At 44.2% G+C, this 72,089-nt stretch overlaps 1 protein-coding gene and 1 long non-coding RNA gene across 2 annotated transcripts; one reads left to right on the top strand and one right to left on the bottom strand.

Annotated features, from left to right (window-relative positions):
• Positions 1-20,725: 20,725 nt before the first annotated feature.
• On the top strand, positions 20,726-31,413 carry LOC140065825 (uncharacterized). Its single transcript, XR_011848073.1, has 3 exons — positions 20,726-20,791; positions 30,215-30,572; positions 30,895-31,413. It is a non-coding gene; the product is annotated as an uncharacterized lncRNA (long non-coding RNA).
• Positions 31,414-41,680: 10,267 nt separating this feature from the next.
• On the bottom strand, positions 41,681-44,571 carry LOC140065956 (uncharacterized). Its single transcript, XM_072113515.1, has 4 exons — positions 44,345-44,571; positions 43,148-43,803; positions 42,441-42,634; positions 41,681-41,740 (listed from the first exon to the last, which is right to left on the bottom strand). The coding sequence occupies exons 1-4, from the start codon at positions 44,569-44,571 to the stop codon at positions 41,681-41,683; spliced, it is 1,137 nt and encodes a 378-aa protein (XP_071969616.1).
• Between the last annotated feature and the right edge of the window lie 27,518 nt (positions 44,572-72,089).

The raw sequence follows: 72,089 nt of genomic DNA, 5'->3' as shown, positions 1-72,089 counted from the left end.
TATTCCACTCCTGCAAAGTTGAAAACAAAAGAAAAAAAAAAAAAACATTATACAAAGGCCACTCACCTTCAAGATTTAAAATCCAAGTGAGCATAAAAAATTTCAAATACTATTCAAAGTGCAATTTTTACCTAGGCCATTGATCCGCACCGTGATCCCCTGCCAAATGTGGTGTTTGGCTGACAGGGGAATTGAATCGGCCAGCCGGCCAAAAAGATGGTCATAATTTTGTGTAACCTGGAAAAGACAAAAGCCACAAAAAAAAAAAAAAAAAAATCCTTCATTAAAAACACTCTGCAACGGTGGGTAAAGAGTAGAACAGGACACCAACAGTATAAATAAGTAAAAAAAATGTAACAATACCTCCTCAACCAATATTTCCGTTTCACGTTCCGTAAAACGTGCCTTCTTTGCCCGGCCAGGGTCCTCCTCATCTTCAGCACCAGAGCCCCCAGTATCCATATCCCCGGCAGCTGGTGGTCTGTGATCCCCAGGAGCAGCGGACGGAGCAGAGGACGGAGCAGCGGACGGACCAGCGGACGGACCAGCGGACGGACCAGCGGCCGGAGCAGCGGATGCTGGGGCCACAGATGTTGGGGGGGCTTGCCGATTCGCCGCCTCCTCACGTGCTCCGCGGATGGCATAGTCGTACACCTGGGGACACTGCTGCCGGAGTAGCTCCATAAAAATGGCAATGGGAGCATCTGGTGCTGCTGTGGACTGCTCTGGACGCCCAGCCATGATAGATACCAGCTGTGCAATTAGCCTCGCTGTGCACTATTTATGCTTAAATTTTATGGCGCAACTCATGCGCCACATTTATCACGCGTGCGACACAATTAGTGAATGGGCGCATATCCCATTCTAGTCGGAGGGACGCACTTTTTATGCATTCCAATTCGAACTTAGTAAATGTGCCCCATTGTAAAAAAATATTTACATATTGTAAAAATGTTTACATATTGTCAAGATGAAGTTTGCACATTCGAGATTTGACGTCTACATACTTAATATTATGCCACCATTTAGACCGTAGATTGAATATTTAATTACTAATATGTATACACATTTAGTTATTGTATGTATTCGCTAAGTTTATACTATGCACAATACGGTAACTTCCGGCCAACAGGGTTTAAATACCTTGGAGACGTGTATCGTATACGTCTGAGGAAGGGGGCGTGTCCCTCGAAACGTCACAGCAGGTGGACGATACCACTCTGTCCAACAGTCAGAGGCAAGGCAGTCTCAGCCCTGGGGCCTCCGGACATGTGAGTGTTGCGAAGAGAAAAACTGCTAGAACGCCAAATGAGGTGAACTTTTCTATATCTCTAAACTTCATGTGATAGCACACTCACTAGGATATACGTATACTAGCCGAAAATATGTTGTAATAGATAAGAAGATTTAAGAAAATGAAAATGAATTGATGTAAATACATGTATATATTTGAAAGAAGTAAAATTTGATAAAACAAAAAACGGTTTCCAATGGTCGATTTATAGGGCACTATTCATAGATTAGAATTAGGCAGAGTCTGCATATTTATTTATTTTTTTACCTTTATTTCATTTTATAGATCAAACTCTTCTTGCAAAGCAGTGTGCTTTCATTGTAGGCTACAAAATAGCCATAGGAGAACCCCAACGACTTACTTAGGCCTACAATAGCGTTATATTTTCCTTTTTTTTGTTTGCTTGTGGCTAGGCTTTCTGGCATTAGTAGTGCAGCTAGTACCATATTGTGAGGAATTTGCTGGGAGACCTGCGACCGTTGTGTTTAGCTCTTAGTGACACGCATATCCACCTCAAACACCGAAGTGGGACAATTTATTAGGGGTTTGATTAGAATTAGGCAGAGTCTGCTGATTTATTTATTTTTTACCTTTATTTCATTTTATAGCTCAAACTCATCTTGCAAAGCAGTGTGCTTTCAGTGTAGGCTACAAAATAGCCATAGGAGAACCCCAACGACTTACTTAGGCCTACAAGAGCGTTATATTTTCCTTTTTTCTGTTTGCTTGTGGCTGGGCTTGCTGGCATTAGTAGTGGAGCTAGTACCATATTGTGAGGAATTTGCTGGGAGACCTGCAACCGTTGTGTTTAGCCCTTAGTGACACGCATATCCACCTCAAACACCGAAGTGGGACAATTTATTAGGGGTTTGATTAGAATTAGGCAGAGTCTGCTGATTTTTTTTTTTTTTACCTTTATTTCATTTTATAGCTCAAAGTCATCAGGCACAGCACAAAATCCAGTTGTGTGCTGTCAGTGTAGGTTAGAAACTAGCCATAGCAATAGGATAGCATCGTTTTGTAAAAAAAAAAATAAAAATAAAAAAAAATAAACACAAAAAAAAAAATTAAAAGTTTACACTTTAATTTGGAAAATGTTTAACCCGAGGGCTAGGGGTAGAGGACGAGGGCGTGGACGTGGGCGTCCAACTACTGCAGGGGTCAGAGGCCGTGGTCCTGGGTGGGGTGAGACACCACCTGCTGATGAGGGAGCAGGGGAACGCCGCAGAGCTACACTCCCTAGGTTCATCATGTCTCAAGTTACTGGGACTCGTGGTAGAGCACTGTTGAGGCCAGAACAGTGCGAAGAGGTGATGTCGTGGATTGCGGACAATGCTTCTAGCCATTTGTTCACCAGTCAGTCTTCCACGCAGTCCACCCATGTCACCGAAATCAGCACTCCTCCAGCTCCTCCACCTCAGCCTCCTTCCCCCCAGTCTGCCCCCTCCCAGCAAAATTTGGCATTTGAACCGGCATACTCTGAGGAACTGTTTTCTGGACCCTTCCCACAGTCACAAACCACTTGTCCGGTTGCTGCTGAGCAATTTTCCGATGCCCAGGTTTTCCACCGGTCGCAGTCTGTGGGTGATGATGACATTATTGATGTAGTGGAAGAAGTGTGTAAGGAGGTGTCGGACGATGATGAGACACGGTTGTCAGACAGTGGTGAAGTTGTTTTCAGGGCAGGAAGTCCGAGGGGGGAGCAGACTGAGGGATCGGAGGATGATGAGGTGACAGACCCAAGCTGGGTTGATAGGCCGGGTGAACATAGTGCTTCTGAGACGGAGGCGAGTCCTATAGCAGAACAGGTTGGAAGAGGCAGTGGTGGGGCCAGGCGGAGAGGCAGGGCCAGAGCTGGTGCATCAGCTCCAAATGTTGCCCATAGTCAAGCTCCCGTGGCGAGGGCTAGATTTTCAGAAGTCTGGAGGTTCTTTAAAGAAACACCGGATGACCGACGGACTGTGGTGTGCAACCTTTGCCAAACCAGGATCAGCAGGGGTTCCACCACTACTAGCTTAACTACCACCAGTATGCGCAGGCATATGAATGCTAAACACCCCACTCAATGGCACCAAGCCCGTTCACCTCCGGCCGGGCACACCACTGCTCCTTCCCCTGTGTCATCTGCTATTCAGCCCCCTGCCCAGGACCACGGCCCAAACACCTCCCGTGCGAAAACCCCATCTTCGCCTCCATTATCCTCCACAGCATCCACCAGTGTTCAGCTCTCCATACCCCAGACGCTGGAGCGCAAAAGGAAGTATAGCGCAACCCACCCACACGCCCAAGCCCTCAACGTCCACATCTCCAAGTTGCTTAGCCTGGAGATGCTGCCCTATAGGCTGGTAGAGACCGAGGCCTTTCGAAACCTCATGGCAGCGGCCGCCCCTCGGTATTCGGTCCCCAGCCGTGGCACTACTTTTCCCGATGTGCCGTCCCAGCCCTGCACAAGCACGTGTCAGAGAACATCATCCGTGCCCCACCAACGCCGTTTCTGACAAGGTCCACCTGACCACGGACACGTGGACGAGTGCTGCCGGGAAGGGCCACTATATATCGCTGACGGCACATTGGGTTAACTTGGTGGAGGCTGGGACCGAGTCTGACCCTGGGGCTGCTCATATACTGCGGACGCCGAGGATTGCGGGGCCTACCTCGGTCCAGGTCTCAAAGGCCTACTATGCCTCCTCCTCCTCCCACCCATCCTCCTCCTCCTCCGAATTACCATCCGTGGGCATCAGTCGGTAGCTCTAGGCACAGCAGCAGTGCCATCGCTAAGCGACAGCAGGCGGTGCTCAAACTGCTGAGCCTAGGCGATAAAAGGCACACCGCCCAAGAGTCATTACAGGGCATCACGGCGCAGACTGATCTGTGGCTGGCACCGCTGAACCTGAAGCCAGGCATGGTTGTGTGTGACAACGGCCGTAACCTGGTGGCGGCTCTGCAACTCGGCAGACTGACACATGTGCCATGCCTGGCCCATGTGTTAAATCTCATAGTTCAGCGTTTCCTCAAGACATACCCCAATCTGTCTGATTTGCTCACGAAGGTGCGCCGCATCTGTGCGCATTTCAGAAAGTCCAGCACAGATGCTATCACTCTCAGGGCAGCGCAGCGCGGCCTCCAACTGCCGGCTCACCGACTGTTGTGCGACATGCCCACGAGGTGGAATTCAACATTAACCATGTTATCCAGAGTTTACCAGCAGCGCAGAGCGATTGTAGACTGCCAGATGTCAACTTCCACCAGAACTGGTAGTCAGGTCAGTCAGCTTCCTCAAGTCTACAATGAGGAGTACACGTGGATGTCTGATATCTGTCAGGTGCTGAGTAACTTTGAGGAGTCAACACAGATGGTCAGTGGCGATGCCGCCATCATCAGCCTCACCATCCCGCTGCTTGGCCTGTTGAAAAACTCTCTGGTCAGCATGAAGTCGGAAGCTTTGCGCTCGTCACAAGAGACGGGGGAAGAAGATTCCCTTGTTGATAGCCAAAGCACCCTTAGGTCTGTTTCTCAGCGCATATTGGAGGAGGTGGAGGAGGATGAGAAGGAAGAGGAGGAGAATGTTGGCGAGACAGAAGAGGGGACCATTGTTCAGTCCTTCACTGTTTAGCGTGTATGGGCAGAAGAAGAGGAGTTGGAGGAGTTGGAGGAGGAGGAAATGGGCAGTCAGGCCAGTGAGGGGAGTTAATTCTTGCGCGTTGGGACTCTGGCACATATGGCAGATTTCATGCTAGGCTGCCTATTCCGTGACCCTCGCGTTCAAAGAATTTATTCCAGCACCGATTACTGGGTATTCACTCTCCTGGACCCCCGGTACAAGCAAAATCTTTCCACTCTCATCCCTGGAGAGGAAAGGAGTGTGAGAATGCATGAATACCAGCAGGCCCTGGTGCACAAGCTGAAACAGTATTTCCCTTCTGACAGCGCTAGCGGCGGAGGGCGTACTTCTGCGGGACAAGTAGCGAGGGAGAGTAGGCGAGCAGGCAGCTTATCCAGCACTGGCAGGGGTACGCTTTACAAGGCTTTTGCCAGTTTTATGTCACCCCAGCAAGACACTGTCACCTGTCCCCAGTCTCGGCAGAGTAGGGCTGATCTTTACAGAAAGATGGTGAGGGAGTACGTAGCTGACCATACCATCGTCCTAAATGATCACACAGCTCCCTACAACTACTGGGTTTCAAAGCTGGACATGTGGCACGAACTGGCGCTGTACACCTTGGAGGTTCTTGCCTGCCCTGCCGCTACCGTGTTGTCCGAGCGGGTTTTCAGTGCAGCTGGTGGCATCATCACCGATAAGCGTACACGCCTGTCGACTGACAGCGCTGACAGGCTGACGCTTATCAAGATGAATAAAGCCTGGATTTCTCCGGATTTTCATTCTCCACCAGGTGAAAGAAGCTCAACCTGAATAATGCATGCACTCCTTCTTCTCATTGTCCTCCTTCTCCTCCTCTTTGTACACTAAAGCATAGGAAACTGGCTATTTTTTGCCAGGGCCAACTGGCTCTAGCTATAGTACTCTATGTATTTAATTTTTCTGGAGGGCCACCTACCCGGTCCTCTGTTTTAAGCAATTTTTGGGAGTGCCACATACAGGCACTCAATCTATTTAATTTTTCTGGAGGACCACCTACCTGCTCCTCTGGTTTGAAAACTTTTTTGGACTGCCACATACAGGCACTATCCAAATTTAATTGTCTCCATAGCAGCCTCCACACGTCATCCATATAGCTGCTTCCATACATCGTCCCCTTAGCAAACGAGCTGTGTCAGGCAGAATTTTGGGTTGTTTTCATGGCTTCCACATCAAACTTGTTAACTTTGTCACCACCCTGCTGTGTTATCCACAACATATACTGGCAAACTTTTATCATTTACCGATATTATTTCAGAGCTTCTTGCGCATCTGTTAACATTCCCCTCACCCGCCATAACCCAAACTTATAAGAATACTACTACACTTGATCTTATACAAAAGGTTCTTAGAGGGGCGGAGTCAAGCCACACTACTAGATGGCCGCTTGAGTTCAGAGCTCCCGGCACGTATCACCCGAAGCAAGACCTAACAGCACCTTATCCAGACCAGATGGTTAAATACGGCAACCCCAACGCCCCGGAACAGAAGGGGCACGCCAGAACCGGTAAACATCAGCAGGAACTGGATAAATTCCTGAAAAAAAGAATGAAGACGCCACCGAGTAAGGCCTCCAAGATGGCGCCCGCGCTGCCTGAGTTAGATGACGCAGAGGACTCAGAGCAAGACAGTAGTGGTGAGTGCCCAGAGGCACACGAGGAACGCTCCTCGAGCCCAATATCTAGAGACTTTATCAAAAAAGCCCTATACCAGGCCCTGAACCCTATAGCTAAAGAGCTGGCAGATATAAAAGCCGACATAAGGCAAATCGGTTCCAGAGTGGAGAACCTGGAAGGGGCCCAGACGAAGCTGATACATTATTATGGGTTGAAGACCAGGAGAACCGCAGCAGGAGAAAAAACGTGTGCATAAGAGGCTCACCAGAGGACATTATGCATGAAGACCTACCCAAGGTAGCAAGCGCGATTTTCACAAACATACTGGGCCAGGAGAATGCAGACCAGGTCCATATCAAAAGGATCCACAGGGCTCTGAGGCCTAAACCGCGTGCAGCAGAACCACCAAGAGATGTAATTTGCGGCCTGCTGAGATACACAGATGCGGCAGACATTCTGAAAGGAGCTAGAGATTGCAAAGAGCTCCAGTATCAGTCCCAACTTATAACAATTTTTCAGGACATTGCTCCAGCTACACTGGCCAAAAGGTGAATTGTTAAACCACTATTGGAAGCACTAAGGGAGAAGAAGGTTCCTTTTCGCTGGCTATTCCCCTTTGGATTAGCATTCACCATAAACAACAAGCATATCGTCATTAAAACACCAGAGGACTTAAAGAGGGCATGGAGTGCATTAGAAATACCAGCACGAGAAATCCCCTTGTGGATGCCGATGGGAGAAGAGGACGACTTACCAGAACTGCCTGATGCTGCAATATAGCACACTTTATGAAGCCCGAGGAACAGCAGGCAAAAGACGACCAACACCTGAAGAGTCTGTCAGCATCGGGTAACCCCTGACACGGGTTTGGCTTAAAAAGTTACTTTTGGTGTGATGACTCTCATTTACACTGTTTATGACTCTCATTTACACTGTTTATAATATTACTTTTCGGTTCTTAAATGGGGATCACAGCCTACTACCATAGGTAGAGGTCTCTTTGATATTTTTCAATAGATACTGTCTGGGTAAGGAGTTAATAGTTCCATCTGACCTGTAGAGGAGCACTGTGCACTGTAGGAGAGTCAGATGAGTTGAGCGATCAATTGTTAATTTCCAAAGTGTTATTGTTAAAACTCGGGTGATAGTGTTTATAAGCTGCCACATAGATATGTCAATTATATGTACAGTTTCGGCGGTGACAATCTGTCTGTTAGTAGTCCCCGACACTAAAAGGGGCGGCGTCAAAAATTTGGGCGCAGTGCAGACTTGGCTACAGCAGGGTCACCGAGGAAAACCTATAGTAATAGTGACTGGTATTAAGTGGCACTTATTATGTCATTTTTACGTTGTATTTTATTCATGTTCTTTTCTCTTTCCCACCCCCCCCCCCTCATTGCCACCCCCTATGAACCTCCCTACCGATTGGGTATCCCAGTGGAAATAACCCATAAAACACACAATGGTCCCGAAAACAGGAGACATTAAAGTAATATCTTTAAATGCAAAGGGTCTAAATGAGCCATATAAGAGACATCAAATATTAAGACAGATGAAAAAAGAAAGAGCGGATGTTATATGGTTGCAAGAGACGCACTTTAAAACCAATAAGATTCCCTTGTTGCCAAGGAAAGAGTTCTCCCAATGGCATCATAGCACGTACACCTCGGCAGCAAGGGGAACTTCAATTGCGATCAATAAAAGAGTCCCCTTTAAGGCTCTAGCTGAGCTATGTGACTCAGAAGGCCGATATGTATTCCTGAAAGGGACTGTTAACGGCCAATTAATTACGTTTGGAAACATCTATGCACCCAATGTGGGACAAGTCCATTGGCTCATTGATACCTTAAAATTGTTTGCAGATTTCGGTGAAGGTATAATTGTGTTTGGAGGTGATTTTAACCTTACATTTGACCCACTATTAGATACGACCGGGTCCAGACACCTCTCATTCAAAGAACTAGCAAATTTGAAAAGAGCTTTGGAGGAGTGCCAGCTGATTGATGTGTGGCGCCTGATGAACCCCAAAACAAAGGACTACACCTTCTTCTCACAAGCTCACCAGAGCTATCACAGGTTAGACTATATACTACTGACACAGACGCACATAGAACAGATCACGGAAACCGAGATCGGTAGTGTACTGTGGTCAGACCACGCTCCTGTTTCCCTAACTATTAAAATTCCAGCTCTACCTAGTAGAGAATGGAATTGGTCATTAAATACCACTCTGCTAGAGGATGAGGAACACCGTTCAGGGATTTTGGGTAAAATTGAAAAATTCTTTCACTTGGGATGCCCATAAAATGGCAATTAGAGGAGAGTTTATATCTTTAGGGACGTTCGTTAAGAAAAGACGCACTCGGCTCTTAAACTCTATGTTCACCCACATCACTAAACTGGAGCACGCCCACAAGAAGAGTAAAGCACAATCAGTACTAGAAGAATTGACAGAGCTTAGAAACAAGGTTAAAAACCTACTTAACGTAAAGTCAGCTAAATTAATACAGCAATGTAAAGCCAGACAATATATGCATGGAGACAGGGGAAACAAATTGATGTCACTCCTGGTTAAAAAACAAAAAGAGAAGTCATTTATACATTCTCTTAAGATTAAAGACGGCACCATAACTTCAGACACACACAAGATAGCCAACGCATTTAGGTCCTTTTACTCGGATTTGTATAATATAACACCACACCAGGCACAGACGAAACAGAACATTGATGCTTTTCTTGACACCCTCAGTTTAGCACAGCTCACAGAGGCAGACAGAGCTTCTCTCCTTGCCCCTTTCTCGTAGGAAGAACTTGGAAAAGTCCTTAAGTCCATCCCATCTGGGAAATGCCCAGGATCTGATGGGCTACCAATAGTGTACTATAAGAAATTCTCTAGTTGTCTCTTACCACATTTTACCACGGTATGCAATAATCTACTAGCTGGAGGTACCCTACACACACAGGCACTAATGGCTAATATCACAATTATTCATAAAGAGGGTAAGGACCCTGCACAGTGTGGTAATTACCGCCCTATATCACTCCTGAACACAGATGTGAAGTGGTAGGCGAAAGCACTAGCAAACCGCATTAGCGGCCTTATGCCGAAACTGATCTCCCCAGAGCAAACAGGCTTTGTTATGGGTAGACAGGGGAAAGATAATACATGTAGAGTGTTAAGACTGATAGAATATGCGAGGAACACAAAAACCCCACTAGTCCTTCTCGGCACGGACGCAGAGAAGGTATTTGACAGGGTTAGTTGGCTATACATGCACAACACTCTCACAAGGTTTGGTTTCCCAGCAAACTTTATAGCATCAATCTTCTCCCTCTACACGACACCAAGTGCTAGAGTCAGGGTAAATGGCATCCTCTCTCCCCCTTTCTCAATAAAAAATGGAACGAGACAGGGGTGCCCCCTTTCACCCTATCTATATATACTATTCATGGAAATGTTACTCCAAGCAATAAGACAGAATCCAAACATACAGGGCATAAAGGTAACACAACTGCGGCATTTGCAGATGATCTACTGATCATGACCACAAACCCCAAGGTATCTATCCCCATAATCACCCAATTATTCATCGAATTCGGCAAACTATCCAATTTTAAAGTCAATTTTGATAAGTCGGAAATCTTAAATATTACCCTTTCCAGAAAGCTAGCGTCCAAGTTGAAAGCCAATTCAGAATTCCAGTGGCCACAAAACTCACTTAAATATTTAGGCATACAAGTATCAATTCCATTCGTGTCCTGGATAGGGAGAACCAACCTACTCAAAACGTACATCATTCCTAAATTCACATACCTCTTTAATACAGCACCTATCGCGATCCCTAGATCATACCTACTGCGTGCACGTAGACTCTTCTCCTCATTCGTCTGGACATTCAAAAAATCAAGACTTCATTACTTACAACAAATTCAAGCTAAAAAAAGAGGGGAACTGGGGCTACCAGATCTTACAAACATCTCCTGGATAACACACATCCAGGGTTGGTTATCTTTAGTTAAGAACCCAGCAACATCACTTTGTGCCTCTTTGGAACAGAGTCTGCTTACGAACTCTGAACAATTACAACTCTGGAACATCCCTCATAAATATACAACAAGAAGTAATAGCGACCTGATTTCTTTCACTATCAAAGTCTGGCAGACTATTCAAAAGAAACTAGGTCACTTGCCCTCAATTACAGCTGAGATGCCCGCATGGTTGTTACCACAAGTAGTGGACCCTAACCTTCCAATGGACTCCCCAATTGGGAAACAACTAAGAGGGTTCACAGTCAGGGAGTTAAAAATAGCAGCCCCGGATGTGACAACACTTACCAAACTAGTCAAAATGCACAGCCCCCAACTGGATTTTATACGATCGCACAGAATACACAAGATATGCCCACGTATATATTAGATAATATCACAATCACATAAGGACACATGGCTTACAGAACTACTGGGCGGTCCATACCATAGTAAAGGACTGGGCTCCAAAATAAGGCATAAGCTTCTGGATCAGGATCTAGGGAACACACCTCTGTCCTTGATTAAATGGCAAGAAGACTTAGGAATCTCACTGTCCTCAGAGGAGGAAAAAACTATACTAGCCAACGCACATGGCTTCTCTAGATGCATCAGAGTTCAGGAAAACTCATTTAAACTCTTTACAAGATGGTATAAAACACCGCATCAGCTCCACCTAATAGATAGAAAAATTTCAGACACATGCTGGAGATGTAAAGGGGACAGAGGCGACATCTTTCACATCTGGTGGACTTGCCCAAAGATAACAGCATACTGGAAGCAAGTAATAAATAAAATTAACTTTATCTGCAACACTGATATCGAACCTGACCCAGCTTCTGTCTTGATATGGAGACCCAATGACAAATTTACACCCAAAAAATACAACAACACTAATTGAGGCAGCCAAACTATTGACACCAAAGCTTTGGCTTTCAGAAAGCCCCCCCACCTTAGGCATGTGGAAAGAAAGGTGAACGAAATATGTAGGATGGAGGAACTGTCACACTGGGAGCTAGGTACGAGGAAAAGATTCTTAGATATATGGAGACCCTGGAAAGAATACAAAGGGAACTAGTAAGATGTACTAAGTACTCCAACATGATGTTAACCCAACACCCCTCGTTTGTTTATTTGTTACATTTAATCATTTACTAAAATAATACGTATATTATTCTGGTGGTCGAGATGATCGTAACGTATAAAAGGTGGAGGAAAGCTATAGGAGCCGACCTGGGTCTTAGTAGGATTGACTCTAATTTAGAACTGTGTATCGGGTGGATAAGCGACTCCCATGGGAGAGGTCCACCCAAACTAGTATGCACTGTATACCACTGACTGTAATCTATGTAACAGACCAATCCAGAATGCACTGTAATGTAATATGTATGTTTATTTACAAAAATGTTAAATAAAAAGAGTTTTAAAACAAAAACAAAAGGTTCTTAGAAGTGCTGTTTGTTGCCCCTGCCTGCTTTGAAAATTATAATTTTTTCAAAGTAAACGCTTCTGGGCCCCAGGCCCATTTTGGGTGGGGAGGAGTCGAGAGACAGGGGCTTGGACAGCAGCGGACCGCCAGCTCCATCCCAAGATTAGGCAGCCTCAGAGACATCCATGCATACTGCCCCTGCTGTTTCCTGTCCTTTTCGCCTCCACGATCCTCCACAGCGTCCACCAATGTCTCCATGCGCAACTTTCAACTCTCTATACCCCAGACGCTGGAGCGCGAGAGGATATACAGCACATCATCCCCTTATCAAACAAGCTGTGTCAGGCAGAATTTTCAGGTGTTTCACCAGATACATAATGGAACTCGGCGCATCTGTCGCCGCCATGCTGGAGACCTGAAGTTTCAATCATAGCAGCGCAATATGGATGCCCCATACTGTCACTCTTAATCATGGAAGTCGTCTCCATGGCTGCCTCCATATGTTGTCCCCTTATCAAACGAGCTGTGGCAGGCTCATTTTTCGGGTGTTTCACCAGATACGTTATGGAACTTGGTCACTATATCGCCACCATGCTGTGTTATCGACTAAATATACCATCAACCTTTTGTTCACATAGGAAATCATTTCAGCGCTTCTTTTTCACCTCTTTTGGTTCCTTTCTGCCACCCATTGGTTTGAAGCCTGAGTCCATTTGGGGTATGGCATGCAACAAGAACGAAGGGCTAGTGTGCATCGGCATAAAGTACATATAAATTTTATTAATTGAAAAAATTTTTGAACAAATATCATGCATCAAAAAATTTTTGTTTAAAAACAATTAAAAGGCGTGAGAACACACATAAGGAAACAACAAATGGATCAAAACAGTGTAAGTTGATCCACATTCAGCCACAAAAGTTCCTCAGCCCTGAGGAAGTTGCAGGTCTGCGACGGAACGCGTGGGGTGCCTCCAGCCACCAGTAATATTGTGACCGTCTCTTCCCACTTCTTTTGACTCTGTGACCTCTTTTTGACTTGCATATCCAGGATGTTGTCCAGATTCATGGGTTATCCCCACATTTGGCTAGCTTTTCACTCTTAGGGGCCCCTTGGTGATTAATATAGGGACTACTGCAGGAGTCCTTTTTTCATCCAGGACATTCATGTATTGTTTATTTTGATTTGTGGGAATTTATTGTGCACCCTTAAACTTTTGTGGCTGAATGTGGATCAACTTACATAGTTTTGGTCCACTTGTTGTTTCCTTATGTGTGTTCTCACGCCTTTTAATTGTTTTTAAACAAAAAATTTTTGATGCATGGTATTTGTTAAAAAAAATTTTCAATGAATAAAATTTATATGTACTTTATGTCGATGCACACTAGCCCTTCTTTCTTGTTGCATATTATATTTTTTAGTGTGCAGGCAATTTTGTGATTATTTGGTTACTACACACTCGTCCACTTAGTGAGTACACATTTGGGGTATGTCGCCATGCCACTCTCTAGCCTGCCGCTGCCTCTGCATGCCGTCTTCTATAGTGTCAGGGTCAATTATTGGATGTTTTAGATGCTATCTAGCCTCATTCGGTCACTCTGTCATCGCCATGCTGTTGCCCATAATTTTGGCATAATGGTGCGATTAAGCAGCCTCAGAGGCATCCATGCATGCTGCCCCTGCTGTTTCCTGTCCATTTCCGTGGTGTTTCCATCATTTTATGAGGTTTCCAGGTGTTTGGCCAAGCTTCCCTGTGCAGACCCTTGGTCCCCTTGAAAAATGCTCGAGTCTCCCATTGACTTCAATGGGGTTCATTATTCGAGATGAGCAGTCGAGCATCGGGAAAAGTTTGTCTCGAATAACGAGCACCCGAGCATTTTAGTGCTCGCTCATCTCTAGTAGAGAAAGATGGGCGCCATTGGGATTGTCTGATACCCTACCTATTGTTTTCTATAAAAGAAGTACATCAAGCCTCCACAGGGTTTTCACCCTTTTAGCTGTTGTATGGACGACACCCTTGTGGTTTGCTTGATGTGGCTAAGGAGACCTGGGAAGGTGAGGTAACTCCATACAAAAGCGTAATTGAGCATGTTGTACAGATGCAAGAAAGGATAGCTGATGTCATGCCAACTGTTAAGGAACATCTTTTTCAGACCCAAGAAGCCCAAAGTAGGGTATATAATAGATTAGCCAGAATTAGGCAATTCCAGCCAGTTGGTGCTTGTACCCACAGTAGATAGCAAATTCCTTGCAAAGTGGCAGGGCCCATATGAAGTTCTCAAAAAGGTGGGTGAGGTTACCTATAGGATGCACCAGCCAGGTAAAAGGAAGCCTATTCAGTTATATCATGTTAACCTCATCAAGCCCTGGAGATATAGAGACACTGTTGGTTCACCTTGCTTACTTGCCCAGTCAGAGGTGGATTTTAGAGATGTTTCTATTGCAAACAGCCTCTCACCGTCCCAAAAGCAACAGTGCAAGGAGTTGTTAGAGCACAATAAAGATATGTTCTCTGAATTGCCTGGTCTTACCTCTGGAATTGAACATGAGATTGATACTAAACCTCATGATAGGGTAAACCTGTAGCCACATAGAATCCCTAAGCTACGTAAGCAAGTGGTTTCCCAAGAGGTGGAACGAATGCTAAAGTTAGGAGTCATTGAGGAGCAGATGGTCAAGTCCAATATTGTTGGTGCCCAAACCGAATGTAACGATTATAGAAAGCTTAATGAGGTCTCCAATGAGGATGCCTACCCAATGGCAAGGGTGGATGAACAAATTCAAAGGTTAGGGCCAGCCCGTTAAATTACTACACTGCATCTCACAAAGGGGTATTGGCAGATCCCACTGTCAAAGGAGGCCAAGGAAAGACTGCATTTTCCACCTCTGAAGGATGCTACTGATATAAAAGGATGCCTTTTGGGCCGCAGGGGGCTACTGCCACGTTTCAAAGCGTAATGGCTTAATTAAACCCCAAATAAGCAAAGTTGAAGCCATTAAAATTGGTCACGCCCACTATAAAAAAAAACAAGTGAGGGCATTCTTGGGGATTGTGGACTATTATAGGCGGTTTGTCCCTGACTTTGCCACCATTGCTGCCCCACAAACGGAGCTCACAAAAGGGACAAAATCAGTCATAGTGGACTGAAAGAGCCTTTAATGAGCTTAAACTTGCACTGTGTAAACAGCCAGTCCTGGTAGCACCCAATTTTACAAAGGAATTTGTAGTACAAACAGATGCTTCTAATGTAGGGTCGGGTGCAATATTGTCACAGGATATAAATTGAAGAGCACAGTGTAATGTATTTAAGCCGTAAACTTTCCCCAGCACTAGAAAGAGAAAGTGGGCATTAGATTCCCTCAGGTACTATTTACTGGGCAGAAAGTTCAAATTGGTCTCAGATCATGCCCCACTGAAGTGGATGAGGAGGGAAAAGGGGAATAATGCCCGGATAACACGCTGGATTCTTGCATAACAGGACTTCAGGTTTAATGTGGAACACAGAGCTGGCAAATTGCATGGAAATGCAGATACAAGGGTGCACTGTTTGCTGATTCAAGGTGCCCAGCCCCTCGGCAAAGGAGGGGGGTATGTGACAAGGCACAAAGTATCGTGGTTGAGGGCCGATACATCGAGGTGCCTGGCCTAGGTGAAGTAAGCCGCTAATCTTTGTCGGTAACCTTAGGTTTCTGACCCTTATTTAAAAGTAGTATAGCTGCTTGCTGCAGCTGATCCAGGACGGCTTTTACTGGAGTAGTCTGAGAGCTGGGTGGGATGAATACTCCCATGTATCCAGGCCAGGTCTTGCATTTATTAGCCAGGAGGTGTAGCAGTGCTGAGAGTGTGTGGCTCCAAGCCTGAAGTCCAGGTCTGCGGTCTTTCTCCTGCTGTTGTCTCAGGACTGGGTCAGAGACGCTGGAGGACTCTGCTGTAACTTTACTTATATACCTTTCTTATGTTAAAATCTTCCGTTATTGGACATTAATGTTTTGGTGACCTTTGTGACGAAGCCTAGCCCCCACAATATTTTATTTCTTTTAAGCTCTGAATTGCGTATATTCCCTTCATTTCATTTTGGGACACCTTGTTTTGTGACCTGTTTTGTATTCAACTAATATATTTGTACCCCTGTGTGTACCTCGTATTGATTAGCAATTTACAGCATCTGAGCATGGTCCCGTGAAGACTTTAAAGAACACCTGTCATCAGGTCTGTGTCACTATTCCTGTCACTACTACCTGTTGGAGCAGCTCACAAGGATCCCATCCCAGCCTTTATCTAGTTATTTCATACATTAATCATTATAAAGTCATGTATTCTTTATTATGTAAATGAGGGTGGTCACATGGTCAGAGGCAGTGATGTTACTCCTGTTCCCCCTCCCCTCTCCTCCCCCTGCTCATGTCTGTGTGTAATGTATAGTAAAGCATTGCTAGTGTGTGTGCTGAATCTGCTGACATGCTGCATCCTCCTAATACACATGTGTGATACACAGACATCAGCTACACAGGTACCTGACATGGCTGCACTCTGGAGCTGTTGTATCCCTCCTATACACACACAGGCTGCAGGGGGTGTGGCCACCAGTAAGCACATGGAGCAGCCATCACATCATTATACAGCCATCACATGATTATACAGCCTCACATCATTATACAGGCTGTCAGTCATGCACTGGGGGTGTTGCTGTGCCTCCCACTCATGAATAAGCTGGACAGCTTGAATATGCTAACGACTCATTGGACATTTCACAGGTCATTTGCATAAAGCTTTAGGACCTCATTGCTTACGTTTACGGGCATGTAGAGGGACAATAGAGGGATAGAGGTAATGCTCTCTAATGGCAGTTTATGAAAATATATTTAGATTAGGGGGGTTATTTTGCATGACGGGTTCTCTTTAAAGAAAATCTACCATTGCAACGATTGATTACTTCTGCTTGTCAGGCACAGCATAGTGATTACATCATTCTCTAGTGCAGTGCATAACTAATCAGTGTATAACTAATAGTTTTATAATTGCTTTTTCAGCAAAACCAACTCATGCATTAAACCAAACATGCTTTTGCATCAGTGTAGCTACAACATTCTCAAGGTAGGTTTGGTTTATAATGCATGAAATCAAATGGTGGATTTCCTTTAAATGTTGCACAATTTTTGGATTGCAATTTTTTTGAATTATTATATCTTCTCAAAAATTATTTTAAAAAATGATTCTCATCATTTGGAAGTACTTGTTTATTTGTTTATTTTATTATACCCAATTTAAATGAGCCTTTTATTGAGGGTTTGGGGTGGGGGCATTTTTGTCTTAAAGGAAATGTACCATTTGATTTCATGCACGATGAAGCAAACATACCTTGATAATGCTGTGGCTACACTGATACAATATCATATCTTGGTTAATCCCTGAGCTGAGTGGTTTTGCCAAAAAAACTATTATAACATTAAAGGCGTTGGGAAAGCTGGATCAGGCTGGCTGCCTAGATCAGCACATTAGACACTGAGCTTGTAATTACAAATGATGGTTACTCAAGCATGACTAATCAACCTGAGCTGGATCACTCGAACACAGTAGCTTGGGGATAGTGTAGCAATTGATTATTCTGTCTGACAGGGAGAACAGTGATTGCATCATCCTCTCCTGCAGAGAACAACTAACATGCTAGGAGAAGCACTGAACCAGCCACAGAAGTAACAGAGCTTCATTATCATAATGTTATATCCATTTTATCAGCAAAACCACTCCTCTCAGGGATTAACCAAGATATGATCCTGTATTAGAGTAGCTACAGCATTCTCAAGGTATGTTTACTTCATTAAGCATCAAATCAAATGGAAGGCTTCCTTTAATCTCAGGATAATTGGACATATTTTTTTCACTTGTATTGACCTTTCCATCATTTCCGTCATTGACCATGACGTAGCCACCATTATTCCTAGTGCACAAAATTCTGCTTGACACCCAGCTATTTCTGGAACTAAATGCCTGTTCTCTAGGTCCTATTAGTGTTAATTATGGTCTCTTTATGTCCAGGGTTTTGTCACAGCATGCACGGTTTGTGCTAGGTACAAAGTGCCACATCAATCTCCAGAGGGGCTGATTCATCCTCTACCAGGACTATTATATCTATGGAATTTATAACAGATTTGCCCAATTCCTAGAGAAAAGCTGCAATCTGGGTGACATGTGATAGATATTCTAAACTGTGTCACCTGATTCCCTTAAAGAAGCTCCCCAGTGTTAAGATTCTTGCTTCCTTGATTATTAATCACATACTTCGCCTGCATGTGTTCCCAGAGAATATTTAGTCTGACCAAGGTTAACAATTTCTCTCTTGATTCTGGAAAGAATTCTGTAGACATCTTGGCGTGTCTCTTTCTTTCACCTCTGCTTTCCATCCAGAGACAAGATGATTGGTCAGACTCAGAGATTAAACCAGACTCTGGAACCGTTTTTGACGTGCTATGTCTCCAACTCTCAGGAAAAGTGGAAACAATTCCTTTTCCCTGCAGAATTTTCCCTTAACAAAAAAGTATATTCTTTCACCAAGATTTCCCCATTTTATTGTAATTATGGGTTTAACCCCAAATACTCATCCTGTTGAGAATTAGGGAGTAGGGAGTCAGCACGTTCACTGAGACAACATTCCAAAAGCTGAGCTCAATCTGGGCTGAAGATCTTATAAAATTGGCTAAAGTCCAAGACACACAACAGTGTCAGGCTAACAAGAATCAGTCACCTGTTCCTGAGTACGTGTTGGGAGAGCATGTTTGGTTGCCAACCAAAAACCTGCGTCTCAAGGGTCCATCTGGAAAATTTGCACCTCAATATGCGGGTACTTATTAGAGATGAGCGAACATATTTGTCCGAGCTTGATGCTCGTTCGAGCATTAGCATACTCGCAACTGCTCTTTGCTCGGATGAATATTTCGCCAGCTCGAGAAAATGGCATCTCCCACTGTTTTGATTTTTGGCTGCCAGAAACAGAGCCAAACAAGCCAGGAGACTCAGCAGTACACCCAGCATCACGTGGTACACTTACAGGTCGATAGCAGTGGTTGGCTGGCCTGATCAGGTGGCCCTGGAATATACTAGCCACTGCCCGCGGTACTTGGATCATTCTCTGCCTGGATGCCATTAGGGATAGAGCTGCTGCTGGTCAGGGATAGCGTTAGGGTGTTCTATTAGATTAGTGTTAGGCAGGGAGTGATTCTACAAGAACCCAACAGCCCTTGTTAGGGCTACAATAGCGTTATTATTTTTTTTTATTTGCTTATGGCTGGGCTTGCTGGCACTAGTAGTGCAGCTACTACCATATTGTGACGAATTTGCAGGGAGACTTGCGTACGTTATTCTTGGCTCTTAGTGACACACATATCCATTTCAAACAGCTAAGTGGGACAATTTCTTGGGGGTTTGATTGAATTAGGCACAGTCTGCCAATCCAGAAATCCCAATCCACATTCTCTCTGCCGGTGAAGTGTACTGTACATCACGTGTGGTGTAATCTAATATGTTTTTTTGTTCACATTAGTACCGGGACTTTCAGCAATCCGCATTTCAGTTTGCTTTCTGATTTCTTCTGCGTGTTTCATTCATAAATAAATAAATACCGTCCCCATTGCCTCTAAAGGTCGTCTACATAGCAGCCTCCACACGTCGTCCCTTTAGCAACGAGCTGTGTTATGCTACATTTTCAGGTGTTTTACCGGCTGTGATTTTCTGGTATTTTATATGGGTCACTCATTTTGACAATGGATGCAAAGCAGTATGACTGAGTGCGCCCCCCCCCCACATGCCTCCACACGTCGTCTCCATAGCAGCCTCCGCACGTCGTCTCCATAGCAGCCTCCGCACGTCGTCTTCATAGCAGCCTCCGCACGTCGTCTCCATAGCAGCCTCCGCACGTCGTCTCCATAGCAGCCTCCGCACGTCGTCTCCATAGCTGCCTCTGCACGTCGTCTCCATAGCTGCCTCCGCACATCGTCTCCATGGCTGCCTCCGCACGTCGTCCCCTTATCAAACGAGATGTGTCAGGCTCATTTTTGGGTGTTTCACCAGATACGTTATGAAACTTGGTCACTCTGTCGCCACCATGCTGTGTTATCGACTAAATATACCGTCAACCTTTTGTTCACATAGGAAATCATTTCAGCGCTTCTTGCTTCTACCCTCCTTCTACCCTCCATGATGACAATGCTAGCGGTCCTCCCCGAGTTTCTGCACGTCTACGCACTGGCTCCGCCACCGGTCCGCAGAGAGTTAACCCTGCTGCACCCGCGGGGCAGGACGCGTGCGCTTTAGGGTGCATTCACACGTTGCGTTTTGACCTGCGTTTTCATTGCGTTTGAAACACATTACAACAGCTGAGGAGAGGTGATTTGCCTAATTACATTACAGTTAACATTTGCGTTTACAAAACGCATTGTAAACTCGATGTTAACGCATGCGTTACCAATGCGTTAACACATGCGTTTTGTTAAGGCATGCGTTAACAAATGTAAATAGTAATGTAATTAGGCAAATCAACCTCTCCTCAGCTGTTGTAATGTGTTTTAAACACAATGAAAACGCAACTAAAGCGCAACGTGTGAACGCGCCCTCAGGGGAATTAAAGCTGTCTGTCTTCTGAATCAGTCTGGGTTCCTGCTCCTATGGGATTCTGGGGGCGGATCTCAGGTTGCATTAATTGGATCTGGACCTTCCACCTGTGCCAGTGTTTGTCCTTCTGGAACTTACAGCCTAGCTGGTTTCCTGGTCTCCTGTAGCATTGTTTGCTTCACCCTGGTATTGTATCCACAAGTTAGGTTACTCTCCCCTGTCTAGTGGTTTGACCTTGACGTACCCTCTGGTGTGTCCCGGCGGTTTTGTTTACCCTTCTATGTTTAGTGTCTGTACATTTTTATTTCTTTTTCCTTGTGTCTGATTTGCTTTCTTATGCTGTCTTGAAACCCGCTTGTTTCATCCTTGTCCCTGTTTTTTCCCTCTGTCTGAATACTGTCCTAACGCCCACACTTTTCTGTCCGTATCACCTCACTGCGGCTGAACCTATTTGGGTTCCTCTCACCTCCCAGGGCCTTGCATGGTAGTTAGGAGGTTCCTGCGGCAGAGGCTCCCTACCTTCAAGGTTGTTTCTGCCTTGGTAGGGTCTAGTTGGTAGATCAGCGCAGGGTTAGTTCGCCCTCTTGCTCTGTTCTGTCAGCCTGCACTCAGACTGTGTGGTAGTTTTGTGTACAGTATTCCAGACGTAAGATTTCCTAACAGTATCCCTAAGCAAAGTCTTGTCTGGTGATCACTGAGTACTCTAATCCCCATGACAAAAAGGGAATTTATTTGGTTGCTTTAATGGTAAATGTGTCCCTGACTGAAGTAGTAAAATTGGTGGGATTTTGGTACATGGTCCAACATATTAATGCTAATTTGTACCAATTGGCACAATTGAGGGCGCTGATAATGAAAGTGGACATTAGCGCTGGCCATAAATGAATTATTTCCTCTCTCCTGGTAATTAAGAATTGAGCTAGATACCGTAGTTTATTCCTGTCACCACCTCACACATTTCCTACTTGTCCTCTTTTTAATTAAATTTATCCCATATTGAAATCTCTCTCCAAAGAATCTGGTGCTTAATAATTGATGTACCCAATGGCTGCTCCACTAAACTATTTCAATTTGGCTTTTTAAATTCTCATAGATTTCATTATTGGTGTTTTTATAACCGTAAGATTGAAGGACTCACCAACAGCTGTGGGTCAGAGGTCTACCCCCCCCCCTCCTCCATATGCAAGTTCTTTTTGCATGGTTCTTTCTACATGGTACTTAAGTAGTTAAAGCTTCAAACGTGTCATAAAACAGATGTACAAGATGCAGATGCCGTCTAGGTTATGGAGGGGCATCCCTTTAAAGCTTTTTTTTTTAAGAGGGATCTTTTTACATTTTGTTTTTTAGAACTGGCAATTTCAGTACTATTGAAAAGGTGGTTACAACAGATTAATTGTACTGGCTTCCTTAAAATGTACTGCATGTACATGTACAATCACTTACCTCAGCCTGTTCTTAGGTGACTTTGTTAATTTATGTTCATGCATGTAATCCATTTTAAATGATTCTTGTAAAAAGTAGACATCATATTTTAATGGTAATATAAAAAAGTAGATAATGCTCTTCCAATTAAGTATAAAATAAAGAAAGTAATATAAAGGTGCTGTCCAAACAGGTACAACTCTGGGATCAGTTGAGATTGTTCCAGTCAATTCTAATTCCAGTTTCCATTTAGAAGATACTCCAACTTCATACACAATGGGGCAGATTTATCAAGTGTCTGAAAGTCAGAATATTTCTAGTTGCCCATGGCAACCAATCACAGCTCGGCTTTCATTTTACCAGTGCTCATGAATATTTTAAAGGGAGCTGTGATTGGTTGCCATGGGCAACTAGAAAATATTCTGACTTTCAAACACTTGATAAATCTGCCCTAATGTCTGAACACAGGTCTATATAGAGTTGTACGGTAACATCTGTTGGACCGTCACAGATCACAATGATGTGTAAATGAAATCTGTTCATTGATAGATCACAAATAGCTTTAAAATGTCCACAGAATGATAAAATCTATCTCCTGAATACCCAATGGCCCCTCGCCGGCAAAGGTTTTGCATCTTAATACTTCTTACGCCCTTTCATGATGGTGAAACATGAATGGAAGTAAAATTACCAAAATGTAATTTCACTCAACAATATATTCAATTTACACCTTCACAAGGTGTTAAAAGGGAAAATTAATCTCACAATGTTTGGTGCAATTCCACCTGAGTATGCCAGTGGCCATTTTGTCACTTTACACTGCTGTAGGGGCACAGGGCGGGGGGGGGGGGGTGGCATTTGAAATGGAAAGAGCACTGTTCAGACAATATGGCTGAAAAACATTTGGATGCATTTGGAGAGCCTTGTGGTACCAAAACAGAGGGGAACCCCAACAAGTGTCACCATTTTGGAAAATACACCCCTTGGAGAATTTACAAGGTGTAATATGTGTATTTGCCCCTACAAGTATATTTTCCAATTTGGGCTCTAAAAAAGGAAAAATGTGAAAATGCAGTAGAGGGATATTGAGCTTTTAGAAGCCAAATTTGAAAAACAATCCTTTACATGTGTCAGGATGCATTCGGAGAGTCCTAGTGGTACCAAACCGAGGAGAACCCAGAAAGTGGCCTTAAAGAGGACCTGCCACACCAGAATTTCACATCATTCAGAGCATACCACATGCTTCTGCTATCAATCAGGGTTCCTACCTTCTAATTTTTATTTTCCTGTGTTGTGCCATCTTTGTATAACTTGCATTTTATTGTCCTGGAGTGATATGCAAATACACCCACCACCTCCTCCTCTTCTCCAAATCTCACTCCAAATCCCATTAGCTATGATGTCACTGGTGAGAAAAAAAAGCAAGAAAACCATGTGTCAAGTAGCCATGATTGTAGACAATACTTTATTGAAATTAATACAAAACACAAAACTCAAATGGACAAGAAAATATAAAAACTATTAAAACAAGCAGATCAACTGCCTTCGTGACCAAACGTAGCAGGTAATGTCATGTGATAGTGACAAGCAACCTGCTGCAGGGCCCCCCAGGACACACCATGAAAATAAATACAAAATCCCACAATGTTCTCTAGCTGCAGCAAAGATGAACTACACAATGCAGGGGTCTGAATAGCGAGGACTGAGTGTGCATCGATTCCAAAAACGCCACCAGGGCAAATAATGTGTTCGGCAGTCCTCGCAATACCAACAAACAATATGGAGTGCGTAAGTCACACTGTCTATCCAGGTGAAACACGTGTCCCAAATAACCGCAAACAGAGCTAAAGACAGAATGTTACCAAATGTGTAGTGGAGGTCCGGAGGGAGCCCAGGCAATGCCCCACGTGTATCGCCGCAAAATGCGGCTTCCTCAGGGGTGCCCAAATGATGCGGTGTCCTTGTACAAATACCTGGTGTGATGAGAGTGTTCTGCGCTGCCGGTGTGTGGCCCGGGTGTCATGGCGGCGCCCATGCCGGAACACGTGATAAGGAGATCACGTGATCTTCTGATGTCACATCCGGAGACGTGGGTAAGTATACCCGCGCATGCGCACATGCGTGGAATGGCCGGGCAGAAGAGCCATAGGAGAAACCAACTCCTATATTTCTGCCAGCCTGCCAATTTATACAATGTAAGTGCCCAAGAATTAACTCATAAAAAATATGTATAAAAAGTGGAATATAAATTAGGTTGAAGTGGAACATCAACAACTATGGTGAAAAACCGTAAAAAATGACAATTAATGAAAGTGACAATTCATAGAGGTGAAAGGTAAAAAACTGTTAAATATAGTGCATAAATAAAGTGGCAGTGCAGTGGCAAAGCTCGAAATAGATGAAATGGATTAGCAGTTAATAGTATGGACCCAGAATGAAAATTATAATTACATGTACGCATGATTACATATCAACATATGAACAATAAATGTGTATTGTAATAAGACACGCATCCCCATTCACACAAAGCAAATGCACGCATGGGCCCATGCTCTCTATTCAGACCCCTGCATTGTGTAGTTCATCTTTGCTGCAGCTGGAGAACATTGTGTGATTTTGTATTTATTTTCATGGTGTGTCCTGGGGGGCCCTGCAGCAGGTTGTTTGTCACTATCACATGACATTACCTGCTATGTTTAGTCACGAAGGCAGTTGATCTGCTTTTTTGTGTTTGTCTATTTGAGTTTCCTGTTTTGTATTAATTTCAATAAAGTATTGTCTACAAATCATGGCTACTTGACACATGGTTTTCTTGCTTTTTTCTCTCATGTATTTTTCATGTCTGTAGCACCAAAAATTCTTTGGTTTTCCCATAGGGATTATATTCCGTTCTTTGTATCATAATGATGTCACTCGTCACATGTCACTACAGATCAATTGATTGTGATATTGTAGGTATAGTTTCCTGCTGCATGCAGTATGACAACTTGTGTTTAGAGATGAGCGAACATACTCGTCCGAGCTTGATGCTCGTTCGAGCATTAGCGTACTCGAAACTGCTCGTTGCTCGGACGAATACTTCGCCCGCTCGAGAAAATGGCATCTCCCGCCGTTTTGCTTTTTGGCGGCCAGAAACAGAGCCAATCACAAGCCAGAGACTCTGCACTCCACCCAGCATGACGTGGTACCCTTACACGTCGATAGCAGTGGTTGGCTGGCCAGATCAGGTGATCCTGGAATAGACTAGCCCCTGCCTGCGCTGCTCGGATCATTCTGTGTCTGGATGCCGCTAGGGAGAGAGCTGCTGCTGGTCAGGGAAAGCGTTAGGCTGTTCTATTAGAATAGTGTTAGGCAACAAGAACCCAACAGCCCTTCTTAGGGCTACAATAACGTTATACATTTTTTTTTTTATTTGCAGCTAGTACCATATTGTGAGGAATTTGCAGGGGGACTTGCTACCATTCTGTTTAGCTCTTAGTGACACACATATCCACCTCAAACACCAAAGTGGGACAATTTATTAGGGGTTTGATTTCAATTAGGCACAGTCTGCCAGTTTTTTTATTTTACGTTTATTTTTTCATAACTCTGCGTCATCTCATCTGGCATAGCAGTGTGCTTTCATACTTGGCTAGAAAATAGCCATAGGAGAATCCAAACGGCTTACTTAGGCCTACAATAGCGTTATATATTTTATTTCTGGTTGATCTGCTGGTGGCTGGCCTTGCTGTAGTGCATCTACTACCATATTGTGAGGAATTTGCAGTGAGACTTGCGACCGTTGTGTTTAGCGCTTAGTGACGCACATATCCATCGCAAAGACCGAAGTGGGACAATTTATTAGGGGTTGGATTGAAATTAGGCACAGTCTGCCATTTACTTTTTATTTTACGTTTATTTTTTTCATAATTCAGCGTCATCTCATCTGGCATAGCAGTGTGCTTTCATAGTTGGCTAGAAAATAGCCATAGCAATAGGATAGCATCGTTTGGTTTTAAAAACTAAAAAACACAAAAAAAAGTAAAAAAAAAATTAAAGTTATAACTCTCATTTTCAAAATGTTTAACCCGAGGGCTAGGGGTAGAGGACGAGGGCGGGGACGTGGGCGTCCAACTACTGCAGGGGTCAGAGGCCGTGGTCCTGGGCGGGGTGAGACACCACCTGCTGTTGAGGGAGCAGGGGAACACCGCAGAGCTACACTCCCTAGGTTCATGTCTGAAGTTACTGGGACTCGTGGTAGAGCACTGTTGAGGCCAGAACAGTGCGAACGGGTGATGTCGTGGATTGCCGACAATGCTTCGAGCAATTTGTCCACCAGTCAGTCTTCCACGCAGTCCACCCATGTCACCGAAATCGGCACTCCTCCAGCTCCTGCACCTCAGCCTCCTCCCCCCCAGTCTGCCCCCTCCCAGGAAAATTTGTCATTTGAACCGGCATACTCTGAGGAACTGTTTTCTGGACCCTTCCCACAGTCACAAACCACTTGTCCGGTTGCTGCTGAGCAATTTTCCGATGCCCAGGTTTTCCACCAGTCGCAGTCTGTGGGTGATGATGACCTTCTTGACGTAGTGGAAGAAGTGTGTAAAGAGGTGTCCGACGATGAGGAGACACGGTTGTCAGACAGTGGTGAAGTTGTTGTCAGGGCAGGAAGTCCGAGGGGGGAGCAGACTGAGGGATCGGAGGATCAGCAGGGGTCCCACCACTACTAGCTTAACTACCACCAGTATGCGCAGGCATATGAATGCTAAACACCCAACTCAGTGGCACCAAGCCCGTTCACCTCCGGCCGTGCACACCACTGCTCCTTCCCCTGTGTCAGCTGATAGTCAGCCCCCTGCCCAGGACCCTGGCACAAAAACCCCATCGTCGCCTCCACGATCCTCCACAGCATCCACCAGCGTTCAGCTCTCCATACCCCAGACGCTGGAGCGGAAAAGGAAATATAGTGCAACCCACCCGCACGCCCAAGCCCTTAATGTCCACATCTCCAGATTGCTTAGCCTGGAGATGCTGCCCTATAGGCTAGTAGAGACCGAGGCCTTTCGCAACCTCATGGCGGCGGCCGCCCCTCGGTATTCGGTCCCCAGCCGCCACTACTTTTCCCGATGTGCCGTCCCAGCCCTGCACCAGCACGTGTCAGACAACATCATCCGTGCCCTGACCGACGCCGTTTCTGACAAGGGCCACCTGACCACGGACACGTGGACGAGTGCTGCCGGGCAGGGCCACTATATATCGCTGACGGCACATTGGGTTAACTTGGTGGAGGCTGGGACCGAGTCTGACCCTGCGGCTGGTCATATACTGCCGACGCCGAGGATTGCGGGGCCTACCTCGGTCCAGGTCTTTCAGGCCTACTATGCCTCCTCCTCCTCCCACCCCTCCTCCACCTCCTCCTCCGAACTACCATCCGTGGGCATGGCGCCATCAGTCGCTAGCTCTAGGCACAGCATTCGCGTTCAAAGAATTTATTCCAGCACCGATTACTGGGTGTTCACTCTCCTGGACCCACGGTACAAGCAAAATCTTTCCACTCTCATCCCTGGAGAGGAAAGGAGTGTGAGAATGCATGAATACCAGCAGGCCCTGGTGCACAAGCTGAAACAGTATTTCCCTTCTGACAGCGCTAGCGGCAGAGTGCGTAGATCTGCGGGACAAGTAGCGAGGGAGAGTAGGCGAGCTGGCAGCTTGTCCAGCACTGGCAAGGGTACGCTTTACAAGGCTTTTGCCAGCTTTATGTCACCAAGACACTGTCACCTGTCCCCAGTCTCGGCAGAGTAGGGCTGATCTTTACAGAAATATGGTGAGGGAGTACGTAGCTGACCATACCATCGTCCTAAATGATCACACAGCTCCCTACAACTACTGGGTTTCAAAGCTGGACATGTGGCACGAACTGGCGCTGTACGCCTTGGAGGTTCTTGCCTGCCCTGCCGCTAGCGTGTTGTCCGAGCGGGTTTTCAGTGCAGCTGGTGGCATCATCACCGATAAGCGTACACGCCTGTCGACTGACAGCGCTGACAGGCTGACGCTTATCAAGATGAATAAAGCCTGGATTTCTCATAATTTCCAATCTCCACCAGGTGAAGGAAGCTCAACCTGAATAATTTATGCACTCCTCCTCCTCATTTTCCTCCTTCTCCTCCTCTTTGTACACTAAAGCAGAGGAAACCGGCTATTTTTTGACAGGGCCCACTGGCTCTAGCTATAGTACTTTATGCATTTAATTTTTCTGGAGGGCCACCTACCCGGTCCTCTGTTTTAAACAATTTTTGGGACTGCCACATACAGGCACTCAATCTATTCCATTTTTCTGGAGGGCCACCTACCTACTCCTCTGGTTTGAAAACTTTTTTGGACTGCCACATACAGGCACTATCCAAATTAAATTGTCTCCATAGCAGCCTCCACACGTTGTCTCCATTGCTACCTCCAAAAGTCGTCCATATAGCTGCCTCCATACATCGTCCCCTTATCAAACGAGGTGTGTCAGGCAGAAATTTGGGTTGTTTTCATGGATTCCACCATCAAAGTTGTTAACTTTGTCGCCACCCTGCTGTGTAATCCACAAAATATACTGGCAAACTTTTACCATTTACGGATATTATTTCAGCGCTTTTTGCGCATCTGTTTACATTCCCCTCACCCGCCATATCCCAAACTTATAAGAACGCTACTACACTTAACTTGGTGGAGGCTGGGACCGAGTCTGACCATGGGGCTGGTCATATACTGCCGACGCAGAGGATTGCGGGGCCTACCTCGGTCCAGGTCTCAAAGGCCTACTATACCTCCTCCTCCTCCCACCCCTCCTCCACCTCCTCCTCCTCCGAATTACCATTCGTGGGCATGGCGCCATCAGTCGGTAGCTCTAGGCACAGCAGCAGTGCCGTCGCTAAGCGACAGCAGGCGGTGCTCAAGCTGCTGAGGCTAGGCGATAAAAGGCACACCGCCCAAGAGCTATTACAGGGTATTCCACATCAAACTTGTTAACTTTGTCGCCACACTGCTGTGTAATCCACAAAATATACTGGCAAACTTTTATCATTTACCGATATTATTTCAGCGCTTCTTGCGCATCTGTTTACATTCCCCTCACCCGCCATATCCTAAACTTATAAGAACGCTACTACACTTGATCTTATACAAAAGGTTCTTAGAAGTGCTGTTTGGGGAGTAGCCTAGAGACGGGGGCTTGGATTGGCGAAAGCTCGCCTGGCAGCGGAGCGCCAGCTCAATGCCAAGATCCAACTAACATAGTTTTAACTGCAGCACCTTTAATCTACTACTAGTTCACTGCCTCCATACATGGTCCCCTTATCAAACGAGCTGTGTCAGGCAGAATTTTGGGTTGTTTTCATGGCTTCCACATCAAACTTGTTAACTTTGTCGCCACCCTGCTGTGTAATCCACAAAATATACTGGCAAACTTTTATCATGTACCGATATTATTTGAGCGCTTCTTGCTCACCTCCTTTGCTTCCTCTCTGCCACCCATTGGTTTTAAGCCTGAGTCCATTTGGGGTATGTTGCCAAGACACTCTCTAGCCTGCTGCTGCTGCCGCTGCCTCTGCATGCCGTCCCCTATAGTGTCAGGGTCAATTATTGGATGTTTTAGATGCTATCTAGCTTCATTCTGTCACTCTGTCATGGCCATGCTGTTGCCCATAATTTTGGCATAATGGTGCGATTAAGCAGCCTCAGAGGCATCCATGCATGCTGCCCCTGCTGTTTCCTGTCCATTTCCGTGGTGTTTCCATCCTTTTCTGAGGTTCCCAGGTGTTTGGCCAAGCTTCCCTGTGCAGAGCCTTGGTCCCCTTGAAAAATGCTCGAGTCTCCCATTGACTTCAATGGGGCTCGTTATTCGAGACGAGCACTCGAGCATCGGGAAAAGTTCGTCTCGAATAACGAGTACCCGAGCATTTTAGTGCTCGCTCATCTCTAGTTATCACCAAGAATGGACAATATAGAATTATAGATGAATAATAAGAGGCCACAACTAATGTACTAGCATTAAAAGTGACTATTGCATGTGACTGAATAATAAATTCGGCCACTACAGTAAAATTTATCTTTCAAATAACAAGGCACAATACAGATTTATAGTCTAAATATTGCTATTGATATTAGATCAATTCCCCTGCTTCTACTCAATTGACTTCTATATATATTTTATTCCTTTCATAGATCAAAGACTTCTTGGCTAGACTGCGTGCAAAATTCTGCGGCAAGACACAAAATAAGTCGTTTTCCACAAAACCCGCTTGTAAACCAAAACCTTAGTTACATTGACTTTGAACAACCACCACCCGAAGATCGGATTGATACAACTACTTGGTGCAGATGCACCCATTGTGTACCAATGCCGACCAACTTTGAATCCATCTGCTGCAGAAAAATTGATTCATCCAGAACACTTGCATTTGTGAACATGAGTTCTTCTCAATTTTTTTTTTTTTTTTTGTACAAGACCAGAAACTGTGCGCATCACACATCGTACAATAGGTGAATGGCATCACCCACCACCACATAACACCGAGAACAGGTAATTGTAATTTAAAAAATAAAATACCATAGATGTACAAATTTTTATATAAAACATAAAAAGACTGTTCTGTACAGTAAAAACACCGGTGAAGATAAAGCACCAAGGACCTACTTGGAGCCCTTCTGGCTCATGTGCATATTGTAAAAGGGGATTTTAGAAGGAAGGAGGCACTGGATAACAAATAATAAAAGATGAATACAGTCAGTGTCCCTGGTTTATAGTGATGGATTTCAATTATCTACAAGTAAAAATACTATTCTCACAATCATGGTTGTTGTAATGTAAAGTATCAATACTTGTGTTATATTTCTTATTTCAGGCTACTTCGAAAGACTGCTTATCCAGCTTTTACAGCTTGGGTACGTGGTCCGAAACATCCGAGCTGCTTTTTTTTTAAGAAAGTGGGAATTACACAGGATTTTTGTATGCCTCTGATGCACCGGCTGAATATATGGCATTTGAGTAATTGGTTGGAACTTCTTTTTGTACCCAAGGTAGCCTTTTAAAATGCCTTTGTCAGTATTGTGAATCATTTCAGTAGTTTATATAAGTTTCATTCACATTACTTGGTTCCCTGCCGGCAGCACCTGATGAGTCATGGGGAGGCAGCAGCTACAGCGTGTGTCTCCTCTCTTTCACACTCTTCCAGCTCCCACTTCTTGTAATTGAGCAGGCAGTGGATGGAGGGTGGTGTGATGAAGTTCATGAGAAGGCACAGGCTGCAGCTGCTCTTCCTCGGGACTCACCACATGCTGCTGGCATGGAGCCAGGAAAAGTGAACTATAGTTTTATATACTAGTTACAGTATTCATTCTGACAGACATTTAAAAAAAAAAAATTGAACAGTTTTTGTATTTTGTATAACATGCTGTAACAACAGCTCTGTTTTTGTTGTACATATAAATCAAAATTAGCATATTGTGTAAAAATTAGCAACAAATGTTAATAAATATTTTGAATCTATCACTTGTGTGTTTTTTCTCACTATTGTCCTTAGTTATTTCTCAATTACACTTTATACTGAACATCTTGGCTATCTTCATCATGTATTGAAAGTCCAATCAAAGCATGGTTACTGCGCTGACAAGTGATTTTATAGATAATTTAATTTTTTGTGAAACACTGCTGATTTTGGACTTCCCATATCTGATGATTTGTGTTTCCATCATTTCCATAGGTTTTGTTGCCATAATTTCTATTCAGTGAAAAAAAAAAAAACACCATTATTGAGTCATCACATTTATTTCAGTTATGTTACTGAAACAACCCCAAACAGGGTAGTAGCTTTGACATTACATATAGAGTGAGAACCCAAAAAATGAATGTTATAGAAAATACTAAACTTCTAAATATAATTGGTGGGGGTCAGTTGGAGGGTGTGTGACAGCATGACGTGAGGCTTTCGTCAGTGCCGCGCCTCCCGACACCTCCTGTCTCTCAACTCCTGCGGCGTCCTCCCCTGTTGTGTCCGTTCTCTGCTCCTTACCCCGGGCTCCTACCCCCTCGGCTCGGCGTGGAGCGTCGACAGCAGCCTTCCTCACTGGTGGCTGAAGGAGACTTGGAACCGGGGATCAATCCTGTGGACTGAGGCTGCCTGCGCGAGAGAGGTCCGGCGGCTTCCTCGTTGCTGCAGCCGTGTCCAAAGCTGGGACTTCCTGGAAGTCTGTTTCGGGGTGATACAGTGTGAACACATGTGAACAGAGGGACAAGAGGCTAAGCTGTCGGATGCAAGATCCATTGGTTGCAAGCACGAAAGTGCCGCCAGGAGTTTGGTGGAGGATTTGTCAGTGGAGGACAGATTCCTGGCACCTGAAAAGGACAGCACCACAAATCCGACGAGAGTGCTTGGTGAGATCTCTGTTTTTTTTTTCCTTTACTTTTTTTGTCTGCCATGCACGGTTCTGCTTAATTGTTTTTTCTACGGCAATAACGTGTGTGTGCTATTTTTCTGGATACGGCTGGCAGCTTGATGGCTAACGACTAGCAGATAACTAACAGATTACTATCTAATATTGCTTACTAGCACTGCACTAACCCCATTGAAACATATACATGCTAGCTGGTGGCTGCTCTAACGGACTAACAGTGGATTAATATATACCTTCCGGAGCTGCCCCTTGTTTGGATGTCTGATACGTGTTTTAAAAGGAAAGTTAAGGAAGGAAGGAGAAGAAGAATAAGGAAATGTTATGACTGACTAACACGTGTGTTTGTTGCCAATCTCTATTAAGGGCGCTTGAGATGGTGGTGGACTAACATTGAACTTCAAAGCTGTCACCTCAGTGACATGAAATCGAAGGGTGTTGATTATGACTGTGGACTAACATTTAATTCTTGAGTCACTTCGCTACAGAAGCCCTGATCATATTGCTTTAACCACTATCGATTCGTATCAGGACTGCTTATCTGTGATGATAGACACTGGTTTGCACAGTTTTTAGATTGACTATTCATTCGCCAAGGTAGCCTGAACCATTGCATTGGAAAGAAAAACTGTTTGTTATAAGGGTGGTCCAATATGCACTGCTAATATCATATCTACTTTTATAGATTGTGGACAAAGAGACCTGTTGGGACTGCGGGCCAATATTGTTTTTTTTTTTTAGTTGCGGGGTACTTGCGAATCTACATTGTTGATGTGATTTCTCAGTTTGACCTGCGGGCTTGTATCTCTTTTTTGTTACTATAAGTCTTTAGTTAGCAGGGGCTAGCTTAGGAGGAGGGAAATGCCCCCTAAAAATGTGAGAAAATCTGGTGGGGGTCTGGAGAAAATATGGAAAACCCCTCCTCCGAAAACCAAAATGAGTGCTAAAGAGACCATAAAAGATCAAGGGGGGGGAAGTCTTAGACTTGAGACACTGCATAGGGAAGATCTCCCCCAAGAACTGAACCTGCTCCTTACTGAAATATTGACAGCTGTCAAAGAGACTAAAAGTTTGGTTGAGGAATCTAAGGTGGCAATTGATAACGTAAATGAACATATCAGCAGTTTGAACTCAGACATCAAACTTATTAGGGAAGAAATGAACATGTCAAAAAGTTGTAAGAAACTGGAGTCACGAGTGCAGGATCTTAGGACAGATATTGCAAAGATCAAAGAAGAGCATGCAGGGCTACAACTAAAAATTACGGATATGGAGGATAGATCAAGGAGAGCCAATGTTAGAATTGTAGGCTTTCCAGAGGGAGATGAACCCAGAGACCTATCCAAGAAGATGGAAAAATGGTTAATAGACACTTTTGGGGTGGAGGATTTTTCCGCAGTGTTTGGGGTAGAGAGAGCACATCGGGTCCCATCAAAAAAACCTGCACCAGGGAGTCTCCCGAGAGCGATTTTGGTCAAACTGAGTGTCTCGATCTTGTGAGCTAATATCTTGAGGAAATGTAGAGAAAAGGCAGGAATAACTAATAACGGTGAGAAAATTTCGATATACCCTGACTTCTCTAGGGACAGGCAAAGAGCCAGGGCTAGCTTTTAAAGGAGTAAAGAAAAGAATGGCAGAAGCTGGAATTGAATATTCGTTGTTATTTCCATCTAAATTACGGGTTGTATTTAAGGAACGAACATGGTTTTTTACGGACCCAGAAGAGGCCTCCAGGTGGCTAGATAAACAGGGTATCCGAGTTTATGTGTAAAACCTTGTGGTGGGAAGGGCAGGAGAGGTGTGGGAGGATGACACTAAGGTATTGGGGACCTGTTGAGAAGAAAGAAGACAGGTCATGTGGGATACGGAGGGTTGGGGGGAGGGGTGGGGGTTCCCCAGCAGGGAAGGGTTTTTTTTTCTCTTTTTCTTTTCTCCCCCTTTTTTTTTCTTTTTTTCTTCTTCTTCATTTATATTTCTGAATGGAAGATACGACTAGAATACTAACGTGGAACATTCGAGGGGCCAGTAATAAGATCAAGAGATGTCAAGTATTTGACATTGTGAACAAACATCTGCCAGCTATTGTTTGTCTGTTGGAAACCCATCTAATTGAAAAATTTGTATACAGATTTAGGAAAAAATGGGCCGCTAAAGAAATTCACTCTTTCGGCAACATCTTCTCTAGAGGGGTCACAGTGTAGATACATGCAGATATAGATTTTGTTATATGTCAGCAAAAAGTTGATAAGGAGGGGAGATATATTTTCCTCTACGGGAAATTGTATGGAACTACAGTGATTCTAGCGTTTATATACAATCCTCCTCCTTTCAATTTTAAGTTTTTACATGAATTGCTCCTGTTTGTGAAACATAAAGATAATTGTGCTCTTATGATCATGGGTGATTTCAACTCCACTATGGATAACCATCTTGACAGATTGTCGCTAAATAATAGTTTCTCTTCAGGACCGGGGAAGAGGGAGCCCTTGGCACGTCTTTGTGACAAGTTAAGTTGGGTAGATGTGTGGCGTAAATTGTACGGTAACCGGAGAGCTTTCTCCTGTGTGAGCCGGTCGTATGGAACTCTATCCCATATTGACTTATGTCTAGCGAATCCCTCTTTTTTTAGTATGATTCACAAAATGAAATATGAAGCTCACTCTATATCACGGTCCAGTTATGATCATGGTTAAAAAACATGAGGGGAGGACAGAGCGATTATTTAGGTTCAATCCATACTGGATCTCGATCCTTGAATCTCAGATAAATATGGAAACAATAATTATTGAATTCTGGTCCAGAAATAGTAGAGGCAATGATAGTAGGTGGGTCTAGGACTCCCTCAAGGCCTTTATTCGTGGAATATATAGCAAGAATATCATATATGCCAGAAATAGGTTTGGTGGCAAGCAAAGGGAATTGAAAGAAACGTTGATGAGTCTAAAGAAAGCCTTTTTTGTTGCCCCGGTTGAAGAAAACAGAAGGTTAATGAAGCCAGGGCCAGGCTCCTGAAATTTCTAAAACAGAAGGCACAGCACAAAGTTTTTTTTCAGGGCCAAAAATATTTTCTGGAAGGTAGTAAGCCAGGAAAATTACTATCTAATATGGTTCAAACCTCCAGGGCAAACAGTAAGGCTATCTCCGCGATTAGGGATGAGGAGGGAATTATACAGAGGGCTCCGGGACAGATTGCACAGGAATTTAGTAGATTCTATTCCAATTTACCGTATTTTTCGGCCTATAAGGCACACCGGACTACAAGGCGAACCTCTAATAAATGCCTGCTAAGACATCTAGGTTCATATATAAGGCGCACTGGAGTATAAGGCGCAGGATCAAATGCAGTACCTAAAAATGACCAGCAGGTGGCAGACCTGTGCACAGTTCAAGCCAGCTACACTTTCCGGGAAACTTGTCTTCAGCGTGTCAGAGAGCTCCGATCTCAGAGGTATGGCTGCTGGGGGTTAATGCAGGGTTATGCAGCAGGGGTTAAGCGGTCTCCCTCTGCACCTTCTCCTTCCCTCCTCAGCCAGGGTGTTATTCCTGTGGGGTTCCCTGTGGCTCCTTCTCTTTCCCCTGTTACAGGGCTGTCAGGAATGGGGGTTGTTTACTGATGATGATGATGATGATTGCCTCGTGGTCGGCACTATGGCGGCTCCGGTCTCTCCGTGCTAGGGGAGGGCAGGATCCCTCACTATCTGCGCTCTCCTGGGGGGACGTGCGGCGGGATGGCGCCAATCCCAAGATGGCAAAGGCCTCGCGGAAAACACAGCTGAGCCGTGCCCCCGAGGGCGTGGTCCATGCGTCATCCCCCTCTCCCCGGTCAGCTGACGCGGGGGAGGCGGAGCCGCTGCATTGCGACAACCAACAACAGTAGTACCTGATAAGGCCTTTGAATGTGTGGTTGCTATAGGAACCTAACGCAGCTAGGGAAAACTATATTCACACTCTAGTGAGAAGAGGGTGTGAGTGATGGGAAGCAAAACGTGTGGGGACGGATGTGGGTGGTGTGATATAGCCATATACAACATTAAAATGTCACATAATCATAGTGACAAGGCTAAATAGTGGATAGTTGCATGTCTTCAGATATAACGATAAATTTATACACGCATCCACTAATGGAACAAAAAGTACAGTTTAACAGTTTATGCTTTCTTAAGATGCCACGAAATATTGTGTGAGTCTGGGAGATACAAATCTATATCTCTTGTGGGGTTATGATATGAGGAGAGGGGGACTATAATGTATGAGGGGAGGGGGGGTTTTGTGATTTAGAGGAAGATACTCATGTCTCTTTTATCATTGAGTCCTAAAGGTCCTAGGGCCCCTGTCTGTAGAATCCATCTCCCTTCTTTTTGTAATAGGAGACGCTGTCTATCACCTCCTCCTCGTAACACTGGGATTCGTTCTATGCCTGCAAATCGTAAAGACTTAGGGTCGGAGTTATGGTGGGATCTTATGTGTTCTATCAGTCTTGGGGCTCCATGTCCTGTTCCTAATGACCTTATATGCTCTGAAAAGCGTGTGTTGAGTTTCCTTATAGTTTTACCTATATAGAATTGAGAACATGTACACAAGATTACATAAACAACAAAATCCGTCTTGCAAGTTATGAATTGGTTAACAGTGGCTTTTTGGTCGCCACATATAATTTCTTTAGTTTTTATGAATTGCGAGCAATGGTTGCAGTGTCCACATGGGTAATTACCTTTTGGTAAAGACGTATGTAACCAATTTTCTTTTGTGGGATTGAAACTACTCTTAACTAATTCAGACTTTATTGTTTTACCTCTGCGAAATGTTACTAGCGGTCCTCTGGCAACTATTTCATTCAATTCTCTGTCAGCTTCAATTATATGCCAATTGGACCTGATAGTGGATTTTATTATGTCAGCTTGGGGTGTGAAATTGAAGGAGAACATGAACCTTTCATCTTTGGATCTACCTCTATTTGTGATCTTAGTTTTGTTCTTCTGTATATTTTCCCTAGATTCTCTGGCTTTCTGAAAGGCTTCGTCTATGAGGAATTCTGGGTATCCCCTTGCAAGAAGTCTCAATTTCAATTCTTGTGACTGTGTATAGAAGCCTTCCTCTGTATTGTTGATGTGCGACACCCTGACGAACTGGCCGTATGGGACGGCTTTTTTTTACATAAGATGGATGGTAGCTGCGATAGTGGAGAAGGGCATTCTTGGCTGTTATTTTCCTGAAGACCCACATTTCTAAATTATTCTCTTTCACCTCCACTAAGACGTCTAAGAATTCAAGGCGTGTGCCTCCTATATTATATGTGAATTGCATATTCATTGTGTTCTGCGTGTTTAAGTATTCCACCATATTCTTAAACTGTTTATCAGAGCCAGTCCACACAATAAACACGTCATCGACGTAGCGTTTATAGACCTGTAGATATGTTAGGAATGGATTATTTTCTGAGAATATATATCTATCTTCAAATATAGCCAGAATGAGGTTGGCGTATGTGCAGGAAACAGGTGTCCCCATCGCCGTTCCCTCTCTCTGGCCATACCAGATGTTGTCATGTAGAAACACATTATGTGTTAAGATGAAATGTAAAGCATCGCAGACAAACTGTACATAGTCTGCATGTTTCTTGGCTTGTTTAAGTATATTTTCTATCGCTTATATCCCTGTGTTGTGTGGAATTCTAGTGTATAAACTCTCCACATCTATTGACATTAAACGATTTCCTGGTTGCCACGACAAATGATGTACTAAATCAAGAAAGTGGTTTGTATCCTTTATGTATGATGGTACATTGTGTAATAGAGGTCTTAATAGCCAATCTAAATATTGCGAAAGTGGTTCAGTAATTGAACCTATGGCGGCTACGATAGGGTGGCCTGGGGGGGTTTCTTCATTTTTATGAATTTTCGGGACAAAATACCAATTTGGTTTATTAGGATATAGGAGCAATAACCTGTCAGCCATTTTTGTGGAAAGTAGCCCTTTCTCTACATTGCTCCTCAAAAAAGTTCTCAATTGGGATATATATTTTTGTGTCGGATCGCCCGTGAGTTTTTCATATCTACGTTTATCTCCAAGGAGACGTGCTGCTTCTTGTCTGTAGTACTCCTCAGTGGGGAAGACCGTGCCCCCCCCCCCCATTTGTCCGCCTGCTTCACAGATTTTCCTCTCTTTTCAGAGATTTCAGAGCTAGCCATTCATCTTTTGTTAAATTGGGCTCATCTTGTTTGTAGAGTAATGCTTTGACATCTTTTGTAACTTGTTTCTTAAAAATTTCAATGGTACTACCAGGTGGAATTTGGGGAGTAAATCTGGAGGCTAAACCTCCTCTAAAGTGTTGTTCTAAAGCTACTGCTAGCTTTGGTGGTAAATTTTGTCTATGGTCAACTTTTTGTGCAAACATTTTTTTCAGAGCCATTTTTCTGGTGCCTTTAAGCAAATCTATTTTGAAATCTACACTATTGAAGTTTTCTGTTAAACAATAATTTAAGCCTTTTTGTAACAGGGATATATGCCTTTCCCCCAGTTCAACTTGTGACAGGTTCGTGATTAAGTCCCCATCTTGACTCATTTCCACGAAACTTGTTTGCGTTTTTGATTCCTCTTTCTTTCTTTTTGGTCGTCCTCTTCTTGTCCGTCGTTTCTTTGAGATTTCCCTAAAGGGACTTGTGCCTGTGTCGCTGTGCTTGTCGGTGGTCCTTCATCTGAGTGGCTTGACTCTGAGTCGGTCGTCCACTAATCCTTTTTCTCCTTATTGGTGTTTTTCCTGTGTTTTCGTTGGTAGAATCTGTTGGATCGTGTGTTCTTTTTTGCGTGCCAGTTAAAGATCTGATTATTTTCGTAGTCTTGTTTATCCCTCATGAATTTATCTTTCATTTTCTCTTTTTATTGAGGCTTGAACTGGCACCAGTTGTTTTTCCAAGCTTTTTATAAACGAATCCATTTGTGGAGTGTGTCTCCTCCTTAATTCTAATTTCGCCTTGCAGAGGTCTGAAGTAACTGTCTCATATTCCTTTTCACTCCTCCTGAGTACTAGTATCATTAGGTTTTTGGAATGTTCGTGGTGAGCTTCTTCCCATGCTTTCACATATCCAGTATCATGTTTAAACTGCGACGGTGGTTTGTACACCCTTAGGCCTCTGAGCACTCTTCCGCTTAGGACTTCAGTGAATTGATGGTCCAGAATAGTCTCACCTCTTTTTCTGCCAACCCTTTTATTTTAAATTCCAGACTCTTAGTACTGATTACTTGTATGTCATCTTTTTCGTTACATTGTACAAAAAATGAGTTTGCGTCCTCCCTCCCTTTGTTGTAATAGGACTTCTTCTTCTGACTTAGTAGTATCCATTTCTGCATCCCATTTCATTTTCTATGTCTGTAGGTAAGACGAGGTTCTGAACATCGAAGATGGAGTGTGCTCTATTCCAGAAAACAGTTCAATCGTAGTAAAAGGGGATGAGAGGGTAGATGGAATGGCACTACTTCATTGAGTTAAATGTTCATTATACGTGATGTTGTTGGATATGTATACGGGATACGGGACAGGACTATAAATGAGTCCCCTGCACACCAATAGGAAGCTCGAAAATGGTGGGGGCGGGCTTCTGGGAGGTTTTAAAAAGCCATACTTTCATGTGCTGTGGAATGGGCAAGTCAGACGAAGCGCTACTGCGCGAAACAGCTGTCATGTACCCTGTATATGTGTGAGTCCCTGCGTTCATCCCTCCCTCTGCATGTATTTTCACGCCATGTATTTCGTGAGTATCACTAATAAATCAGAATGAATTAAGGAAGAAACGTGGTGAGTGCCAATCTACAGTTTTTTCTATCTCAAAAAGAATACCTAGACTCGGAGTTAACATTAGAGGAAGTTTCAGAGGCACTAAATCAGTGTACTAGGGACTCCACTCCAGGTCCGGATGGACTCCCTTTTAGTTTTTACAAAAATACAGAAAAGAGATTCTTCCATGTTTGTTAGAAATATTTAGAGTGGGGTTTGATTTAGGATTAGTTTCAAAAACTATGGGGGAAGCTATTATTACCCTGATTCCAAAAAAAGGAAAGGATTTGTTATATCGTCCAATATCCCTACTTAATACGGATATTAAAATCCTCGCCAATGCTTTAGCACTGAGGTTGCAAAAAGTTGTCAAGGATATTGTGCATATAGATCAGAAAGGGTTTATCCCAGATAGGAAAATAAGTGAGTGTATGTTGAGGATATTCTCAGCAATAGAAATGGGACAGGGTGGCCACCGCTCCATCCTGTCATTGGATGCCGTTAAAGCATTCAACAGGTTGGAGTGGGGTTTTTTATGGAAAGTTTTGGCCAGATTTGGTATAGAGAATAAATTTATCAGCTTTGTGAAAAGCATGTATAATTGCCCTGTAGCAAGAATTAAAACGGGGGATACCATTTCCAAATCTTTTTTTGCTGACTAGGGGCACTCGACAAGGCTGTCCCATATCCCCACTTTTATTTGCGCTATATATAGAGCCGTTGGCTATTATGATTAGGGAAGACCCTGAGATTCGGGGCAGTGGGTGTTGTGGTATAATCGATAAAAGCTGCCTATATGCTGACGACATGGTACTATATCTGAGTGACTCCTTGCAATCTGTCCCGAGAGTATTCGATTTGGTTAATGAATTTGGGAGGTTTTCTGGACTGGATATAAACTGGCAAAAATCAATATTGTTGCCACTATGCCCAGAAGTGCAAGGGTTCTTTTTGAGTAAGAATGAATTCATATATATATCATTTTACATATCTTGGCACAGTGGTTTAAAAAAAAAATAGGTGATTTTGATAATATGAATTTGAGACCTCTGATACAAGAAGTAAGAGGTAAAGTGACAACGTGGGGCAAAGTGCCCTTGACGAGAGCCGTTAAGATTGGCTTAATTAAAATGGTCTTACTTCCCAAAGTTCTATTTACTCTAATGGCTTGCCCTATCTGGATAGATGAAAGTTTTTTCAAGCTGCTGGAAAAAATTCAGAATGATTTGCTATGGGGGAGAAAGGGTTAGAATAATAAAAAAAAAAAAACTTCTAAATATAATGTACCTCGACGTAACTGTCTCTGCAATATGACCTGGCAGGACCAGGTGGAACAGGTAAAGTGATGAGCGAGTGAACACGACACTCCTATGACATGGCCTATAATACAAAGTCTCATAGGCACTCTGTTAACGTTAGGTAGGACTAGTGTAACAGTAAACTTGATGGTAATTGTCCTTTTAACCTGTTCAAGTATCTAAAGTAAAATTTACAGAGTGCATTCTCTTCTGTTTTCCAACATTGCTGATCTGCAAAATATAAAAGAATTAGAGCTATAAATATGGATTGCTTTACATGTATAAAGAAGAATAAACAATGATAGAAATACAAACCTTGAAAAACTGATGAACAGCTGATTAGACTGATTCTTCTAAACAATTCATAACCTTGATAACAAAAACTTAGAACATTTTTAAATAAAACAACTGTTCAGAGCTTTTAAAACTGAATTGTTAATCATTAAGAGATGAATAACTTTTCAAATAGAAACGTGCCTTCTGGTTTGGAAACAAGTTAATTTTCTTTTTACATCTTCTTTGTTTGGTCTTTCCAAATTAGAAATATTTGGCGGTAGCAAGGGTACTCTTGAAGACCAATGTGACACAAGTTCCCCTTTTACAATTTTCAACAAAGAAACCTTTTCCTACACATTTCTGACTATCCAGCATTTTCTTCCTTTTGGGGCTACTAGCTTAGTTCTTTGTGTGCCTTTTGGTTCTGTGTTACATTTGGGATTCCTGACGGTGGCCAATTCCCAGCCAACATTATTGTTATGTGTTCGTATTGCCAATTTAGTTCTGGCCTCCATTCCATCAATTCCGAAATGTATACGCTTTGTTCTGTAAAGCTGTTTTTAAAGCTAGGCTGTGGAAATTTTCCATTCCAAGGTCCAGTATGACAATTGTTTACCAAATGTGGTAGGTCAGCTATCAATTGGGGATTACTCACAATTTTTTGGATGCTGAGAAATGACGCTCCTTCTTTGTTGAGCCAAAGAACGGGTTGATCTGTATCAGCCTCATCCAGTGGCCCGTATGAACACTGATTGTAAAGTTCCCCCTCCCATGTGTGCTGGTTGCAGATATGTTGAAGCAGAGAAAGCCATCGCTCCTCTAAATCTTTGACATTATTTTCACAGGTCCCTATAGACCACCAAAAGTGAAGAACAATTTTGTCTATCCAGGGTGTAATTGATTTGCAAAATTTTTGGCGAGTTCTTTGAGTTAGCTTCTTACTGATAGACTTGGCATTATGCAAGACATCAAATTGGTGATGTATAAGGGGATAGTCGGTCCTCTTTTTTTTTTTTGAATGCCAGCGCGTCTATCAGAAGCAAAAATGTGAAACTTATAGCCTTCCTCCAATAAACGATTCATGACTTTTTCGAATCCAAATTTTTCCATTGCAACGGAGGAGGAACATTGCGAACGCTGTACAACTTCAAAGTCAAGATTTTTCTCGCTCAAGCAATCCATAACTGTGTAAACACAATACTTAATATTGTGACCAGGACTGTCACATTGACCTTCACCAGCTACACACAAGCGGGTTTTCAAGGATTCACGGTTTTGACTCTTTTCAAGCAAGATCGATAGCGGGAAACAGAAAGTTAGACTGGTAATGATAGAAAGTCTTTTCAGAAATTCCCACAAGACCAAAGATATTGAAAAACTCGTTAACTTTCTGAAAATTCAAACCGCTAAACAAAATAGATGCTGCTAGGAGAATATTTCCTGACTGATGGCGTCCTATCTTTGGTTGAGTTTGCACAATTAGAAAATGTTGCCCCGTATAACACATGCCAGTAATCCGACAACTTGAACCTTCAAATTTCTTGAATAATTTTTTGACTAAATAATTGCAGCCAGATGAGTGTTGACATTTAACTTTATACAAAAGGTTGTCAAGACATGATTCAAAAATGATGAATTTTCTGTCTTGAACCTGTTGCAGTTCTGATTGTGGTTCCAGTGCGGGAGCAGTTGGAATATTCTGTCCATAAATTAGATGAGCAAAGCCGATGAAATCTGATTCATCTAAACTTGTTTGAGGGGCATAATCTAGATCATTTTTTTTGGATAGGTCATCTGGGACTAAATTACTTTGATCTGTCATGTCCAAACAGTCTGTAGACCCTTCAATTGTAGACAGCGGTCTAATTCCTGGCATTAGTTCATCCCCTGAAATCTCCTCCTCTTCTAAAACTACATCCTCCAATGTAGCTTTTTTTTTTTTCAATGATTGAACAATTTTGCAAGGTAAAATCTGTTTGTGTAGAAACAGAAAATTTGCCTCCATGCAGTTCCTCAAACTGATAAATTTGATTGCTCATTTCTGAAATTGTGTCCACCATTTGGGAACTACCGTATATACTCGAGTATAAGCCGACCCGAGTATAAGCCGACACCCCTAATTTTACCACCAAAACTGGGAAAAACTACTGACTCGAGTATAAGCCGAGGGTGGGAATTCAGCAAGCCCCTAGTAGTATACAGCAAGCCCCTAGTAGTATTCAGCAGCCCCTAGTAGTATTCAGCAGCCCCTAGTAGTATACAGCAAGCCCCTAGTAGTATACAGCAAGCCCCTAGTAGTATACAGCAAGCCCCTAGTAGTATACAGCAGTCTGCCCCCGCGACCCTTTCGGGTCAGGGAGCCGCGCTGACATCGGAGGGTGAGTATTTAAGTTTATTTTTTTTAAGTGGGTAATTTTTTTTTGTAATACACTCAGTATTTTACGGTAGATTGCCCATTATATCTTTTCCTTTTTAGGGGTTTCTGCTTTTTTAAAGTTTTTTTCAAAGACATACCTTCAGGTGGCTGTTGAAAAATGGATCAGTTTTCCCTTTTTTGACAAAGAATAACAATCTTCACTAAAGTGCAATGAACACATTCTGTATTTGTCACTCTTCTTCCCTTCCATTATCATAGCAGCCATCCCATCAGATATATCTATACCAGTCTGAAGTAGCCACTGTTTTATCCTCTCTATATTTTTGGGAAAGGGGTGCATAATTATTTCCTTATCTTGATACTTGTGTCCCGTTCTACTGAGGCAGCCATTCACAATACAAGATGGCATGTTGTTAAATGCTATAAAAAAAAAAAAAAAAAAAAAAAAAAGTAAAATGGATTTAGACGTTTAACATATTGAATATGGCTTTAAAAAGTAAAATTTACACTTACCAGAAAATATATTTTGGAATATGTAAGAGAGATAATATTCTAATTGTGCACCCAATAGTGACGAGATGAAAAGGTTCCTAAAATAATTTTTTAGAAAAATATTCAAAAACAATACTTTTGATTTCAAATTAATCAAATGAACTAAATACATTTTTGCTCACCAATTCACAGATATCAATCCTAAAATTACTTTTAAAATTTTGAAAATATTCTGCAAACTATCTTTCCTATTAAAAAAGAAGAAAGCATTAGTTTATATAGAACCAAAAAGGATTAATGCAAAACCATGTCACTAAGTGAGCAATCTTCAGTGCAGGAAACTACACAAATCTGAGTAAAACATTTGGTGATGTTGACTGCTACATAAGAAATAACGCCGCACAGCCGGGAAAATGTCCGGACGGCCATTGCCGTCTATGGTGCCGCATGTATGTCCCCCAGTCAGCCGTGTGAATGAACCCTTAGTCTACATTCACACGGCCGTATGCATTTTCTGTCCTGTATTGACAGCTGTATTCTGGTCGCAAATACAGGCCGTATGACATCTGTATGTTGCTTGTATTTAACTCGTATTTTCAGAGTATTCTATTTGGGTGCATTTAGATGAATGTATGAACACTGGGCCATAGACTGGCGTTCATATGTCCAGGGACATGGTGATGAGGAGGGGCATCCCCTCCCTGTCCATAGCGGCCGGCCCTGACACGTCCTATCTTTTCCCCGTGTACGGAGCAGTACGGTGCTGCACGTGTGCAGCACCGTATGGCTCCATGAACCCATTAAAGTGTATGGGGAACGTATATAGGGCCACAAGCATGAATATGTCCCCCATATGTTCGTGTGCATGCCCCCCCCAAAAGATTTAGTGGGTTGGCAAATGATATCACTAACTTAGCTAAACCTAAATTTGGCCCCAGACCAGCCCAGACTGGATATATACATCTACGTGCTTGTATCATTTATACATGCATATCTACATATATATATATATACAGGATTGGAGTAGTGGTACTGTGTCCCCCTAGACCTTGGCAATGAGTACTTTTTTTTTTTTTTTTTTTTTTTATTTCTGGACTGTGAATGCTGAGGACGCATTCAGATTGTTAGGATTACGATAACTTATTTTTTTCAATAAATCTTACTTTTGGTTATTAAAAGTGTGGTTTTTTTCGGTGTCACTTTGTATAATTTGCCATAGCAGTGGTGCTAATTGACGGTGCTCATTAGTAAGGGCTGGCCTTAGTGTTTGCCCTTTTTAGGGCAAATTTACACTAACACCAATACTATTAACTTGGTACCCACCACCACCAGGGGCGCTGGGTACAAACCAGTACCTGACCTGTCTATAGATGGCCAGGTAGTGGGGCGGCTGCAGGCTGTTATTGTTGCAATGGAATAGTCCCCTAACAATGGGCTATCCCTGCTCAGTAATGGCAGGCTACAGCTATTATTTTTGTATCAGGCTGATTTGGACAATTGGAGGGGCCCCACATTTTTTTGGCCAGAAATTAAAAAAAAAAATCATCTGGATTTCCCCTAATTAATTGATGGGGACCCCACATCCTCTTTTTCTTAATTTTTGGCCAAAAATGGGGAAAAAATGATGTGGGATCCCCCTTATTAATAGGGGGGTACCCCCTATTGTCCGAATAAGCCTGATACAAAAAAACAGCAGCAGCCTGCCATTACTGAACTGGGATAGCCCGCTGTTAGGGGACTATTCCAGGGCAACAATAACAGCCTGCAGCCGCCCTACTACCTGACCATCTATAGACGGTCAGGTACTGGTTTGTACCCGGCTCTTCCCGGCACAACTGGTGGCGGTGGGTACCGAGGTAATAGTATTGTATTGGCGTTAAAGTAAATTTGTCCAAAAAAAGGGCAAACACTAAGGCCAGCCTTTAGTGATGAGCACCGTCAACTAAAAAGCACCATTACTATGGCAAACTATACAAAGTGGCACAAAAGATTTTTAATAACAAAAAGAAAGTTTTACTGAAAAAAAAGCACACACACACACTCGTTGACCATTTTATTTGTAAAAAAAACATGCTGGTCATCGATGTAATCCTTTGAATTCGAAGTATTCCACTGCATGCATGGTCCTGGAAGACAAAAAAACAAACACATACACAAAAAAAGGGGTTGTTGCCTAGGGAGCGAGGTACATGCTCGTTGCCATAGGAGGTGAAGTACATGCTCGTTACCATAGGGAGTGCGGTACATTATCGTTGCAAAAGGGAGTGAGGTATATTATCATTGAAATAGGGAGTGAGGTACATGCTCGTTGCCATGGGGAGTGAGGTACATGCTCGGTGCCATGGGGAGTGAGGTGCATGCTCGTTGCCAAGGGGAGTGAGGTGCATGCTCGTTGCCAAGTGAGTGAGGTGCATGCTCGTTACCATAGGGAGTGAGGTACATGCTCATTGCCATAGGGAGTGAGGTACATGCTCGTTGCCATAGGGAGTGAGGTACATGCTCATTGCCAAGGGAGTGAGGTACATGCTCGTTACCATAGGGAGCGAGGTACATGCTCGTTGCCATAGGGAGTGCGGTACATTATCGTTGCCATGGGGAGTGAGGTGCATGCTCGTTGCCATGGGGAGTGAGGTGCATGCTCGTTGCCATGGGGAGTGAGGTGCATGCTCGTTGCCATGGGGAGTGAGGTGCATGCTCGTTGCCATGGGGAGTGAGGTGCATGCTCGTTGCCATGGGGAGTGAGGTGCATGCTCGTTACCATAGGGAGTGAGGTACATGCACGTTGCCATAGGGAGTGAGGTACATGCTCATTGCCAAGGTGAACTAAAATACTGCGGCATGATGCGCATATATATATATATATATATATACACATACATACACACTCACCGGCCACTTTATTAGTTACACCATGCTAGTAACGGGTTGGACCCCCTTTTGCCTTCAGAACTGCCTCAATTCTTTGTGGCATAGATTCAACAAGGTGCTGGAAGCATTCCTCAGAGATTTTGGTCCATATTGACATGATGGCATCACACAGTTGCCGCAGATTTGTCGGCTGCACATCCATGATGCGAATCTCCCGTTCCACCACATCCCAAAGATGCTCTATTGCAGTGATGGCTAACCTATGGCACTGGTGCCAGAGGTGGCACTCGGAGCCCTTTCTGTGGGCACTCAGGCCATCACCAGAGATTAATCCAGGTATCTTCCTGTAGTCCCAGACAGCCCAGGACTTGCTGTGCACAGAGCTATTTTAAAGTGACAGCTGTACCTGGGACTATTTTCTGCTTTATTGGTGTCCTCAGGGTGCTGGTATCAATGAAAACTGTGACCGAGAAGGGAGTATAAATCACAAATGAAATTTCTGTGTTGGCACTTTGCGATAAATAAGTAGGTCTTTGTTGTAGTTTGGGCACTCGGCCTCTAAAAGGTTCGCCATCACTGCTCTATTGGATTGAGATCTGGTGACTGTGGAGGCCATTTGAGTACAGTGAACTCATTGTCATGTTCAAGAAACCAGTCTGAGATGATTCCAGCTTTATGACATGGCGCATTATCCTGCTGAAAGTAGCCATCAGATGTTGGGTACATTGTGGTCATAAGGGGATGGACATGGTCAGCAACAATACTCAGATAGGCTGTGGCGTTGCAACGATGCTCAATTGGTACCAAGGGGCCCAAAGAGTGCCAAGAAAATATTCCCCACACCATGACACCACCACCAGCCTGAACTGTTGATACAAGGCAGGATGGATCCATGCTTTCATGTTGTTGACGCCAAATTCTGACCCTACCATCCGAATGTCGCAGCAGAAATCGAGACTCATCAGACCAGGCAACGTTTTTCCAATCTTTACACTCGGGAGGAATTGGGTATCAAATGTTGCAGTGTGTTTCATCATTAATTTAGTCAGTTTGGCCTAAATGAATGTATTTTCCCAAAAAATTCCATAGTTTCTAAATCGCAGGTCCATATTGTTTTAACCCATGTGAAACACTTAAAGGGTTAATGGACGTAATAGAAGTTGTTTTGCATACGTTGAGGGGTGAAGTTTCTATAGTGTGGTAATTTATGTGGTTTTACTATTATTTAGGCCTTTCAAAGTCACTTGGAAGCTGAGTTGTCCCTCAAAATGTAAGTTTTGGCAATTTTCATGAAAATGAGAAAAATTGCACCTAAAGTTCTGCGCCTCATAATATCCTAGAAAAATGAGAGGATGCATAAAATATCATCTCAACATAAAGCAGACTTTCCGTAAATGTTAATTATCAAGCTTTTGGGGTATTTTTACTTCCTGTCTGGAAAGCAGAACATTTCAAACTTGGAAAATGAAGAATTTTTACAAACTTTTGCCAAATTTTCACTTTTTTTCAGAACGAATCGCAAAATTTATCACTTAAATTTTATAACTAACATGAAGTACAATGTATCACGAGAAATCATTCTCAAAATCACTAGGATATGTTAAAGCGTTCCTAAGTTATAACCAATTGTCGTGAGACATGTCAGATTTGAAAAATTGAGTCTGGTCATTGAGCTGAAAACTAGTGTCGGTGATAAGGGGATACACACAAACACACACACACACATTTATATATGCAAAATCCCCCACCGGGGGATAGCCTTTTCTTGGGGCCTGGAGACAGCCGGGGCCCGGAATACCTGAGTGGCTGGTGGTTGCGGCCTAGGCACGCTAGTGTCACGGTGCTTGGTATAGCGGTATAGCTATAGCGGTTTTCCCTGGGGCAAGCCTTCAGCTTCAGCTTATCCTGGGTTGCTTCAGATATAACCCCTTAAGGTAGGATGATACCCCCTTTCTCTCACTAACTAGCTCTTCACTCCACTCAGGCAGGGAGCTGAGCTATCCTGCTCTGGTCTCACTTGCTAGCTGTACTGGATGCACTGTACTGAGAACTCTCTGACAGACTCCTGTCAGACTAACTGTTCTCTTCTTCTGAAACACACACACACACACACACACACACACACGTATACACACACACACGTATACACACACACACACACACACACACACACACACACACACACACACGTATACACACGTATACACACACACCGGAGAGTATACTTACTGGTGGTAAGTAGTGAGTGGAGACCACGGTGGATCAGCACAGTGACAGGGCCTCGTCGTCTCTCTTCGCCTTTGCTAAGGCGCCTGCGCAGTCTTTCCCCGCGGGCGCAGACAGGCAGATCAGGGAACATGCAGGCCGCATCAGAGAGCAACTGACAAGGCGCTTGCGCACTGGATGCCATTGTCGCCTGCATCCAATGCGCAAGCGCGAGAACTGGAACCCGGGGGGTGGAGGATGGAATACAAGTAAGAGTGCTAGCACGCCCTCCTAATGAATATAGCCAACTGCAGGAAGACAGGTCCGTGGATCCGACCTCTTATTTGTTAAGAGGTCGGAAAATCAAGGTAGATTTTAATGCATTTTTACTGAAGACAGGAGGATACATTTAATTTCAATAGAAAGGGGCTTGGGAGTGGATTAGATGACCAGGAATTTTAGGGGGCATAATTTAGGCTGACAGGTCCTCTTTAATTTTTGAAAATCCTGAAGAATTTGCCAAGGTATAATGTGTGTATTATCATGTGGTATATTGAGCATTTTAAACATACAGGTGGTTTCCATATATGATGTGCAATGGATGCCCAAGATGGAAATTGCAATTATTTCTGGAAAGTTTGGTGCCACTGTGAAATGTCAACTGTCTGAATAAAACCCCACATTTAATCCTAAATGCTAGCAAGAAAATACAACTGGGCTCCCCAATGATAAAGCACCCTGTGTATTTGGAGAATTACAAAGGGTTTATTAACAAATCCAGATGCTTGGAGGGGAAAAAGAAAACCAAAAAGAAATAAAACAAACAAGTGACCCTAGTTTGCAAACTACACCCCTCATCAAAATAATATAGTGTCCAATTTGACCTAACAGATTTTACAATAATTAATTCACAAACAAAGGTTGGACGTAAACCGTCACTGCATTGCGCATAAGGTGGTGGAATATACCAGGGAAGCAACTAAACTATTATTACTCTGTAGTTGTATGTTATATACTGAACAATCTTTAATGCAGGGGCCAGGTTTTCTTAGTGCACATCTCGCAATGGTATATGGTGTCCTTCCTAACCACCCATTAGGAACAGACTGCATCTTTTCCGAGTCTGGGAAAATGTTGCCCTAGCACAACACGGTGGACATCTAATCCAGAGGTACTGGTATTGGTCCTGTCCATCCTGTCCAAATATTAGTGCCTTAATCAGTGGCTTAGTGATAGAAAACAGACGGTCGTCATGAATGGCACATTCTCAGATTGGGTTGACGTTACCAGTGGAGTGCCACAGGGGTGAGTATTGGGGACACTTCTTTTTAATATTTTTATTAATGACCTTGTAGTGGGTTTACACAGTCAAGTTTCAATATTTGCAGATGATACTAAGCTGTGTAAAGTAATAAATACTGAGCTAGATAGTTTAGCATTACAGAGGGATTTGTTGTTAGCTTGAGGAGTGGGCAGAGAAATGGTTGATGAGGTTTAATGTAGATGAATGTAAAGTTATGCACTTGGGCCAGGGAAACAAAAAGTATAATTATGTTCTAAACGGTCAATTACTTGGTAAAACTGGAGCTGAAAAAGACTTGGGGGTATTGGTGGATGGTAAACTTAATTTTAGTGACCAGAGCCAGGCGGCTGCTGCTAAAGCAAATAAAATTATGGGATGTATCAAGAGAGGAATAGATTCTCATGATAAAGACATAGTTTGGCCCTTATACAAATCCCTGGTCAGACCACACATGGAATATTGTGTACAGTTTTGGGCACCAGTGTATAAAAAGGATATAGTAGAGCTGGAATGGGTGCAGAGGAGAGCAACCAGGATTATTAGGGGAATGGGGGGATTAGAATACACTGACAGATTACAAAATTTGGGATTATTCAGTTTAGAAAAGGGGAGACCTCATTACAATGTACAAATACCTGAACGGACAATACAAGGATCTCTCGAAAGATCTTTTTATACCTAGGCCTGTGACCAGGACAAGGGAGCATCCTCTGCGCCTGGAGGAGAGGCGATTTTACCATCAACATAGATAGAGGTTCTTTACTGTAAGAGCAGTGAGACTGTGGAACTCTCTGTCGCAGGAGGTTGTTATGGCGGACTCTATGTACATGTTCAAGAGAGGCCTGGATGCCTTTCTGAAGAGAAAAAATATCACGGATATGGGGATAAAACATTTATTTAATTCTTAAAGGTTGGACTTGATGGACTTGTGTCTTTTTCCAGCCTTATATACTATGATACTATGATCACCATCTCTTGAAAATGGAGTAGTGATACAGCATAACCTGCACATTGGCATAATAATAATTATTTATTTATATAGCGCACACAGATTACGCAGCACTGCACAGAGCTTTCCAAACCCTGTCCCCAATGAGGCTCACAATCTAATCAACCTACCAGTATGTTTTGGAGTGTGGGAGGAAACCGGAGGACCCAGAGGAAACCCACGCAAACACGGAGAGAACATACAACACAGTACACGGCCTGCTTTTTCTACCATATCTTCATTTTCAGTAGGGTGCTGTATGGCTTTAGCACCTGATCTGACAGATCTATTCCACCCATGTATTTATGCAGTAAAGCTTGGTGTTGGTATCTCATACAGGGGTGAGGATGCTGGATTTCCCATGACTTGTGGTCAAATCAAGGATATCTCTCTTGACCATCACTGTATTGTTAATGTTTTTTATGGTATTGTTTAAGTCTTTTTTTTTAAGTCTTGTTTGTAATTTTTAAACTGGTTTGTGACATCCCCTTTTTGGGGGACAATAAATTATTATTATTATTTTGTTGTGATCACTCTGAGTGATTTGAATGCCCTGGAAAAGGCGTCAGAAAGGGCTTAAAGGCTATACAATCTTAATTTTGCACATTTGGACATATATGGGCTTATATTTTTATTTTAGTGGGTCTTTAACTCATTTATGAGGTTTAATTAACTCTTTATTAACTCTCATTTATATAGTTTTCTTTATATTTGTCCAATTTTAAAATAAAACTAAAATAGAAAGAGGCATGACTTCAGAATTTTTTGGATGACCAGTTGTTCTTTTCAGTAATACCATTTTGTTGCTTGAAACATTTTCGATCACATTTTACAACTTTTTGTCCGATGGGATTTGATAAAAATTTACAAGTGTTCGCTGACTGGGTCCAATAATGATTCTGATTTATTGTACAGATGTGGCAATACCAAATATGTAGGGGGTTTTGAACTTTCCTCTTTGGCTACTTATTTCAAAGAGGATTTCACCACTGCTGTATCTTACTGAGTGCAATTCAAAATTAAATATATTGAGGGGGTCACCTTTTCCATTAGACAGATAGATATAGACATAGATATAGTGCTAGCCCCCCATTCATTTATATGAGACACAGCAGCCTATCATTTAGATCAACTAGATTTATTTAGTCTGAAAAAGAGACTACTAAGAGGGGACATGATTAATTTATATAAATATATGAATGGTCCTTACTAATAATATGGTGGACAGTTGTTCCGGATTAAATTTAATCAAAAGACAAGGGGGCACTGTCTCCATCTGGAGAAAACAAGGTTTAATCATCAGAGGAGACAGGGCTTTTTTACTATGAGAACTGCCAATCTATGGTATAGCCTGCCTCAGTTTCTGGTCCCAGTAGGGACAGCAGAGAGCTTCAAGAAGGGTATAGATGCCTTTTTACAGCTAAATAACATTCACAGTTATACATACAATTATACAGTTATGCTATATGGAACTGTTTCTGCTAAATCACTTCCTCATCCAACCCCTTCCCTTACTTGGTTGAACGTGTTGGACATGTGTCTTTTTTCAACCATATAAACTATTATACTATTATTTATCAATGTTGTTGAACAGCATTCCCTCGTCAATTTATACACAATCGGCAGAGAGCAGCCTCCCTTATTAATATAATGGTCAGCGACAGCCTCCCTTAGTAATGTAATGTGCTGCAGCTTCCCTTATAATTATAATATCCAGCAACAGCTTCCCTTAATAATGAAATGTACAGCAGCAGCCTCCCTGTAGACTGTAAGTACTTTCAAGCCATGCCCTCATTCCTATTGTTTCAGCTATGTTATTACTCTATGAAATATGATAGACAAAACAAAAAAAAAAATTTGTTGCAGCTCACTCCAAGTTGTCCTGGAGATTTCAGCATCTTCGGATTCCACACAGACCAGGTGCGCGAATGCTCACAATTGAAAGGTAGGAAGTGAATCCAGTGCCTGTATCCAGGTTTCTAGTTTAAAATTTCATCTTCATTCAAAAAAGCTTGTTCCAATACATCTTAAAATGCACGATACCGCCTATATCATATAACATCTGCTGGCTATATAAAGTTGTTGGGAGCCTAGCTTAGCCTACGCGTTTCCAGTGTCATCAGACACTCTTATTCATGGCTAGAGTCACGGACGCCAAGAGGAAACTATATGCAAAGTAACCGGAAACACCGCTGTGAAAAAGCGGAGAATAATAATGTCTGTTATGGATTCCTCGGTGTGCATGAGACTCAGCGCTTTTTAGTTGGTGTTTGTTTAAGTGTGAACACACATTTAGTTACACAAGTTTACATGAATTTGTTGTACATTCAAAAGGTATCCGCAATATTAAAAACAACCAATTTGATTAAAAACAAGTACAGGCATCCTATGTTCAACCGCATGTGGTTGAAGCTGTGCTAATTAGACAAAAGGACCCTTATGGAATATGATGGCTTTAAATAGATTTATATTATTATAATGCACATCTGCACACTCCCTTATTATATAATGTCCAGCAGCTGCCTCCTTTAATAATATAATGTCCAGCAGCAGCCTCTGTTAAAATTATAGCATCCAATAGCCTCTCTAAATAATATAGTGTCCATCCAAACTTACCTACAGGAATCTAATGGTTTGTTTGATTTAAAATGCATTCTACCAAATGGCAGATTTTCTTTAAAGGACATTCACCACCAGGATTAAGGATTGTACACCATGGACACTGACATAATAGTGTGTGCCCCTCTGGCAGGATCTGCTCTTCTTTAAGTTTTTTTGCCCTGCATTTTAGAAAAAAAAGTCTTTTTAAAATGATGCCCGAGGGGCTTCAGGCTCCATAGGTGTTAATGGAGCTCCTCAGGCTCATTTGCATAATTTAAAGCCTTTTTTTCAGTAAAAAAGAGGGCATAAGAAGCAAAAAGAAGAGCAAATCCTGCCATATGGGGCACACACCAGTATGTCAGTGTGCTTGGTTTACAATCCTTCATCCTGTTGTGCTTTTACATTTTTTTTCTGATATTCTTTTGTGTGGGTTTTATTGCAAAAAAGTAGATCTGGAGGTATTTTACTTTCATAATCTGTATATTGTGTGGGGGGTATAGGGAGGCATTCACCTTGCTTAGACAGTATAGTCACAGGTGCTGCCTAATTAATTGGTGTGTGGCTAATTAGAGGCCTTTATTTACTTCTGCGGTCAATTTGTTTGGTGGTTTGCAGCCAGATCTTGTTGCAGTGAACACAGTGGCGTAGTGTGGCCAATAACCTTTTTAAGAGCATTCAGAAAAGTGAGTGTGCATTGATCCTAAGTGTGTGCAGTGTCCAAAGTGGGATTTAGGATTAAGGGACTTAAGTTTGAGGGACTTTAGCAAGTAACTGCTGTATTTTGTGTTACTTTTATTGTGAATTCTTCTTTTCCTCCGTATTTTTCTTGTATTCCCCATTAGCACATAATTGGCAATGCCACACAGTGTACATCCTGTGTCATGTATGCTTTCCTTGAACTGTTCGAGTTGGAATACTGCTGTGTGGGATGTGTGAAAATTGCTCATCTGGAAGCCCAAATTCTGGATCTAAATGGCCAAGTTTCAAAGCTTTGGGCAATTGATAATATGGAGCGAAGTTTTCTGCTCCTGGAGCACAAACTCTCGGGGGAAGATGGGTGTGGGGACGGAAGTATGGAGGTGCAGAGTGAGGGGGCAGCTAGTTGGTTAACATGTAGAGAGAAGAGTTTCAGGAAGTCTAGTCCTGATCTGGTGCACCCAAATAAGTTTGCCAGGCTGGCAGATGATGGGGATATCAGCTCTGGGGTAGCATTGCTGCAGCAAGACATGGCTTCTAGCAACCATGGGATTGTCTGCTCCAGTAAGAAGGGTAATGGGAGCACAGGAAAGGCCAGACAGGTGCTGGTAGTGGGAGATTCGATTATTAGGGGAACACACAGGGCAATCTGTCACAAAGACTGTGCATACCGAACAGTGTGTTGTTTGCTAGGTGCTTGGGCTTGGCATGTTGCGGATCGGGTTGACAGATTACTAGGAGGGGCTGGTGAGGAACCAGCCGTCATGGTCCACATTGGTACTAATGACAAAGTAAGAGGTAGTTGAAAGGTCCTTAAAAATGATTTCAGTGATTTAGGCCATAAGCTCAGGTCAAGGACCTCAAAGGTAGTTTTCTCGTGCCACACCAGAAAGGCAGAGGGAGATCAGGGAAGTAAATAAATGGCTCAAAAGTTGGTAATGGAAGGAGGGATTTGGGTTCATGGAGAACTGGGCTGACTTTGCTGTCGGCTACAGGCTGTACAGTAGGGATGAGCTGTACCTCAATGGGGAAGGTGCAGCTGTTTTGGGGGAAAAATGTCTAGAAGGTTGGAGGAGTGTGTAAACTAGAGACTTGGGGGGAGGGCAACTACACTTTTGCAGGGCAAAAAGACAGTGTAGATAGGGAGCTGGGAAGAGTCATAATCCATGGGGGAGGAAGGGGGGCTGGAATAAGATTGGGGAATAAGAACAAAAAGAATAGGGATATGGAAAACCATATAAAGCGCGTGTACACAAATGCCAGAAGCCTCACAAACAAAATGGAGGAACAATGGCTTGTGAACATAAGTGAAGAGTTGAATGTGTGTGTTAAGAGTGAATCTGTTGTTTGGGTGATTGTGGACTATAGAGTGTATAGGTAATAGCAGGGCACTTTTCTTAGTGTCACAATTAAAATATTTTTTTTTTTCTCCTTTCTTTGCCTGGTCTGCTAATTGGGAGGAGGGATTATCGTTCACACCTGATTCTGGCCCGCCGGAATACCGGAGAATCCTCCAGTGGGCCCTGGCACCTGCCCATGCTAACATGCCGGCACGGCCCCGGTGCTCCCATCCCTTTTTCTATGTTGGGGTTGGGGATGAGGCCCTTTTTCTATGCTGGGGTGGGGGATGAGGCCCTTTTTATATCCTGGGGGGGGGGTTGAGGCCCTATTTGTATCCTGGGTTGGGGGGTGAGGCCCTATTTCTATCCTGGGGTGGGGGGTGAGGCCCTATCTCTATCTCTATCTCTATCCTGGGGTGGGGGGAGGCCGTATCTCTCTACAGGAGCAGTACACAGCCATACATGGAGCTGCAGTCACAGTACACAGCCATACATGGAGCCACAGCCGCAGTACACAGCCATACATGGAGCTACAGCCGCAGTACAAAGCCATTCATGGAGCTACAGCCACAGTGCACAGCCATACATGGAGCTACAGCCGCAGTACACGGCCAAACATGGAGCTACAGCCACAGTACACAGACATACATGGAGCTACAGCTGCAGTAAACAGCCATACATGGAGCTACAGCCGCAGTAAACAGCCATACATGGAACTACACCAACAGTACACAGCCATACATGGAGCTACAGTTGCAGTACACAGCCTTACATGGAGGTACAGTTGCAGTACACAGCCATACATGGAGCTACAGCCGCAGCACACAGCCATACATGGAGCTACAGCCGCAGCACACAGCCATACATGGAGCTACAGCCGCAGCACACAGGCATACATGGAGCTACAGCCGCAGCACAAAGCCACACATGGAGCTACAGCCTCAGTACACAGCCACACATGGAGCTACAGCCGCAGTACACAACCATACATGGAGCTACAGCCACAGTACACAGACGTACATGGAGCTACAGCCGCAGTACACAGCCATACCTGGAGCTACAGCCACAGTACACAGCCATACATGGAGCTACATGAGCAGTACACAGCCATACATGGAGCTACAGGAGCAGTACACAGCCATACATGGAGCTTCAGCCTCAGTACACAGCCATACATGGAGCTACAGCCGCAGTACACAGCCATACATTAAGCTACAGCCGCAGTAGACAGCCATACATGAAGCTACAGCCGCAGTACACAGCCATATATGGAGCTGCAGACGCAGTACACAGCCATATATGGAGCTACAGCCATACATGGAGCCACAGCAGCAGTATACAGCCATACATGGAGCTACAGCCACAGTGCACAACCATACATGGAGCTGCAGCCACAGTACACAACCATACATGGAGCTGCAGCCACAGTACACAGCCAGTGTACTAGAAGTAGGAGAAAAAAACAAAACAAAGGCAAACAAGAGGACGGCGCCTCGTGTAATACTGTGAGGATAAACGGAAAGAGGGATGGTTTAGAAAACCAAAAGAGGGCTGGAACGCCGCTTTTCGGACAAGGATCTTTAAAGGGGTAAAAAGCTTTATTCCATAGTAGACGCGTTTCGGGCTAATCAAGCCCTTCTTCAAGTACAATTGGATAAAATCTAAACATTTACAAAAACCAAATTCAGAATGACATATAATGACATATAGATGGGATTTGAACCCAAAATATTATATATATATAGCCCATATATATATATAAAAATATATAAAAATTGCCAAAAATTAATGATATATACACATATGAGATTAAAAAAACATATAAATATAAATATACAGATAAATAAATACATGGAGAACATTAAAGGAGTTAATAGATTAGTAAATCAGTAAAATTAAGGTATATACATAACCTATATCACGTAGGCAACGTCAAAAAGTTGGATAGTAATTCTAGTATTTTGGTGCTTCATTGTAGCCTATAGTCTAGTGAATGGAGTAAATAATACATTCAGCAAAAGTATAGCGGTGACGATCTCCTAGCGCGCTGAGTGGAATGTAGGTATAAGAGGTGTACTTACAGGAGGTGATTTTCAGCGGCAGCTTAATCCGCCAAACCAATAACGCCAGCATCCCTCTCGTCGCTCATATTAGCGCGATCAGAGCAGAAACCTCAGGTCATGTGAACCGGAACTGGCAGCACTGACAGGTGGCGTCTAGTGCTGGATCTTTAAACTTAAGACTTTAATACCAAATGGCTTGAATGAGTTTTTAGAAGACCCTCGATAATGCTTTCGCTACTTGGACCATTATAGTCACTTATAGTAGCAACCCGAGGTCAAATACACATTCCATCTCAGATCTTACATTATTAAACATAGTCACTGACCAGAGGTCGCGATAACGCCTCTACACGCTCATAGACGCGTTTAGAGGCTGATTTACTCCCCCAAAAATCACCAAGCGTATTAATACGCTTGGTGATTTTCCTATGAGCTGCCGGCTGCATGATCGCAGCGCTGAGTGACTGGAGGCAGGACAGGGAGGGACTTCCTGCTCACCGTCCGAGCCTCTCCAGCGGGACGCCGAGAGATAGGTGAGGAGATGGAGGAGCCGAGCGAGGGGAGGGGGCGGGGCCGGGCGAGGGGAGGGGCGGGGCAGAGCGAGGGAGGGGCAGCCAATCAAGAGGAGGGGCGGAGCATCTGTTGCCGGGGCTGTGCTCCTGATCTGTGTGCGATCGTGCACACAGACAGAAACAGGATCGTGCTGTCTATGTGACAGGGGCCCGATTATTATCTGTCTCTTGTCACAGCAGCCCTTGTATACACGAGAGGCTGCAGGGAAGGTGCTGTATGCATCCTCTCTGCATGTCTCTGTATACAGATCACTGATGACAGTGATCCAATGGGCTGTTACCAGTAGATCACTGTTATCTGTGATCTATATAAAAGAAAAGCAGGGAACACATATATTATGTGTTCCTCCCTAAATGTGCCCCTGTAAGAAAAAAAAAAAAAGTTCCCAAACCGCAGCAAATTTATTATATAATTTTATTAATTAAATAGTCCACTCTGTAGACAGTAAGGCTGCATTTAAACAAACCGTATGCCCACCAGGCCGTAGCCGTGCAGGCATTGAAATACAATTTTAATACATTGGGTACTGGCCGCAACACGCGGTATCACTCCGTGCGGCCATCTATTGGGGACAGATGTACAGCCGAAAGCTTGCGGTTGTACATTCGTCCCCCACATGGTTGTGTGCATGAGGCCTAAGGCTGGTGCCACACGTAGCGCTTTGTCTGCACTTGCAAATGCAGACAAAGCGCAAAACACCGGCAGCTTGTTCCCGATCACAGACATTTCCATAGAAACGCCGATGCGATTGGGCCGAGGCACGCCCCGGTGGGTGCGACTTTGTCTGCGTTTGCAAGCGCAGACAAAGCGCTAGGTGTGGCACTAGCCTAAGGCTACATGCACACTGCCGTGTGCCCGCCGCACCGTAGCACGGCGGGCACACGGCAGCGCGGGGAGAGGAGGAGGAGGTGAGCGCAGCTCCATTGCATTTGCTAAAACGCAATGTTACTTAACCCCTTAAGGACGCAGGGTTTTTCGGCTCATTTCTCGCTCTCCAACTTCAATAATCCATAACTTTTCCATTTTTACGTGTACAGAGCTGTGTGAGGGCTTATTTTGTGCGTAACAAATTTTACTTTCCCGTAATGTTATTTATTTTAACATGCCGTGTACTGCGAAGCTGAAAAAAAATTCCAAATGTGGAAAAATGGGCTCAGTTCTTGTGGGCTCAGTTTTTACGACTTTCACTCTTCGCTCCAAATAACACGCCTACTTTATTCTTTGGTTCGATGCGATCGCGGTGATACTAAATTTATATAGGTTTTATTGTGTTTTAATACATTTTCAAAAATTAAACGAATGTGTACAAAAAAGAAAAATAATTTTTTGCCATCTTCTGACGCTAATAACTTTTTCATACTTTGGCGCACGGAGATGTGTGAGGGGTAATTTTTTCCAAAATGAGGAGACGTTTTCATTGCTACCATTTTGAGGTCTGTGCGACATTTTGATCATTTTTTATTTCATTTTTTATGTTATGTAAAAAGGTGTAAAAGTCGCATTTCGGACATTTGGGCGCCATTTCCCGTCTCGGAGGTCACCGCCGGCCGTAAACGTTTTTATATTTTGATATATCGGGCATTTTGGGACGCGGTGATACCCAATATGTTTGTGATTTTTACTGTCTATTATGTTTTGTATCCGTTCTAGGGAAAGGGGGGTGATTTGAACTTTTAATATTTTATTAATTTTTTTTATTTTTTAAACTTTTTTTTTATTTTTTTTTCACTATTTTATAGACCATCTAGGGTGCAATACTACAGTATTGCAATATATGGCATTTTTGCACACTATACATTACAATGAGCCACAGGCGCATTGTAATGGATATGCAGAAGCCATGTATCCTCGGGTCAAACAAAGACCCGAGGCTACCATGGCAACCGATCGCCGCCCCCCGATGACGTTCAGGGGCGCAGCGATCGTAATAAATGCTGCCGCCGACTTTGCCGGCGGCAACGGAGGGGTTAATAGCCGCGATCGGTGCAAGCACCGACCGCGGTTATTAGCGGTGGGGGTTTTATTCAATATGCAAAAACCCCCACCTCTGTATGAAGAAGACTCAGCCGTGAGCCCTCTTCATACATCCCTTATACCTCTGCGCCGTAGAGCTACGGCGCAGAGCGTTAAGGGGTTAAACATGTGAAGCCTTTGGATGCGTCAAAAACGCATAAAAAAGGCGTGAATGCACCCCAAAGGGGTTTTCCCAAGAATTCAAATTAGACCCTATCCCGTGTATAGGGCCTAACTTGAATTTGTGGAAAAACCCTTTTAAGCACAGAAAACAGGAGCTGTAACTTTTTCCTTGTATTAATAGACGTCTTATAACACTATATATATATGCTAGGAGTTATACATTTATTAGTGAAAATTTCGTACTCCTCCTCGGTTAAAAATACTCCTCAAAAATTGTGAGAGGAGTATTATTACCCTTCTGGAAAAATGTTAGTGTGACCTCTGTCACTGACCATAACTTCCTTCTATTTGAACACCCATCTAATTAGCACTAGATTCAGAATATTCAGTTACTCTTTACCCCTGTAACGAACGATTATTTAAAAACTTTAAATACCCTAATATTGCCTAGATTAGGAGTTAACTTACCAGTTATGATCGGATTGCCATAGCAACTAGACGCAACCTGTCAGTGCTGCCAGTTCCGGTTCACATGACCCGAGGTTTCCGCTCTGATCGCGCTTATATGAGCGACAAGGGGGTTGCTGGCGTTATTGGTCTGGCGGATTAAGCTGCTGCTGAAAATCACCTCCTGTAAGTACACCTCTTATACCTACATTCCACTCAGCGCGCTAAGAGATCGTCACCGCTATACTTTTGCTGAATGTATTATTTACTCCATTCACTAGACTTTAGGCTACAATTAAGCACCAAAATACTAGAATTACTATCCAACTTTTTGACGTTGCCTACGTGATATAGGTTATGTATTGTAAGAGTGTGAACCTAGGGGGCGCTGGAGAGCGACCCACAACCAGGGTTGAAAAGGACCTTGACCACTCCCATCCCTGGCCAACTCTAGAGGGAGAGCTCACAGCAAGCCAGTGCTGTGTGTCCTACAGTCAGCAGGAGGACTAGGGACCGGTTGGAGACAGACAGGTGGTCTGTCCAAAGAGGACTGGATTCCAGTAAGGACATTGTTTTGTTTGAGCTCACTGAAAGCCAGAGCGCTGAGGAGGAACACCAGCAGTTTTCCTTGAACCTAGAAGGGAGTTAGGGTTCAAGAAGTGAGGTAGTGCCCTAAGTAGAGGCTAAGCTGTTTATTATTTTTGTTCCTGTAAATGTTGTAAAGCTGAATAAAGCAGTTTTCTTTTGGATTGCTACAAGCTCCTACGTTACTGTTTTTGGCGCTCAGCACCACAAAAGTCGCCTGTGAGGTCCGGAAGCTTCTACCTTTGATGCTAAGTTACCCCCAAACCCTACAGTATATACCTTAATTTTACTGATTTACTAATCTATTAACTCCTTTAATGTTCTCCATGTATTTATTTATCTGTATATTTATATTTATGTTTTTTTAATCTCATATGTGTATATATCATAAATTTTTGGCAATTTTTATATATTTTTATATATATATATATATATATATATATATATATATATATGGGCTATATATAATATTTTGGGTTCAATTCCCATCTATATGTCATTATATGTCATTCTGAATTTGGTTTTTGTAAATGTTTAGATTTTATCCAATTGTACTTGAAGAAGGGCTGATTAGCCCGAAACACGTCTACTATGGAATAAAGCTTTTTACCCCTTTGAAGATCCTTGTCCGAATAGCGCCGTTCCAGCCCTCTTTTGGTTTTCTAAACCATCCCTTCTGTCTAGTACACAGCCATACATGGAGCTAAAGCCGCAGTACAAAGCCATGCATGGAGCTACAGCCACAGTACACAGCCATACCTAGAGCTACAGCCACAGTACACAGCCACACCTGGAGCTACAGCCACAGTACACAGCCATACATGGAGCTACAGCCACAGTACACAGCCATACATGGAGCTACAGGAGCAGTACACAGCCATACATGGAGCTACAGGAGCAGTACACAGCCATACATGGAGCCACAGCCGCAGTACACAGCCGTACATGGAGCTACAGCCGCAGTACAAAGCCATACATGGAACTACAGCCACAGTACACAGCCACACATGGAGATACAGCCGCAGTACATGGCCAAACATGGAGCTACAGCCACAGTACACAGCCATACATGAAGCTACAGCCACAGTACACAGCCATGCATGAGGCTACAGCCGCAGTACACAGCCACACATGGAGCTACAGCCATACATGGAGCCACAGCAGCAGTACACAGCCACACATGGAGCTACAGCCGCAGTAAACAGCCACACATGGAGCTACAGCCGCGGTACACAGCCATACACAGAGCTAAAGCCGCAGTACACAGCCATATGTGGAGCCACAGCAGCAGTACACAGCTATACATGGAGCTACAGCCGCAGTACACAGTGTGAGACACTGAAGGGGTTAACTGTGGATGGGCGGTATGTTTCCCCTAGGTTTTGCTATTACGCAAGGCCTTAGTGCTGAGGTTGTGTTGTCCAGCACCTTGGACACAGGTGATGGGAGCAGCCTAATGAGTCTGCATAAGTGGCTGAGCAGAGCTCAGAGTGTTGTCTCTCTCTGGAAGGAGGCTGGAGAGCACACAGCCCTGACCTCTGTGCCTGCCTGGAGCAGCCAAGTGATTTTTGTTAGTGGTGAGTTAGAGAATCACTGTATAGTTAGCACCCTGACGGGTAGGATATTATTTGTTTTGATGCCTGAATGTGAAGGCTGTTTTATTTTGTACCTGCTGAAATAAACACAGGCGAGACCTGTTTTGGACTGTACTTTGGTGTCACTGTCGTGAACTGCATCCCAGCACCCCGCTACCACGGTCTCTACTGGGCCAAATCTCCCACATATGGTGCTTCGGATTGCGGGCAGTTCAAAAGACACACACCTGAAAGGCTCGCTACATCCTGCAACATTGCATGGCCTGGGTGAAAGCAGCAGACAAATTGCAGGATAAAGCCAAGATGGAGGTCTTTATTAAAGCCATGCTCCAGCAACAGGAGGAGAGGTCCCGCCAGCAGCAGGAGGAGGCCAGAGCTAATCGGCAGCAGCAGCAGGAAGAGTCCCAGGCTAATCGGCAGCTGCAGCAAGCCATGCTCCAGCAACAGGAGGAGAGGTCCCGCCAGCAGCTAGCCATGCTCCAGCAGCAGGAGGAGAGGTCCCGCCAGCAGCAAGCCATGTTCCAGCTGCAGGAGGAGAGGTCCCGCCAGCAGCAGGAAGAGTCCCGAGCCATGTTCCAGCTGATGATGGAGAAGCTTTCTGGCATTATGGCAGCACCGCAAGCGACGACTACTGAGGGGTCCCATACTGGTCTGCAAGGGTACCCGGTTGTCCAGCGTTCCGCACGGGCTGCAGTGCAGAAGGCTTTAAAAAAGATGACAGCGACCGACAATGTGGAGGCGTATCTCACTGTGTTCGAGCGAGTAGCTGAGCGAGAGGAGTTACCGGCTGAGCAGTGGGCAGATGTCCTGGCACCGTTCCTGACCGGCGAGTCACAGAAGGCTTACTACGACCTGAGTGAAACGGAGGCCCGTGAGTACCCCCAGCTAAAGGCGGAGATTCTGGCTCATCTTGGGGTCACCGTTCAAGTTCGCTCCAGCCGGGTCCACCAGTGGGCTTACTCAGAACAACTACCCCCACGCTCCCAAATGCATGACCTAATCCATCTTGTCCGGAAGTGGCTACAACCAGAGGACTGCACCCCAGCACAGATGGTGGAGAGAGTGGTCCTCGACAAATTTACCCGTTCTCTGCCCTCTCGGCTCCAGCGGTGGGTTGGACAGGCCGGTCCCACAAAAGCTGAGGAGCTTGTGTCCCTAGTAGAGAGGTATCGGGCTACGGAGGACCTTCTACTTACCTCTCCCACACGAAGCAGTGCCAGTGACAGGGTCACCAAACCAGCTGGTAAGACTGCTACTGCGGAAAAGGGGAGACATGTCAGGTTGGGAGGGGGTTCATTGGGGGGCGTGGATACCCAGAAACCCAGTGAGGCTCATGACAGAGGTCATGGCCGTATCCAGTGCTGGCGATGCCATGAAATGGGCCATATTGCTGCCAACTGTCCACTGTCAGTGGAGCCAATGGACTGCAACCAGACCCGGCGAGTGTCCCTGTTTGCCCGGCCGGTTCTGGCGGCCGAGTCAGTCACGGATGCAGAACCCCAAGTGTGCATGGTCACAATCGGTGGTCACACAGTGGAAGCCTTGCTAGACTTAGGGAGTCTGGTCACCCTGGTGCGGGGAACTTTGGTTGATCCTGGACTATACAGTGGGCGGAGAGTGGGAGTGTTGTGTATACATGGGGACACTCGCGAATATCCCACTGCTGTCATCAACCTACATACCCCTTGTGGTACTATTGCCCATGAAGTGGGGGTGGTGGGGACCCTGTTTCATGAAGCTATTATCGGCAGAGACTTACCGGTGTTTTGGGATCTCTGGAGACGAAGACCCACCTCAGGTGCTGTTGCAGATAATGGACATCAGGTATGTCCGGCCTTGGCCCCTGAACCCTTTGAGGCCGATGTACCCACACCAGCAGTAGGGGTGACCCCATGTGATGAATTCTCTCCCCTAGAGGTCCTAGCTGGTGAGGTCGAGGGCCACGAGGAGGTGGCCAACATGCCGGACTTTGAGATTTCCCGTGAAAATTTTGGGGCTGCACAGCTACAGGACCCTACCTTGTTTAAAGCACGGGAGAATGTTAAAGTGATAAATGGGGTACTCCAAATACCAGGGGCTGACAAAATATACCCCCGAATGGTGATTGTTGGGGAACTGTTGTACAGGGTCGACCAGATACGGGGTGAGGAGGTTGAGCAACTTGTAGTACCCCAATCTCACCGTAGGCTGGTGCTAGAGTTGGCACACAAACATGTGCTGGGAGGGCATTTAGGTGCTGAGAAGACCCGAGAGAGGATCCTGCAGCGATTTTTTTTTTTTTCTGGCCCGGGGTGTGGGAGGAGATAAACTGGTATTGTAGCTCCTGCCCTGAGTGTCAACTTACTGCCCCGGTCTCCCACTTCAGGAGTCCTTTGGTCCCGCTACCAATCATAGAGGTGCCATTTGAACGGATTGCAATGGATCTGGTTGGCCCCATAGTCAAATCCTCAAGGGGGCACCAATACATCCTAGTTATCCTGGACTACGCTACGCGGTATCCCGAGGCGATACCATTAAGGAACACCTCCTCCAAAAAAAATATTGCTAGGGAGCTGTTCCAGGTGTTCTCACGCAAAGGCCTCCCCAAGGAAATCTTGACTGACCAGGGAACCCCATTCATGTCTAGGGTAATGAAGGAGATGTGTAAGTTACTGCAGGTAAAACAGCTCCGCACCTCTGTGTATCATCCTCAGACAGATGGCCTGGTCGAGAGGTTTAATAAGACCTTGAAGGGGATGCTAAAGAGGGTGGTCAGCAAAGATGGGAAGGACTGGGATTGTTTGTTGCCCTATTTGATGTTTGCCATACGTGAAGTTCCCCAGTCCTCCACGGGTTTCTCACCCTTTGAGCTGTTATATGGCCGTTCCCCACGTGGGCTTTTGGATGTAGCTAAGGAGACCTGGGAACAGGAGAGGACCCCCCACCGTAGTGTGATTGAACACGTCTCCCTTATGCAGGACCGCATAGCGGCGGTAATGCCCCTTGTAAAGGAGCACATGACAAGGGCACAAGAGGCCCAATCTGGGGTCTACAATAGGTCAGCCAGACTCAGGACCTTTAACCCAGGTGACAGAGTGCTAGTTCTGGTGCCCACCGTTGAGAGTAAGTTCTTGGCAAAATGGCAAGGTCCATATGAGGTCTTGGAGAAAGTGGGGGAGGTAAACTACAAGGTATCTCAGCCGGGGAGGAGGAAACCCAAACAGATATACCACGTGAACCTCCTAAAGCCTTGGAGGGAAAGAGAGTCCCTGATGGCCGTGGGAGTAGAAAAAACATCTGTCCCCAAGAAGGTGACACCGGAGGTAGGTGTACCCGATGCCAAGGTGCCTGAAGCGCGCCGGCTTGCCATATCAGAAGAAGTCAGGCAGATGTTAGACCTGGGGGTTATCGAGGAGTCTAAAAGTGACTGGTCGAGTCCTATTGTGTTGATTCCCACACCTGATGGTTCCCTACGGTTCTGCAATGACTTTAGGAAGTTGAACGAGGTGTCCAAATTTGATTCTTATCCCATGCCCAGGGTTGACGAGTTGATAGAACGACTTGGACAGGCTAGATTCTTCTCCACCCTTGACCTGACGAAAGGGTATTGGCAGGTACCCCTTACTGACAGGGCCAAAGAGAAGACCGCTTTTGTTACTCCTGATGGGCTTTTTCAGTACGTGGTACTCCCCTTTGGGCTACATGGGGCTCCCGCCACATTCCAGAGGTTAATGGATCTCGTGCTAAAACCTCACCGGAGATATGCCTCGGCCTACCTGGATGACATCATAGTCTACTGATCACCCCTAACTTCACCAAGACCTTTATTGTGCAGACTGACGCTTCTGACGTGGGCTTAGGGGCTGTCCTGTCCCAAGTAGTGGAGGGTGAGGAACATCCCGTGACATTCCTGAGCCGCAAGCTCACACCCCCTGAGAAGAACTATAGCATAGTTGAGAGGGAGGGCTTGGCGATAAAATGGGCTCTGGAATCCCTGAGATACTACTTGATAGGGCGACAGTTTACACTGGTGACCGATCACTCTCCCCTCACCTGGATGAGTCAGGCCAAAGAGAGGAACGCCAGGGTCACAAGGTGGTTCCTAATGCTGCAGAATTTCAAATTCACGGTGGAACATCGAGCAGGAAAGCTGCATAGGAATGCCGATGCCCTGTCTCGTACCCACTGTCTGATTGCCAAAAGTGTTCGCCCCCACAGGGTCAAACAGAGGGGGAGGGTATGTGAGACACTGAAGGGTTTATTTATCTGTATATTTATATTTATGTTTTTTTAATCTCATATGTGTATATATCATAAATTTTTGGCAATTTTTATATATTTTTATATATATATATATATATATATATATATATATATACATATATATATATATATATATATATATGGGCTATATATAATATTTTGGGTTCAATTCCCATCTATATGTCATTATATGTCATTCTGAATTTGGTTTTTGTAAATGTTTAGATTTTATCCAATTGTACTTGAAGAAGGGCTGATTAGCCCGAAACACGTCTACTATGGAATAAAGCTTTTTACCCCTTTGAAGATCCTTGTCCGAATAGCGCCGTTCCAGCCCTCTTTTGGTTTTCTAAACCATCCCTTCTGTCTAGTACACAGCCATACATGGAGCTAAAGCCGCAGTACAAAGCCATGCATGGAGCTACAGCCACAGTACACAGCCATACCTAGAGCTACAGCCACAGTACACAGCCACACCTGGAGCTACAGCCACAGTACACAGCCATACATGGAGCTACAGCCACAGTACACAGCCATACATGGAGCTACAGGAGCAGTACACAGCCATACATGGAGCTACAGGAGCAGTACACAGCCATACATGGAGCCACAGCCGCAGTACACAGCCGTACATGGAGCTACAGCCGCAGTACAAAGCCATACATGGAACTACAGCCACAGTACACAGCCACACATGGAGATACAGCCGCAGTACATGGCCAAACATGGAGCTACAGCCACAGTACACAGCCATACATGAAGCTACAGCCACAGTACACAGCCAAGCATGAGGCTACAGCCGCAGTACACAGCCACACATGGAGCTACAGCCATACATGGAGCCACAGCAGCAGTACACAGCCACACATGGAGCTACAGCCGCAGTAAACAGCCACACATGGAGCTACAGCCGCGGTACACAGCCATACACAGAGCTAAAGCCGCAGTACACAGCCATATGTGGAGCCACAGCAGCAGTACACAGCTATACATGGAGCTACAGCCGCAGTACACAGTGTGAGACACTGAAGGGGTTAACTGTGGATGGGCGGTATGTTTCCCCTAGGTTTTGCTATTACGCAAGGCCTTAGTGCTGAGGTTGTGTTGTCCAGCACCTTGGACACAGGTGATGGGAGCAGCCTAATGAGTCTGCATAAGTGGCTGAGCAGAGCTCAGAGTGTTGTCTCTCTCTGGAAGGAGGCTGGAGAGCACACAGCCCTGACCTCTGTGCCTGCCTGGAGCAGCCAAGTGATTTTTGTTAGTGGTGAGTTAGAGAATCACTGTATAGTTAGCACCCTGACGGGTAGGATATTATTTGTTTTGATGCCTGAATGTGAAGGCTGTTTTATTTTGTACCTGCTGAAATAAACACAGGCGAGACCTGTTTTGGACTGTACTTTGGTGTCACTGTCGTGAACTGCATCCCAGCACCCCGCTACCACGTTCTCTACTGGACCAAATCTCCCACAACAGCCATACATGGAACTACAGCCGCAGTACACAGCCCTATATGGAGCTACAGCCATACATGGAGCCACAGCAGCAGTATACAGCCATACATGGAGCTACAGCCACAGTACACAGCCATACATGGAGCTACAGCCGCAGTACACAGCCATACATGGCGCTAAGGCCGCAGTACACAGAAACGAATAAAGCGGGACTAGCACACCTAAGATAAGTATAATGAGGGTCAAGGCTATACATATAAACTATGGAACTCACAAGAAAACAGAAGTATGCCACAAGACCAAAAAAATAAAGCATAAACAACTTTTATTGATATGGATTACACCACAACACAAAAAAAAAACATAAAAACATTTAAAAGTGTGAACAACACACAAACAAACAATCCAGCAAGGGGACCTAGCATGTGATAGTGCTGGTCACCCCTACAAACCACCAGCTCCCCCTCCTGAGATAACACCCCCCTAGCCGCACAAAATCCAGAAATGTATCTTATAGTGGATGAAATATCCAGTGTAAGTGGTCAAAGCTCATAATCCCGGGAGAATCAACAAAAAGTAAACCAGCAATCCTCCAAAAGAACAATCTATAAGCAAGTGCAATGAGGTGCATGTACAAAATGGATACACATATCTACCTGCTACAACCGGGATGAACGCAATGGGGAGGTGAGGGGAAGCTGGGGCACACAGCCCCACGCGTATCGCCACCCAACTGGCTTCCTCAGGGGTGTCGTGGTGTTGGCTGTTGTCCTATTTATGTGCTGGCGTCTCTCATGGGGCAAAACGAGCCGCAGCTGATGACTTCCGGTCCAGACCAGAAGTCTAGTATGTCTCTGTCATGTGCATGTTAGCGCGGTCTCAGAAGTATAAGTGATCGCGCGTGTGCCAGAATTTGGCGCACGCAGCTGCGCACACGCCACAAACTGGCGCACGCTCCCGATCATGTCCCCTGCTGTTCACAAACGGTATTGCACAATAGTGGCCGGTGAATATGTGAACTTACATCGTGTGGGCAGTAACCCCAAATATGGGGTAAAGTGACATCGTGCATGCAGACTCTAGAATGCATCAAGCAGTCTGGAGTCAGGGAAAGGATACATGGATGTTATGTATTGGTGTATCCTGAACTCTTGGATTGCAATTGAAAAATTAGTGTTCAAGTGGGTACACATATGAAAATCCTATTTAACAGTCTGATACAATATAATATAATTATACAGCTAAATGACAAACTAATCTAGATGAACAATTCATTATGCATTTATGTGTCAGTGATTGAAGTTGCGCCCAACAAGGGTATTCATACCCACGCGTATGCCAAGATATACATTCATTCTTTCATGGGCCCATGAACCATACATCCACACACCCATTCAACATACATACCAAAGTGCAGGAGGCCTGTGTGACAAGAAGAGCAAGAGGAGCACATGCCAAGCAACATAGAACCAGAACAACATAATGTAGTACTATAATCAATAGAAACACATATATCTCAAGTAGAAATAGAAAAGATCATAAAAATACATGATCTTACAACAGTCTTATATCATAAATTTACAATTTCAACCGCTGGTGCATCCGGCATGGGAGTCAGGATTTTTGAAAAGCAAGTCGTCCAGTTGGGCTGTTCAATGGATGTTATTATCCTATATAGTCAAAAGGTCAGGAGGGGTCATGGAGTAGATCGATCAGACACGAATCTCAGAGTGGGAAGGGCAAGGTGGAACATAACCCTGTACGGTAAGTATACAATTAATGGAGTTAGGTGAAATGTAAAGTGCAAGGAAAACAAGGGGGGGCAAGAGCTGGGGGAGGGGGAAGGGGGAACAAAAACAAGGGGGAGGCGGGGGGCGGGAGGGTTAGGGGAGTGAGTGATCGGGCCTGGGTGCAACTGCCAAGTACACAAGGCGGAAAATAGTGAAAGTGAACAATGGTGACGTGGTCAGTGCCCAATGGTGGTGTGAGAACAATGAGGGGAATATGAAATGGATGTACACAATAGGGAAAGTGAACATGCACCAAGTGTGATGTGGGCTACTTACTAACCCAAGAGGTGAAAAACTGTGAAGAAGGGGTCACATAAAAACCAGTTGCCATGCCATGTAAGGTGACCCAAGGAGTGCAACGTGTCAAACCAAAGGAAAAAGTGGGGGGATGAGAAGGCCGTGGTATGGGACCTATTAAATGAAAGTGAAGGTGTGTGTTTGCAAGGGGCTAACATCGTGCACCGGCAATGGAATAAGTGAAAACTGATGTCCTACTTACCGCTTGTAAAAACCGCCAAAGAAAAGATCTTCATTCATCCCTGATGGGGCTTG

Source organism: Engystomops pustulosus, chromosome 6 (genome assembly GCF_040894005.1).
Source record: "Engystomops pustulosus chromosome 6, aEngPut4.maternal, whole genome shotgun sequence".
Classification (NCBI taxonomy): Eukaryota; Metazoa; Chordata; class Amphibia; order Anura; family Leptodactylidae; genus Engystomops; species Engystomops pustulosus.
Note: the sequence above shows the minus strand (reverse complement) of the source record. Positions and strands in the feature narration are given on the sequence as shown.

Excerpts from the sequence above, each read along its gene's own strand:
- LOC140065956 (XM_072113515.1), bottom strand. The coding sequence starts at position 44,571 with ATGCCATCTTGTATTGTGAATGGCTGCCTCAGTAGAACGGGACACAAG. Across the intron at positions 43,804-44,344 it reads AGTGAAGATTGTTATTCTTT|TTTGAGGAACTGCATGGAGG; the intron begins GTCAAAAAAGGG and ends CAAATTTATCAG. Across the intron at positions 41,741-42,440 it reads TTCTCAGCATCCAAAAAATT|ATCAGCAATGTTGGAAAACA; the intron begins GTGAGTAATCCC and ends TATATTTTGCAG.